Source organism: Delphinus delphis, chromosome 11 (assembly GCF_949987515.2).
Source record: "Delphinus delphis chromosome 11, mDelDel1.2, whole genome shotgun sequence".
NCBI classification, from domain to species: Eukaryota; Metazoa; Chordata; class Mammalia; order Artiodactyla; family Delphinidae; genus Delphinus; species Delphinus delphis.
Genome location: NC_082693.1, coordinates 25,965,800 through 26,037,888, shown reverse-complemented (window position 1 = coordinate 26,037,888; position 72,089 = coordinate 25,965,800). Strand labels below are relative to the sequence as shown.

The 72,089-nt window shown below is 40.3% G+C and overlaps 1 protein-coding gene and 1 non-coding gene across 5 annotated transcripts; one reads left to right on the top strand and one right to left on the bottom strand.

The window, feature by feature from the left end:
• Positions 1-26,651: 26,651 nt before the first annotated feature.
• SINHCAF (SIN3-HDAC complex associated factor) lies at positions 26,652-56,096 on the top strand. 4 transcript variants are annotated; one of them, XM_060024534.1, is made up of 6 exons: positions 26,652-26,875; positions 41,052-41,199; positions 42,495-42,594; positions 44,203-44,329; positions 50,463-50,613; positions 54,014-56,096. In XM_060024534.1, exons 2-6 carry the CDS (start codon positions 41,072-41,074, stop codon positions 54,171-54,173), a joined length of 666 nt encoding a protein of 221 aa, XP_059880517.1. In that variant the 5' UTR covers positions 26,652-26,875; positions 41,052-41,071; the 3' UTR covers positions 54,174-56,096. The 4 variants fall into 4 exon arrangements, with proteins under 4 accessions (XP_059880517.1, XP_059880520.1, XP_059880518.1 ...); XM_060024537.1 differs by lacking the exon at positions 26,652-26,875 and adding an exon at positions 28,415-28,591; XM_060024535.1 differs by lacking the exon at positions 26,652-26,875 and adding an exon at positions 28,671-28,762.
• Positions 56,097-57,188: 1,092 nt separating this feature from the next.
• Positions 57,189-57,323, bottom strand: LOC132434622 (small nucleolar RNA SNORA70). Its single transcript, XR_009521345.1, has one exon. It is a non-coding gene; the product is annotated as a small nucleolar RNA SNORA70 (small nucleolar RNA).
• Between the last annotated feature and the right edge of the window lie 14,766 nt (positions 57,324-72,089).

Genomic DNA, 72,089 nt, shown 5'->3' with positions numbered 1-72,089 from the left:
GCCTCACTATTTCTGCCTGAAACACAGCATAGTGGACACTCTGATGTTGCCTTCCACACTCTTATTCCTTCTCCTGCTAGGGTACCTCCCTCCTCCTGTCTCCAGGGAGACTTTTCCACCAGTCCAAACCTGGGATTCCACACCCCTGGCCACACAGGACGGAGATGTCACCCAAGAAGAGCATGTGGCCAGTCAACTAAAACCCTTCCCTCAGATTTCTCTAAGTAGAGTTGGTGGGGGAAAGCTCTTCCCCCTGGGATGCGGGACTTGGGCATGAAACCCTAGACCTGCTGTGCTGTGTCCCCAAATAAGTGGAGAGAACTTGTCTGCAGTACGAGCAAATGAAACCACCAGAGGAGAGAAGATGAGAAGAAGTGCAGAGAACCAGAGCTTGGAGGTTCCTTCTCCCAGCTTCCTCCAGGCTCAGCCCTGGCTCTTCCAGGGTCATGAGAACTAATCAGACCTTCTCTGTGCTCAAACTAGTTTGAGTTGGGATCTATCACTTGAAAGGAAAAGAGTCCTAGGAGAAACATATAGCATAGAGAAGACAAAAGACAGAGCATTAAGTGGATCCTTGAGGGCTGTGCCATTTGGGAAAGCCCTGGGGAGAGCCCCTTGGGAAGGATAACGTCCCCCCAGAGGAGCAGAGGGGCTGGCTGGAGAAGAGAAGGGGACCCTGAGAAATACTCGGGGACACTTTGGGGGCTGAGGTATGTGGCTCTACAGGGGAGCCACCAAATCAGAAATGTTGGTGTTAAAGCTCAGCTGGACTCAGTTATGACCCTGTGGGAGGGACCTGAAGATATTTGAATTAGAAATGAAAAGGCAAGTTATCAAAAGATTGGTTGACAAGCCTAGAATCCTAGCAAGAGGCATTGACCCGAGCTGTATGACTTAACTGTTTACTAGCATCAAGTTCCAGTATCTGTTTTTACAATAGAACATGCCTGTCAGACGTATATTAATTTATTCATTATTCAACAAATACTTATTAAGAGCATATGGTGTCCCAGGCACTTCAGTAAGAATGAGTATATACTGATACACAAAAGACATGTGATTTCCCCTCCCATGGAGCTTTCAGTCTATGGAGAAAAAAGATATTTAATGAATAAATATAGTACTAAACGTATAATTACAAATGGTAGTAAATGTGAAGGAAAAGTTATAAGAATTATGAGGAACCTATTTTAGATCGGAAGGTCAAGAAAGGCCTCTCTGAAGAGAGACTACTAAGATGTGAAAGTGAGTAGAAGTTAGCCAGACAACGGTATGGGGGAGGGGGTGGTAAGGCAAGGCAGGAGACGGCAGGAGAATCCACGTGAAGGAAACAGTGTATGCAAAGGCCCTGTGGCCAGAAAGAGCTTGACGAGAAATGAAAGAGAGGCATGGCTGAAGAATAACTAGGGTGGGCAGAGAGTGGCTTGAGAAGAGCCTAGAGAGATGGGCAGAGGCCCAATGTAAGGATTCTAGAGTCTATCCCAACTGCAATGGAAAGCCACTGAAGAATTTTATTTAATGTTCCAAGGCACCTTTTAAGAAAGAGAAGTGATTGAAGAAGGACAGAGAGGAAAGAGAGACCAATTAGGAGGCTGTTTGCAATAGTTGAGATGAGAGAGGATGATGGCTTGGGCTGGGTGATGACAGAGACGTCTGCATTGGAGACACTTGCTGATGGTAGAATTGATGGCGTGGGCCTGGTGTGGATATGGTAGGTGACAAGAGGGAAGCACTGAGAATGACTTTCAGGTTACTGGCTTGAACTTTTGGTGGTTGGTAGTGCCATTAACTGAACTGAGAAATAATGAAGAAGGATGTCACAAGGAAACAGGCAAGCAAGATCAAAGAGGGATTTCAGTTTTAACATGTTCCGTCTAAGATTCCTGGAGGACTTCCAGGTGAAGATAGTAAATACTAGTTGGATATGTGAGTCTCATGATATAGGAAAGATCTGGGCTGGTGGTAGAAATCTGTGAATCACTGTAAAAAAGCAATCAGAATGGTTGAGACTGCCTAAGAACAGAGTATAGAACAAGAGAAGAGGAGAGCCTGGGGACGGACAGGAACTCCTTGCACTGAGGTGTTGGGTACAAGCCAATGTGTTAACAAAGGGGACTGAGAAGGCACAACCCGGCAGGTGGCAGAAGAACCAAGAGAAGGCAGTGTCACAGATTCCAAAAGGAGAGTGTTATGAGGAGCCACTCGTCACATGTATCAACTGCTGAGAAGTCCAGTAGGATGAGGACTGAAAGGTGTTGACTGAATTTGGTGGCCTCATCAAGAGCTTCCTCAATGGAGTGGTGGGGGCATAAGCTAGATGGAATGGGTGGAAGGGTCAATGGGAGGTGGGCAGTGGAGTCAGGAAGAAGTGTAGACAGTGCTTTCAAAACCTCTATTTAGGGAATTCCCTGGCAGTTCAGTGGTTAGGACTCTGCGTTTCCACTACCAAGTTCAATCCCTGGTCAGGGAACTAAGATCCCACAAGCTGCATGGCCAAATAACAATGATATCAACAACAAAATCCTCTAATACCTCGGAGTCCTAACCATTGGAGCAGAGAAATGGTACAGTGACCAAAGAGGAAATGGGGGGTCAAGAGGGGTAGGATTTAAATATGAAAGATACTAGAGCATATTGGAATGCAAATGGGAATCATTCCAACCAACCAGGAGGATAAAGACCAGAGGAGTTACTAGATGGAAACGAGGAAGTAGCTTGAGAGGATGCACTCTCCTCCAGACAGGGTAACGCCTGCCTCCAGCTTTGCTCTGCTTTTGTTGATGACCTTCCCTCCTCATTCCGTTCCTTCTGGTTGACCTAAGAATGCTTCATTTCCATGAATATTTTTCACTTTCTTCAGAGTCTTTAAAGGTGACAGTACATCTTTGTGTTCATTCTGCTGTGTTTTGATTTTATAGTTTAGTTCTTTGGGAAGAATTTTCATCTTTCTTAGATACTATACTGATGAGACATTTTTTGTCCCAGTGTAGCCTATGTGGTGTGATTGGAACACCTAGTAAAATTTATCCTTGCCCCAAAGTATCCTTTAGTAAGAACTAATAATAATTAACTTAAGTATAGGAGTTACCTTTAATGAGCATCCTGATTTCACAGATGTTACCTCCTTTCATCTTGGTTTTTGTTTTGTTTTGTTTTTTGAGGGTTTTTTTGGCTGCACCACACGGCTTGTGGGATCTTAGTTCCCCAACCAGGGATCGAACTCTGGCCCTCAGCAGTGAGAGTGCGGAGCCCTAACCACTGGACTGTCAGGGACTTCCCTCCTTTCTTCTTTTTTTCTAAATTTTTTTTTTTTTTTTTTTTTTTGCGGTATGCGGGCCCCTCACTGCTGTGGCCTCTCCCGTTGCAGAGCACAGGCTCCGGACGCGCAGGCTCAGCGGCCATGGCTCACGGGCCCAGCCGCTCCGCGGCATGTGGGATCTTCCCGGACCGGGGCACGAACCCGTGTCCCCTGCATGGGCAGGTGGGCTCACAACCACTGCGCCACCAGGGAAGCCCTTTTTTTCTAAATTTTTATCAGAGTATAGTTGATTTAGAATGTTGTGTTAGTTTCAGGTGTATAGCAAAATGAATCAGTTATACATATACATATATCCACTCTTTTTTCTTTTTTTTTAGATTCTTTTCCTACATAGGCCATTATGGAGTACTGAGTAGAGTTCCCTGTGCTACATAGCAGGTTCTTATTAGTTATCTATTTTATAGGAATTCTGTGAGGTAGTTTTCAGTATCCCCATTTGGAAAAGAAGAAACTGAGACCAGGAGCAGTTAAGAGATTTGCAAGGTTACAGAGCTAATAAATGGCAGATCCTGGGTAGTCTAAACCCAAAATTTCAAGCAAAGCTCTAGTTGGATCTTTACACATGTAGTTTCATTGCTCTTGAGGTTCATATAGATGATGAAATAATCACAGATATTCTGCCAACACTCCCCAGCTGTCAGCCTCCAAGAACAAGGGGCAGGGAGCCAGAGTAGAAGCAGAAAAGCACAGATTTGACGTTCAGCTCTGAAAATGCCTCATGACTGCCCTGAACCCATCATGTGGGTATCTTTCACAGCTAACCGTCATTCCACAGAATTCAGCTCATGTCCTCACAAGTTACAATGAGACTGAGAAGTAATCTGGTTCCTGTGGACAATCAGACTGGAACCATGCATGTATTAACTGCAATTAACCTGGAGGAGGCTTATATTGTTACTCTTGTTTCAGCACAAAAAGTGGAGGGTAGAATAAAGTTTTCCCACAACTTAATTTTCTGAGAATGGTGTTTGAAGTTGGGATGAGATAAGGGATATGAAATCTCTTGAAAAAGGTACTGCCACATTGCTGTGTGATGCATTATTTGTGGTGGTGGAAGGGAATTGGCAGTTCACGGTATTATCCCAGAGCTCAGGGCCTTGTGAACCAATGACCCTACCTCCTACCAGGAGGCGATGGAGGCTACCGTGCCTCCCCTGCATCCCCCAACTGTAGTGCTCCATTTATTGAATGGCCCATTGCTCTTCCATCACACCAAAGAGATTAAAAATGGAAGATGGACTGTGTCCTTTAGAAGCTGTAAGGACAGTTCAGAAGCCCAGATCAATTCTTTCTTGGTTATGCTAAGTAAGCAAAGGTTTTGGGAAATGTCCACCATGTCGTTAAGCTGTAGGACACCCCACACACACTTAGTGATAGACAAACTGAGAAAAGCCATCCATTTTTCAGAAAATTATCCTATATAAACTAAGAAGGTAAAATGATAGGTGCACTATTTGGATTCGGAAGAACCAGGGTACAATCCCATTTCTGTAACTTATAAGATGTGAGATTTTCATTTCTCTCAAGCTCATTTTGCTCAGCGATAAAATGGGTCTAATAATAATGCTTAGTTCACAGCAGCAGTGTGAAGTAAAGAGATAAAGTGACAGACCAGATAATGTCGGTAAAGTTCCTGGTGCTTTGTGTTACAGCCATTGGTCTGTAGCTGAAATGTAGGAAGGTGGGCTTGTAGACGCCCTGAGGAAAGTACAAGGAATCAAGTGAGGTTTCGAGAACAGTTGCTCCAGAGTGGAGGAAGTGCTGGTCTGGAGAAGTGGGAGGTGGGTGTGCAGGAGTTTGGGTGCCCTGGGGGCTGCAGAAGGTGGTCTGCTGGCTTAGTCAGATTTGGACTGGAGGTTATAAAGCTTTATCATTTCTGACACATTAAATAAAGTCTGTCATATTGACTTCTAAATTGGAGGTTTTATAATTCACCCTGGAGGGTAAAAAGCATTTTGCTGCTAGATTCACTGCTTGGTTGTATTCTCTTTCCCGAACTCATGTGATTTTCATTTCTCAGAACCAGTTTATCAAGACTAAAGACTAATGCCTATGCTGTTGGCTTGTCTGGAGAAAACAAAGCCATTAATGATAGTTAACATATTAATTGCAGAATGTGCTTCTTTAGGTTTCTGTTGGCAACAAGTTACCAGTCTAACAGAGTAAGTGAAGTGCATCCAGACTCAATTTAAAACCTGGCCAGGCAGGGCTTTTAATCTCCACGCTTCAGAATTTCGTTATTAGAGTTGCCAGAACGCCAAGCTTATAATTTACAAGTAGTACCCGTGTGTCACTTAGAAAGAAACCCAGACCCGAAAATAGAAATGAAACTCAGGAAAACACCAACCCAGATAAATGAATCTTATGTCAAATGCAGAAAGCTTGTAAACCGTGCTCAAGGTTACACTAATTGCTTAAATTTCGATGAAAGCAGGTACATTAACCAGTTAGTATGTCACTGCCCAGAGGAAAGTGGCAATTCGAGAGAATTATTTCAGAAAAATTTCTCACATCATTTCTTGCTCTTTTTTTCTTCTCCTGTCTGACTGATTTTTCAATTCTTAGGTAACAGAATGCTCTTTCTATAACAGCCATGGTAATACTTCCATTGGGATTACTTTTACCTAAAGCATTACCCCTAAAGGGCCAAGGTCATGCGTGATCCCTATACAGAACTTTGTTACCTTGCCACACACTGTGTCCCTAACCCCAATCAGTTGTTAGAAACGTATATGCCATGGTTCAGGGTAGGACAAGAGTGAGATTGAAGTTAAAGGGTAAAAACAGAGTACTCGCTGTTAAGGGTAGGACAGATGTGAGAAGGATAGTTGCAAACCATTGTGTCCAGGGCTAAAACCTTGGACCTCCTTTCTCTTTACCCCCACATTCCAGCCAATCACCAAATCCTCCTAGTGTTTTCTCAATTTTTTGTTTTTGGGTCGGGGTGGGGGGGGGGGACATTATCCATCCTTTCTTTCCTTTGTGTGGTGGTTTGTTTTATATGTCAACTTGGCTAGGCTATACTACCCAATTATTTAATCAAACACTAATCTAAGTGTGGGTTACTTTGAAGGTATTTTATAGATGTGGTTAATATCTTCAATCAATTGACTTTAAGTAAAGGAGATTATCTTGTTAATGTGGGTCGGCCTCATACAACCAGTTGAAAGCATAGGGGAGGAAAAGCTTTTTCTCTACTCTCTTAGGTTGAGCGAATGGGAGCTGCAAATTAAAGTGACAAAAGACTGATTAACAGGAAGAGAAAATGGAGTTTATTTATGCAATATGCATATAGCAGCAGAACTCTGTGAGAACTCAAAGGAATGGTTAGAATTTGGGGCTTATATATCATCTTAATACTAGGTGAACGGAAGATGGAGAAAGGCACTTACAGGAAAACATTTATCTTTGTAAAGATAAATGGGTTTTCAGAACAAACAGGAGATAAGAAAGTTGGTGATAATGTTTGTCTGTACAGGTATGAGTAGTCTTTCCGACTCCTTCAGGGCCATAAAAAAACCCTCCTCTGTAGAAGGGGTAGCTCTTTTTCACATTTTCCCTTCTGGGAATAGATCTGCCTTGAAGAGGAATTTATGGCAGCCTAATTTCCCAGAAGTTGCTGCTTTTAGTCAGATAAGGGGAGCTCTGAGAAGGATTTTTTTCTCTATCTGTTGAATTTCAAGTATCTTCACCTTAAAATAATCTTTATACCAATATAGGATTCTGAGTGGGTTCCCACAAAAGACTTTAGGAGCAAAAATTGAAGTTTCCCAGAGAGGAAGTAATTTTGCCTTAAGACGACAGTCTCAACTCCTGCCTGAGTTCTAAGTCTCCAACCCGCTGTCTTCCCTACACATTTCAGTCTTGTCAGCCCCCACAATGATTAAGCCAATTCCTTAAAATAAATGTCTTTATATATACATATGTAATATATAGGCTCTGTTTCTCTGGAGAACTCTGAGAGATATACAGCGCCACCATCCCTAACGAAGGCCCTTATCTAATAATCGTACTATTGGAAACTTAACTAGTTTTCCTATTTGAAGTGTTTCTCTGCTCCAAAATCTTATACATCTTTTTTTTTTTTTTTTTTTTTTTGGCTGCATTCGGTCTTTGTTGCTGCTCGTGGGCTTTCTCTAGTTGCGGCGAGCAGGGGCTACTCTTTGTTGCGGTGTGCAGGCTTCTCACTGCGGTGGCTTCTCTTGTTATGGAGCACGGGCTCCAGGCACGTAGGCTTCAGTAGTTGTGGCATGCGGGCTCCATAGTTGTGGCTCACGGGCTCTAGAGCGCAGGCTCAGTAGTTGTGGCACACGGGCTTAGTTGCTCTGCGTCATGTGGGATCTTCCTGGACCAGGGATGAAACCCATGTCCCCTGACTTGGCAGGTGGATTCTTAACCACTGCGCCACCAGGAAAGTCCTATACATCAACTTTAAGTTTATCTTTCATTGGTTGCTCCCCCAGGCCTGCAGGCAACTGGCTCAACTAGTTCAACTCATTAAGGAGGCAGTCTATGCCCTCAGCACTTGGCGGACTCCACTGATTCAGCCTCATTTTCCAGCACTCTTTTCCTTCTAGTCTCCAGTTCCTGAGTATGCTGTGGGCATTGTCAGCTTCTCGCTATCTGCATTTTTTATCACCCATTTCCCCATTCCCTTGTCTTTGTTTATACATGTCCTACCATTCCTCCAAGGTCTAGCTTTTCTGACAAGTCTTTCGCTGCTTGTATTAGTTTCTTATTTCTACTGTAACAAATTATCACAAACGTAGTAGCTGAAAACAACACATATTTATTCTCTTACAGTTCTGGAACTCAGAAGTCAACAATCAGTTTCAGTAGGCTAAGGTCAAGATGTCAGCAGAGTTGGTTTCTTCTGAGGGGGAATCTATTAACTTGCCTTTTTCAGTTTCTAGCAGGCACCTGTATTCCTTGGCTTGTGGCCCCTTCATCCATCTTCAAAGTACATCACTTCCATCTCTACACTTGTCGTTGTCAAATGGCTTTCTCTCTCTCTTATAGTAAAATTTCCTTCTGCCTCCCTCTCATAAGGACACTAGTGATGACATTTAGGCCCCACCCAGATAATCCAGGATAATCTCCCCATCTCAAAATTCTTAATTTAATTTCATCTACAACCTCCCTTTTGCCATACAAGGTAACATTCATAGGTTCTGTGGATTAGAATATCTATGGGGTCCATTATTCAGCCTACCACACTGTCCCATCTTTCTTACTTCCTTAACTCCAACCAGCATGGTTAATTGTTTAAAGCACTCTCTCCAACGCCCTCTACTTCTTTGTATTCATGTCTTCTCTCCCACCTATCCAGAAAGCCATTGTCTCTAGAACTCCTGAGTCCTTCTAGGACTTAGGCAAGTACAGATCAGCACCACTGCAAATTCATGATGTCCAATCTCAGCTAAACCCCTACACCCCCTTGACAACACTTTCATTTATCCTTTGAAAGCACTCTCTCCCATTCCACTCAGCAACGGTTCCCTCACGATTCTTCTCAATCCACTCAAGGACGGGACTTTCCATTTTAAACTGACTAAACTTACTTCCATTTCACTGACAAAATCAAGGTCATCAAGCAACAGATATCTGAGCTTCTCCCACTCCTAGAAATGTGGCTTCATTTTCCACCATGGCTACATCCTTCCCATGGGTCTCAGAGGATGAGATATCCTTCTATTGCTCCAGACCAACTCATCTACTTCTGTCCTTGAGTCTTCTCTGTATTCTTTTCCCAGGACCTTGTTTTATCAGACATACTCTCTCTTTATCTCCAATGTCTTCCTTCTCAACTCATTCTTTTCATTTCTTTCAACAAATATTTATTGAGTACCTACTATGCAGCATAAAATGCAATGCTGGGTCTCAGCCTACAAGCATGATCAAGTTATTCACACACTGAAACATAACAAAACATATAAACAAAAAACTTCCCTTGAACTTTCATTCCTCTATAGCTTCTGCTCTCTCCTTCCCTTCCTCAAATCAGATCTGTTCATCTATTCCTCTAAACATGTTGATTTACCAGTTTTCTCAATCTCACTTCATGTGACCATTATCCAAATTAGAAAAAAAACACTTATTCTAGACTCTATCCTCTCCTTCATGTACATTTAGTAAAAACCAAGTCCATCTTATTTCCCTCCTTGAAATCTCTCAATCTGTCCTCTTCAGTTAGTTCATTTATATCCAATTATGGACCTTAATGATATATATTTTTTAAGCTAAAAAAATTTTTTTTTTGGCTGTGTTGGGTCTTCTTTGCTGTGCGCGGGCTTTCTCTAGTTGCGGCGAGGGGGGCTACTCTTTGTTGCAGTGTGCGGGCTTCTCACTGCGGTGGCTTCTCTTTATTGCAGAGCACAGGCTCTAGGCACATGAGCTGCAGTAGTGGTGGCACACAGGCTCAGTAGCTGTGGATCACGGGCTCTAGAGCGCAGGCTCAGTAGTTGTGGTGCACAGGCTTAGTTGCTCTGTGACATGTGGGATCTTCCCTGACCAGGGCTTGGGCCTGTGTTCCCTGCATTGGCAGGCGGATTCTTAACCACTGCACCACCAGGGGAGCCCCACCCTTAATGATATATTGCCTAAACTATAGCACTATAATCTTAAGTGATCAGCCTGCCTCCAATCTGATTCCCTTTTAATCTGTCCGCACTGAACCTAGAATTAGATAGTTAAAAACATGAATCTGGGACTTCCCTCTTGGTGCAGTGGTTAAGAATCCGCCTGCCAGTGCAGAGGACACGGGTTCGAGCCTTGGTCCAGGAAGATCCCACATGCAGCGGAGCAACTAAGCCCATATGCCACAACTACTGAGCCTGTGCTCTAGAGCCCGTGCACCACAGCTACTGAGCCTGTGCACCACAACTACTGAAGCCCGCGTGCCTAGAGCCTGTGCTCCGCCACAAGAGAAGCCACCGCAGTGAGAAGCCAGTGCACTGCAATGAAGAGTAGCCCCCGCTCGCCGCAACTAGGGAAAGCCCGTATGCAGCAACTGAAGACCCAACGCAGCCAAAAATAAAATAAATTAATTTAAAAAAATAAAATTAAATAAAAAAAATAAAAACATGAATCTAATTATGTCATTTCCCTGTTTAAATGCTTTTAATGGCTCCCATTTCTTACAGCTTAAGTCCAAGCTCTTTATTAACATGGCTCACAGGCCCTTCATGACCTGACCAAACTTATCCCCCATTAATCCCAATCACGCACTTGACACTGTAATAATTCTCCATGTTCCTTCAATATGGCATGCATTTTCCCACTTAAAAGCTTCTGTTTATGCTGTTACTGCAACTTGGGAAGCACTGTCCATGTTTGTTCACCTGTCAACCTCACATTCATCCTTCCAGATCCACTCAAGCAGCATTTTCTCCAAGCCTTCTCTGAACACCAGGCTGTGCTAAATATTCCAACTTTGTGTTTCCTTAGTACCTTGTGCATACTTTATCATGTTATGCTGAAATTATCTATTTACCTATCTGGGATCCTTACAAGCTCCGTAAGGGCACAGACCATGTGAACTCATACAGCAGTAATGGGGAGTATGTTTTATTTAATACAGAGCTTGTATTATTTTGAGTATTTGGGTAATTACTTTTTATGCAACTGTTGTGTCTCCCTTGTGAGGCTGGAAGCCCATTAAGGATAGGAAGTATATTTTATAACATTGTGCATCCTTACCAAATAGCAAATGTCCATAAAGATATTAATTAACGATTATTATTGTGAATATTATGAAAAACAACTCAAGTTTATACTCTACTACTTGTGGGTTAGCTCTATCATTCCTACATAATAAGAGAAGTCCATTTGAGGTAAAATCTAATTACAACAAATTCCAACAAGATTTCTAAATCCTTATACTGATAGTTAATATAAAACATTGAGAGGAGTGAAGTGTCAGTTAATATTACACATACACACAAATTTTTTTTTGTTATTGTAAAAGTATCCAGCTAACAGGCAGAGATATCAACACAATTTGGCTACCTTAATAGATAATTCCTTAGGTAAGGAACACCATATTTTACACTGCATATGTAGACAGTCCTGTTCAACCACATTCTTGCTGTGATACCTTTAAGTCCCCTTCCCCGCCCCAGATAAATTCACCTTTTTTCAAAGCACTGCCAGAATGATCTAGTCCTCTTTTGCTTTCTTACAATTTCAAGGGAATTTGGAAGAGTCAAGGCAAACATTTTTTTCTGTAAAAATATTTATTATTTCCACTTGGCCCACTGCTTGGGAGAGGGCTCCAGGGTGGTTAAAAAGCTGCCTAGAGCACATGAAAAGATGCTCAACATTGCTAATCATTAGAGAAATGCAAATCAAAACTACAGTGAGGTACCACCTCACACGGGTCAGAGTGGCCATCATTTAAAAATCTACAAATAACAAATGCTGAGAGGGTGTGGAGAAAAAGGGACCCTCCCACACTGTTGGTAGGAATGTAAATTGGTGCAGCCACTATGGAAAACAGTATGGAGGTTCCTCAAAAAATTAAAAATAGAGTTGCCATGTGATCCAGCAATCCCACTTCTGGGCATATATCCAGACAAAACTATAACTCGAAGAAATACATGCACCCCAATATTCATAGCAGCACTATTTATAATAGCCAAGACATGGAGAGAACCTAAATGTCCATCAACAGATAAATGGATAAAGAAGATGTGGTACATATATACAATGGAATACTACTCAGCCATTAAAAAGAATGAAATAATGCCATTTGCAGCAACATGGATGGACCTAGAGATTATCATACTAAGTGAAGTAAGTCAGAAAGAGAAAGACAAATACCATATGATATCACATATGTAAAATCTAAAATATGACACAAATGAACTTACCTGTGAAAAAGAAACAGACTCACAGACATAGAGAACAGACTTGTGGTTGTCAATGGGGAGGGGAGGTGGGGGAGGGATGGATTAGAAGTTTGGGGTTAGCAGATGCAAACTATTATATATAGAATGGGTAAACAACAAGGTCCTACTTGTATAGCATAGGGAACTATATTCAGTATCCTGTGATAAATCATAATGGAAAAGAATATGAAAAAGAATGTATATATATGTATAACTGAATCACTTTGCTGTACATCAGAAATTAACACAACATTGTAAATCTACTGTACTTCAATAAAATAAATTTTTTTTAAAAAGTTGCCTAGTGGTTGCAGAGAGAATCTTCAGGCCAAAGGCCTGACACAAGGCGGATGCCAGAGGGGCTCCTCACAGGCCACCAGGCTCTGTTCTGGAGGTTCCTAGACGTGCTTGAGGGTAAGCCCTTTTGAAGAGATTCTCGCCCAGCCCAGTGTGGGGGCCTGCAGCCTGTGGAGCTTAGTTAGGTGGTGGCCGTTTCTTGATGAGTTTCACCTTTTCATCTAGGAAGTGGCTCTCCAGGAAGTCACAGAGATGGGGGTCTGCATGGGCAGAACCCAGGGCATGCAGATCCAAAAAGCTGGTTCATGAGATGGTGGCTTTCCTAGTGTCCTGGGTTTCCCCACTCATCTTGGGAGTGCTTCTGCTTGTCTTGGAAGAGGGCTCAGCCGCCGTGTAGGCTTTGCATTCTCAAGAGATACTCACACTTCTGATGAATCTGGGAGTTCATGGTTGATCAGCAGGAAGGAGCTAAGCTCCATACTGTTGGCTGGTCCCAGAGGTTGAGGATGGCTGAGTGGTTGATTCTGAAGGTTGTGACTGGAAAAGAGGGTGGAGGGTGATAGGAGGCTAGAAGAAAGGGTGTCCCTGGGCCTTTTCTGTCCAAATATTGTTGAAGCAAGAGACAGATCCATGGGACCAGGAGAGCAACGAAGGCAAACTCTTTATTCTTCCAATATAGCATAAACATTTTTATGCAAGTGTGATCTGGATAAAATAAGGATACCTTTCAAAGAACATAGCCATCATAAAAGGGCAGCATGTAGGCTGAGGGAATGACCTAAGAAGCCTGTTCTCCTTATTCCTTATGGCTATTTCCTTCTTGATACTTCAGGTGTGTTTGAGCACACCTTTGTGCACCAATTGTTTTACCCCTTAACCTCATTGTCCACTACTTCCCTAGAGCTTACGCCACTTGATCCTCCCAGTGTTTGTATCACCCAATCACTTGGGCTTTTCTTCCTATAGAGGTATCTCTGATTCTACATTTGAATTTACAAAAATTATTAATGATTATGAGTAGCTTAACAAGTATTCTTAGGCAACTGCTTTTCACAAGGCACTATGGAAATTCACAGACAAATCAGGTGTGGATGATCCTGTGGATGTGCAGGGTTTTTTTTTTTATAAATTTATTTATTTATTTGGCTGTGTTGGGTCTTCATTTCTGTGCAAGGGCTTTCTCTAGTTGCGGCGAGTGGGGGCCACTCTTCATCACAGTGCACGGGCCTCTCACTGTCGCGGCCTCTCTTGTTGTGGAGCGCAGGCTCAGTAGCTATGGCTCACGGGTCCAGTTGCTCCGCAGCATGTGGGATCTTCCCAGACCAGGGCTCAAACTTGTGTCCTCTGCATTGGCAGGCAGATTCTCAACCACGCCACCAGGGAAGCCTTTTTTTTTTTTTTTTTTTTTTTTTAAATATGCAGGCATCAAGGGCTTCCCTGGTGGCACAGTGGTTGAGAGTCCGCCTGCCGATGCAGGGGACACGGGTTCGTGCCCCGGTCCGGGAAGATCCCACACGCCACGGAGCGGCTGGGCACATGAGCCATGGCCGCTGAGCCTGTGCGTCTGGAGCCTGTGCTCTGCAGCGGGAGAGGCCACAACAGTGAGAGGCCCGCGTACAGCAAAAAAAAAAAAAAAAAAATGCAGGCATCAACTGCAGAAATTCTGATTCCATTGGTTTGTGGCCTAATACATTTTAAAATTTAACACTTCTGTTGATACCAAAATCAGACAAAGACACTGAAAGAAAAGTAAACTACAGACCAACTTTCCTTATGAATGTTGATGCAAAAATTCTCAACAAAATTCTAGCAAAACAAATTCAGTAGCATATTAAAAGTACCATGACCAAGTGGGATTTATTCCTGGAATGCAAGAATGGTTCAACATACCAACCCCCTCCCCCAAAAGAAAAACACCAAAAAAAAAAAACCACTTATATGATTATCTCAATTGATGCAGAAAAAGCATTTGGTAAAATTCAACACTCTTGTATGATTAAAAACACTCAACAAACTAGGAGTAGGAGGAAACTGCCTCAACATAATAAAATCCATGTGTGAAAAAACCCACAGTGAACATCATACTCAATGATGAAAGATTGAAAGCTTTCTCTCTAAGATTAGGAACAACACAAAAATGCGCACTTATGCCACTTCCATTCAACATAGCACTGGAGGTTCTATCCAGATCAAATAGGCAAGAAAACTAAATAAAAGACATCCAAATTGGAAAGGAAGAAGTAAAATTATCTCTGTTTGCAGATGTAAGGAAGGAAAAGATTTTCCTGAACACTCTTATCCCTGGCTGCGTCTGAACAGTAAATGGACAAAGACAGATTAACAGGAGAAAAGCATACAGATTTATTTGTTTTACATGACATGAGAGCTTTCATAAGGAAATAAAGACCTGAAAAAACAGTTAAAACCTAAATATTTTTATGCCAGATTTGATAAAGTGTAGACAGTTGTGAAAAAAAATGATAGGCCAGAATATGAGGGAAGGGTAGTAAACTGAGGGAAACTTATCAAGGCCTGTTTGATTGGACTTTCCTTGGTGACCCTTTATTTTTGGAGATAAGGATGCTCCTTTTCTCTGGGTAAAGGCAGGGCATCTCTCACATGAGATGAAACTTGTTGATGAAACAACAGGACTTGCTTCAGGGGAAAAGGGTTGGGGGGAAGGTCAAAATGATTTTCCTGTTTCTGCCATTTTCTCAAACTTCTTTAGCTTAAAATATCCAACATATCAAGATGCCGTATTATGGGGTAGCATGTCTTGAATATCATCACAGATGATATGACCTTATATGAAGAAAACCCTAAAGGTTTCACAAAAAGAACTGTTAGTACTAATAAATGAATTCAGCAAAATAGCAGGATACAAAATTAACCCACAAAAATCAGCTGCATTTCTATACACTAACAATAAACAATCTGAAAAGGAAATTATGAAAATGATTCCATTTACAATAGCATCCATGTTTATGGATTGGAAGACTTAATATTGTTAAGATGTCAATTCTACCCAAAGTGATCTACAAATTCAATGCAATCCCTATAAAAATCCCAATGATGTTTTTTTCTGAAGTAGAAAATCCCATCCCCAAATTTATGTGAAATCATAAGGGGTCCTGAATAGCCAAATAATCTTGAAAAAAAACAAAGCTGGAGGACTCATACTTCCTGATTTCAGAACTTACTACAAAACTACAGTAGTCAAAACAGTGTGGTACTGACATAAAGAGAGACATATAGACCAATGAAATAGAACTGAGAGCCCAGAAATAAACCCATGCATATATGGTTAAATGACTTTTGACAAGAGTGCCAAGACCATTCAATAGGAAAAGGACAATCTTTGCAACAAATGGTGCTGGGAAAACTGCACCCACAGTTTTCCACAAGCAAAAGAATGAAGCTGGAACTTACTTAACACCATATACAAAAATTAACTCAAAAGGGATCAAAGACTGTAATATCTAAAATGTAATACCTAAAACTATAAAACTCTTAGATGAGAGAATTCCCTGTTGGTCCAGTGGTTAGGACTTGGCACTTTCACTGCCGTGGCCTGGGTTCAATACCTGGCTGGGGAACTAAGATCCTGCAAGCTGCATGCAGCCCCCTAAACAAAAATGGCCACCAAAAAAACCTCTTAGATGAAACATAGGGCAAAACCTTCATGACACTGGATTTAGCAGTGAATTCTTGGATAGGACACCAAAAGCACAGGCAACAAAAGAAAAAATAGCTAAATTGCACTTCATAAAAATTAAAGCATTTTCTGCATCAAAAGAAAATATCAACAAAGTAAAAAGGCAACCCAAAGAATGGGAGAAAATATTTGCATACCATATATAAGGGATTAATATTCAGTATATAAAGAGAACTACTAAAACTCAACAACAAAACAACCTGATTCAAAAATGGGCAAAGAACTTAAATAGACATTTTTCCAAAGAAGATATACAAATGGGGCTTCCCTGGTGGCACAGTGGTTAAAGAATCCGCCTGCCAATGCAGGGGACAGGGGCTCGAGCCCTGGTCCAGGAAGATCCCACATGCTGCGGAGCAAGTAAGCTCGTGCACCACAACTATTGAGCCTGCGCTCTGGAGCCCATGTGCCACAACTACTGAAGACCACACATCTAGAGCCCTTGCTCTGCAACAAGAGAAGCCCCCGCTCGCCAGAACTAGAGAAAGCTCGCGTGCAGCAATGAAGACCCAAAGCAGCCAAAAATAAATAAATAAAATAAATACATTTATTAAAAAAAAAAGCTATACAAATGGCCAATAAGCATATGAAAAGATGCTCAGCATCACCAATCTTCAGGGAAATGCAAATCAAAACTACAATGGGGGGCTTCCCTGGTGGCGCAGTGGTTGAGAGTCCGCCTGCCGATTCAGGGGACACAGATTCGTGCCCCGGTCCGGGAAGATCCCACATGCCGCGGAGCGGCTGGGCCCGTGAGCCATGGCCACTGAGCTTGCGCGTCCGGAGCCTGTGCTCCGCAACGGGAGAGGCCACAACAGTGAGAGGCCCACGTACCAAAAAAAAAAAAAAAAAAAAAAACTGCAATGAGATACCACCTCATACATGTTAGGATAGCTACTATCAAAAAGGCAGAAAATAACAATTGTTGGTGAGGATGTGGAGAACATTTGTGCACTGTTGGTGGGGATGCAAAATGGTGTAACTCCTGTGGAAAACAGTGTGGTGTTTTCTAAAAGAAATTAAAAATAGAATTAACATATGATTCAACAATTCTACTTCTGGATATATACCCCCAAAAATTGAAAAGAGGGTCTTGAAGAGATATTTGTATGTACATGTTCATGGCAGCATGATTCACAATTGCTAAAACATGGAAGCAACCCAAGTGTCCACTGATGGATGAATGGATAAGCAACATGTGGTATATACGTATAACGGAATATCATTCAGCCTTAAAAAGAAGAATATTCTGACACATGCTACAACGTGAATGAACCTTAAGCACATTATGCTAAGTGAGATAAGCCAGTCACAAAAAGACAAATACTGAATGATTCCACTTATATGAGATACTTACAGCAGTCAAAATCACAGACAGGAAGTATATAGAATGGTGGTTGCCAGGAGCTGTGGGGAAGGAAGAATGGAGAGTTACTGTTTAAGGGGTATAGTTTTACTGTACTTTCAGTTTTACAAGATGAAAAGAGTTATGGAGATGGATGGTGGTGAAGGTTGCACATTATGAATGTATTTAATACCACTGAACTGTATATTTAAAATGGTTAAGATAATAAAGTTTGTTTTGTGTATTTTAGCACATTAAAAAAAATTGAAAAAAAAGTTCATTGGTGATTTTCATGCCCTCCACAAGTTGAAACTATTAGATTTAGCTCTCGTCATATAGAGACATCAGAGTAACTGAAATATAAAGCAGAAATTGACGTGTGCCTTAAGATATACTGACAAAGTGCTAGAAGAGTTCAGAGGAGGAAAATAGTACTTGCTGTTTGAGGAATCGGGGCCAAGTCCATGGAGGACTAAAGTGGAATGAATCCAGAATTTGGACCTGAGAGACGTGGTTTCCTCTTTCACCTCCACCTCTTACCATGACACATGAGGCACCGAATAAGCTTCATAACTGTGAGAAAGACTCACATCTGTCACAGAAGTATTGTGAAGACTTTAAACAATGAAGAGAGATAAAAACACATGGAAGCACAGAGAATAATGCTAGATCTAGAGCTGACAATCAAAAAATGATAATTATGTCTGAACCTGAGCTGGCATTTGAGTCAGGGCTTGAAGGATGGATAAGATTTAAACATTCAGAGATGAGAGGGAAAGTAATTCTCGGTAGAAGAAAGAAAGAAGAGCTTTTATGGGCTGCACGGTTTTATGGCTATTTATATACACGTACCATACAAAACATTTTTGGAACTTTTGAAGCCAAACCAGATATGGATCTTTGGTTCAAGAAGCTAACAGTTACCTTAGTAATTCATTCATTAAACTAATACAGACACTTTTTCTTTTGTAATGTTGCTTGTATTCTTAATGGGCTACATGCGTTTTAATAGGTGTCTTTCTACCTTAAAATATTTTAGAAGTAATTGATGTTCATAAAAGCTCGAAGAGGAAAAAATTATATAAAATAAAAATTACTCCTCCCGGGCTTCCCTGGTGGCGCAGTGGTTGAGAGTCCGCCTGCCGATGCAGGGGATACGGTTTCGTGCCCCGGTCCGGGAAGATCCCACATGCCGCGGAGTGGCTGGGCCCGTGAGCCGTGGCTGCTGAGCCTGCGCGTCTGAAGCCTGTGCTCCGCAAACGGGAGAGGCCACAACAGTGAGAGGCCCGCGTTCCGCAAAAAAAAAAAAAAAAAAAAAAAAAAAAAAAAAATACCCCTCCCACTTTCTTTCTCAATTCTATCTTCCTCAGAGATAACTGTGATTAAGACTGTGCTATGTCTACTTAAAATCACTTTTTATGTATGTACAACCACATTATATATATATATTCCTTTTGGCCCCTCAAATGAAAACATAATTTACCTACTGTTCAGGAAACTGCCTTTTACCCACTTTAGAGTGCTAATATCTTCCTATGTCAGTATATATAAGGCAACCCTATTCTTTGAAATAGCAGCATAAGATTCCATTTTATGTATTTCATCATTTCTTCAATCAGTTACCTATTGATGAGCATTTGCATTATTTCCATTATGAATAATGCTGGAATGAGTATCTTTGGACGGACCTTTGTGCTTTGTATAAATATATCTTAGGGGAAATTCCCAGAGTGGAAGCAAACAAAATTTTCACATTTCAATAGATAATGTTAAATTGGTATCTTAATGGAATGAATAATTTATACTCCCAATAAAAGAATATGAGAGTTTCTGTTTTCCTACATGTTCATCAACCCTGGATATTATCAAACAAATTTATTTATAATCAAATCTAGATAAAAGTGGTTGATTTTCCTTACATTAAAATTATTAATAAAGTTATAAAATTTATAAATAAAAATCTTATTATAAGTATGACTAAAGTTCGGCATCTTTCCACATGTTTATTTCCATTTATATATTTTTGGGTGAATTAACTTTTTTATATTCTTACTCTATTAAGAAATTATCTTTATTTTGCAACATTTTTTCAGTTTGACTTTTTTTCATTGATATTATCATATTTTTACCCATGTACAAATTTTTAACTTTTATGTAGTTAAATTTATTAATCTTTCAAGTCTTTTGAGTTCCCTCACTCCAGGATTAAAAAATTATTTGATATACGTTTTAAATTCCAACATTTAATTGCAACATTTTTAAAAAATAATATTCATGATATGACAAACATAGGGAAAAGTTTATAAATTTTATCTTTTGATTATATTGCATCAATTACGGTAAAAGTTAACAGGAATATGTTTTTATATTCAGTTTTCCAAATCAAGAATTTGGACAAAAATACCTAATTATTTAAAATATGGAGGCTACCCTGGTGGTGCAGTGGTTAAGAATTCGCCTGCCAATGCAGGGGACATGGGTTCGAGCCCTGATCCGGGAAGATCCCACATGCCATGGAGCAACTAAGCCTGTGTGCCACAACTACTGAGCCTGCGCTCTAGAGCCCACGGGCCACAACTACTGAGCCCACGAGCCACAACTACTGAGCGTGCGTGCCACAACTACCAAAGCTCACGCACATAGAGCCGTGCTCCGCAACAAGAGAAGCCACCGCAATGAGAAGCCCTTGCAATGCAACGAAAGTAGCCCCCGCTCACCGCAACTAGAGAAAGCCTGCGTACGTCAACGAAGACCCAACGCAGCCAAAAGTAAATAAATAAAAATAAATAAGTTTATTTTAAAAATATGAAATTTATTCTAGTGCTACTGGCAACTGTTCTGCTTTGAAGAAGTGTCAGAGGTAAAATTTCAAAGAATGCATTTTGGGGCTTCCCTGGTGGCGCAGTGGTTGAGAGTCCGCCTGCCGATGCAGGGGACATGGGTTCGTGCCCCGGTCCGGGAGGATCCCACATGCCGCGGAGCGGCTGGGCCCGTGAGCCATGGCCGCTGAGCCTGCGTGTCCGGAGCCTGTGCTCGCGGCGGGAGAGGCCACAACAGTGAGAGGCCTCAAAAAAGAATGCATTTTTTCAGAAGTAGTTTCAAAGATCTGGGATTCCCTTCCACAAAGTCTTATTTTGTAAATTATTAATCTAAGTATAGATTACATTATTGGCATTACAGTAGTGTTTTAGTTGTCAACAACTGAGTACTAACACCCTTCCCTATTTTCAACAAGCTTGAGGATATGTTTTAATTCTATTCCTGTAAAGAAATTTAAATTATATTCATATACTAGACCTTGCCTGTTAGCAAAACAGTATGCAATGTTTTACTCTCCTCTGATACCATCTTCTCTAACCATTGCCACAGATGCAATATGGTACATTCATTACCTCTGTTTCAACTGCTCTGCCTTGTATTTCCATTTCTGGAACACTAAAGCACTGCCAAATTAACAATATATCTAGATAAACTATTAATGCTTATATCATCTGAAACCTTGAAACCAGTATCTCTTATTTGTTGACCTAAGTTATAAGATTGCATTCTAGTTTTTAAAATTCAAGTACAAAAATTCAAATTCTTCAAAATATATATTTAAAAAGTTAAAAAAATTAACTGTGAGCAAAATATTAAATTTTTCTAGATTCCTAGATATTTTATTCCCAAAGTTCTTAGAAATGGCAACCCAGCATGTTTCTTTTACTTTTCTGTATTGTGTCTGCTTCTTCACTTGTTTAACTGTTGGTGATGTACTATGCTTGCCTTCAGTAATGATTTGAATAATTAGAAAAAGTGTTGTTCCAGGAAGTGGATTCTATGGCTGGGGGATCAATTTCTTATTGACATTTAGAAAAATAAACTTTTGCAGAAGAAATATATATTGATTATACCAACTGTAATCTAATCATAGGGGTTTGTCTCTAGAGTCTCTGCACTTTTGTGGTGCAACTACTTCCAACTCAGTGTAGGTACCAAATCCGGAGGGTTTACATTCTGATTTCTCTTAGATTCCAATACCTGACATGATCTTTTCACTCGAACAAGATTCATGTGTGACTTTTATTCAAAGTCATGATGCTTCTAGTCATCTTTCCCCACCACCCGAAGTACCTGGCTGTCTCTAAGAACTTTGTTCCTGAAGTTGCCATTGGTTCAACATTCTTTTCACCCTCCAATCCTTCATCTAATCCTGCTGATAAATTCAGCTTCACCTCTTCAAAGATGCTTTCTCTTACCTCCAGATTACATCAGATCCCCTTGCTATACATGGTTAGGCTCACAGTTCCTTTTCCCTTTTATTTCTCACAGTTTGTAATTATATTTGTTTGGTTATTTGGAATGCCTGCCTACTGCATTCCATGAGGAACTGTTTCTGCATTGCTCCTCATTTTATTGTTAGAGCCTGGCAATTAGTAGATACTCAATAAGTATTTGTTGAATGACTGAATGAATAAATTCATGTCCAAACTCAAATCTCATACTCTCCAAAACAACATTCCTAACCTCTCCAGCCACAGTGATAGAAAAATCCCTTTCCTGAACTTAAGGCTCCTATTGTTTTTAATATTTATTTATTTATTTTGGCTGTGCCGGGTCTTAGTTGTGGCACGTGGGAACTTCGTTGCAGCATGCAGGATCTTCAGTCGCGGCATGTGGACTCTTAGTTGCGGCATGCATGTGGGATCTAGCTTCCCAGCCAGGGATTCAACTTGGACCCCCTGCATTGGGAGCTCGGAGTCTTATCTACTGGACCACCAGGGAAGTTTCCTTAAGGCTCCTATTGTTGATACCACTCATTTATCCCATGGAATCATACTGATAGATTCACAGAGTTCAATAGGAGTTTACAGATAGCAAAGTTTCCATTGTAAATAATGTAACTCATTGAAATAAAAGTCTTGGTTTTATTTTTGTGAATGCCATCATTAATGATGGGGAGTTGCCTTCTGAAGTATCCTGGACCATCCTTGGACTATTCATATGTTTAGAAATATTTCTGATATTTAGCAAGACATTCTTGTGATTTTCAAGGCTAATTTTGGTTCTTAAGTGTAAAAAAATAAGCCCATTGGCTTTTCTTTTCCTTTTTCTTTGGCTCCGCTGGGTCTTCGTTGCTGCTCTTGGGCTTTCTCTAATTTCGGTGAGTGGGGGCAACTCTTCGATACGTCTCATTGCGGTGGCTTGTCTTGTTGCGGAGCACCGGCTCTAGGCGCACAGGCTTCAGTATGCGCGGGCTTCAGTAGTTGTGGCACACCGTCTCAGTAGTTGTGGCTCTCGGGCTTTAGAGCGCAGACTCAGTAGTTGTGCCGCACAGGCTTACTTGCTCTGCGGTATGTGGGATCTTCCCTAACCAGGGCTCGAATCCGTGTCCCCTGCATTGGCAGGCGGATTCTCAACCACTGTGCCACCAGGGAAGTCCCTGGCTTTTCTAATGATGGTCCTTCAGATAGTCAAAGATTGCTCTCTTGCTCAACCAAAACATAACCTTCCTTCAATTATTGCATTTATGCTGTGGTTTCCAGACTCTTTCATCATCCTGATTTCCTCTCCTGTGAACTCATTCTAGTTTGTCAATGTCCTTCTTAAAATAAAATTACTTTTGTTACCGATAATTTTATTTTTTAAAGTATGCTATTCAAATGCCATAAGACTTAAAATTTCTATAAATTCAGAGGTTGCTCTTTCTAAGAGTAAATTTGTGACAATTCTTTAAGTCTTTAAGTTCAGAAATTTGAAAAGTTAATTTTGATTAAGTAATAGATACCTTTTTCTGGCAGCTGTCAACAGTTGCTGGAGGATTGCTTAGATCACATAACCAATTCCATACTTATAGTTTAAAATTATCTGACTTGCTCTGAACCACTTGCTAGTTGAATTTCAAAAGGATTTACACAAATAAGTAACAAAATACTGTGCTTGTTTAGGCGTGAGGAAAACGTTTAGTCTTATAGCTATTACCTGCTAAGGAACCAAACCCAATGTTTACTAATAATAATCAGCTCTTTCCTGGGCTCAACAAAAACGTTTTGATGTGGTTTGTACCAGTCTCTGATGAGGGTATCAGCCTTCATTTAAAAACCAATCATTAGTTTGAGTTGTCATTACAAACCTTTCTAAATTGCTGATAATATCCTTCATTACCAAGCATGAATTGTCCTTTTCAGTCCTTTATATATAATTTTTCCTCCATTCCAAGATTATAATAAATTGTAAAATTGCTGACAATAGTTAATCCTCAAAAGAAGACAACAAAAGCTACAGAAGAAAAAGTAGCAAGTAAAATAGAATTATATAGAAATAAATTAGATGAGGTAAGAGGGGCTTGAGTCTCCCTACTTCTGAAATGGTTTTACTATCTGGAAGTTATGATCATTAAGTGTTTGCTAAGTGAACGAAAACATTTGAGCAACAGGCATAATTCTACAGCAGGGACAACAAATTATAAGCAAGGTAGTTGGCTTAACCAGAGTATCTGGTAACTTATTTTCAATTTCAATTTTTACTACATTTTCAATTTCAATACTTTTGATAACTCAGTATGACTTCAAAATAGCACTATAGTCATTAAAAATATCTGAATATTTTCCTAACATGGTGTAATTCAATCTCCTATAATCCAAATTTACATATTATAAATTCCTTCCTCCCTCCCTCCCTTCCTTACTTCCTTATGAAAAAGTCACTTAGGCTATTCAGGAAATAGTATTTTAAAGTAGCTCATAAATGAAGCTATTGGCCGCGGATAGAACGAGATATAACAACACGCTCAAGCAATGAAATGAACAAAAGAACCTGTGGAATGCACCTGGTTGTTCAAAAATAGCAGGTGCTTTTTTTTTTTTTTTTTTTTTTAAGATTCTAAGGAACTCAAATTTCTCTTTAAGGATTTCGTTGCTACCTTTCCTACAAAAATTACCCAGATTGCTTCTTGACCCCTACTTTGAGAGTAGAGGAAGTCTTACTGTATGGTATTAGCTCAGTAGCATAGTATATCCAAAATACTGTAATTCCTGCATTCTTTGCACATTTGGACCTATTTCATCCCTGGATTACAATATATTTTCTTTTTTTTTGTATTGAAGTATATAGTTGATTTACAATATATTAATGTCAGGTGTATAAGATAGTGATTCAATATTTTTATATTATACTCTGTTTAAAGTTATTATAAAACAATGACTTACAATATATATTCTTTACATAAACTTTCAAGAGGAAAGGCATTCAAGGTGTGTATTTATATTTTATATAAATATATATTTTATATTTAAATAAAATATATAGATATATCCTATAAGTAATAATTGAAGTTTGAAAAATATTACTATACTTGCAATTTCCATACTTTCAGAAGCATATACTAATGTGAAATTATTTTTGGAGTATCTGTCATAAACCATATAAGTACTTGAGACAACCAGGGCCAAACTTAAAAAATCCTCTTCAGAAAGAAGAAGGTAGAAGTTTATGCTTAGAGTCCATTTTGCCACCAAGCCCCAGAAATGGTTATTAAGCCTATTCTGCTTTACTTATGATAAGGACAGGCATTATATCAATCAAGGTGATCACTGTAACTTCCAAACTCATTTTAAGTTGAACACAAAAATTCTAAACTAAAACTGTTTTTATGTGAGATAAGTCTATAATAAATTTGAAAATGTCCACTGATTTATTACTTACAAGCAATTAGTCAGAGTTTATTATGTACTGTGCACTGTTTTTAGGCACTAGAGTACAAAAATGACTACAACATTAAATTCTTGCCCTTAGGGAGCTCACATTTTAGTGAGAGGTGTCAGTTTTTTTCTCCTTTGCAGGTATTTAATATATTGCTTTCATATACAGTTACAGAAGTAGTATGCTACAGAGCTTAAAGAAAAAAGAAGCATTAGTTGAAGAATTCAGAAGTGGATTTGTCTTGTATGTACTAGGAATTGGCTGTCCTATTAAATTAGCATTTCAGAAGTATCTATTTAAATCCATATTGTTGACACTACAGTGAAAGCAGTGAAACTTGTCAGCAGATGATTAAGTTTTATGGTTGATGTCCACACTTTTGTATCCTGGGACCAATATCAAGTTTCTGGGAAAAACATCCTTCCTCTCTCCCCATGTCCCTCTATCATTAAGTCAGGGTCTCAGCCTGTTGGTGTTAGAAGTGTTCTGGGAATAAAGGTGTATCACAGTCATTTTTCATTTTTCACTTACCAATTTGAGAAGATTTATTTCAGTTTTTCAGTTTTTTTCCCCTCCTGAGGCAAGAAGCATGGCTACTTTTTCAATTCCCAAGACCACCAGTTGGTAGTATTATTTCTGGGTGAGTGGAACACACTTTACCAGCAGCTGGAGATGGTATGCACGTCCCTAGATTACTGGCTTTCCACTAACTAGTCTTTTAGGAAAGCGACACTGTTCCCACGGAAATTAACAACCGTTCAACTCAGACTTGAAATCTTAAGGCCAAAGTGGAGAAGAAAATTGGATTGTTATGGGTTGGGTTACTGTCTGACGAGGGCAGACAGGAGTTAGTGAATGGATAGAGTGTCAAAATGGGACTTTACTAAAAGACTCATTAAAGACAAACCTCTTCTGGCCCCAGAAAATTAAAAAAGAAAAATGATTCAAAAACCCATTTTCAAACAAAATTTAGCAAATGTGAGAAACGTATAAACTCAGTGTGGATGCTTGCAAGACCACCTCCCCTGTCACTTCAGGCCAGAAACCGGGCACAGGTGTGAACATTTTGCAAAAACAGCTTTCAAAACTATTTTTCAACGCGAAACGGTGCGCCTGAAAAGCTTCAGAGTGGAAAGCACTTCACGCAGTCTAGTGTTCTCCCTGGGTTGCTAACCTTTCCGCCTTTCCCATCCCGCCACTCCCCCTTGGCCGCCGCCTCCAGCCAGGGGGCGTTTGTTTACGTGACGTCACTGTAGTAAGCAGTCCCCGCCCCCATTTCTCTCTGGCCGCCGCGTTTCCCGCGCCGCGGCGCTTCTCCCCTTAAAAGGACAATAGAGGCCTCGGGAGCGCGCGCGCCCGCCGGGCCTTCTCCCCTCCCAGCCATCGACGCGCGCGCGCCCGTATGCAAATAAGTTCGATTCAGGAGAATTTTGTACCAGGAGCCGCGCGTGCGCAGAGGGAAAGCGGAATCTACACCTTCCGCGCCAGCGGTAGCAACTGCAGAACTGCAGGAGACAATCTTTCTAGACAAGGCAGTTGAGGAGGAGGGAGCGATTGGGAGGTGGGCTTGGCTTGGCGTGCACTCCGCACCTCGGGAACGTTTTTGCGCGTGGAACGTCTGCTTTTGGCAGGTGAGTGACTCGAACCATTACTGTGGTGCAAAACTGTCTCACGAGGCATTGATTTGAGAGTGGCTCTTTTTCTCTTTTCACCTAACCTCACCACCTCCCCCTTCCTTACACAGACACACACGCACACATTTATATACACACAGGAAGTTTTGTCTTGGAGATGGCATTGCTGGGAGCGCTGTTTTCGTGATCTTCAGACCTCAGATTCTTTTGTATCTGCATGTTTAGTGAGTGCTTTTCAGTTGGGGAGGGTATCTGAGGCAAACCGAAAGTCTTGAGGTGGGGGAAGTGAGTGGAGCCTGGAAAGGAGTGAGGAATCGCCTGAGGTGAGGGATCCACGTTGAAGGTGACAATGACTTTTCTCAGCCGCAGTGTTCGCAGGCGACAAGGAGTTCGGTGGCTGAAAGGCCCGAGCGAAAAGGAGTTGCTGGCGATTGCGGAGGGCCCCGGGTCGGTGCACCCGCGTGGGCGCGCGCCCGGGAGTGGCCGGCCGCCGTTGTTGGACCTCGTGCTTTAGTTTCTTGCGGCCCCCGCGCGTGTTGTGATGAGGGTGGACAATGAACGCCCCTCGCTCGAAAACTAAGTTGCCGCCTACTTGCGAGCTGTCGGGCGGAGGGCGTTTAAATCGGCCTTTCGGGTCGGTGCCGGCGTGGCCCGAGTGCACGCGGGTGGCATTGTCCGCCCAACTCTGGAGGGATGCGGATGCGACAATGAGCAACACGCGGCTGCTCGGAAGCGGCCCCGGCTAGCAGACGCCTCTCCCCGGGCCGCGCCCAGTCAGCGCGGGCGTCCGGGGTGTCTGTGGAGCCTCAACTTTGGTTCGCAATTTATTCACCTGTAGCGTAGATGTGGGCGCCGCGGCGCTCTCTAGGGCGACCGTGCGCGGCTTAAGATGGCCAGTCGGAGCCGAGTTGACTCCGGGATGGAGGCAGCGGCGTTGACTGAGCCGGAGGAGTGCGGCAACTCCGGAGGGCACTGCTTTTTGTGCCGAGCGTGACAGACCACGTGCTGGGGCTGCGACCCGGGTTTGGTCGGGGGTCCGGCTGAGCGTCCGGCTCGCGGTCAGCCGGGAGATGCGGGCGCTGTCGGGGCCGGCCGGCAGGACAATGTGACTTGCTGATGATGGCGTCTTGCCAGTTTAAAAAGCAGAGTGAAAGTCGCCAACTCTCGGCCGGTGCGGGGCGGGGAATCCGGGCGTTTCTTATCAAGGACATTGCAAAACTTCGATTAAATGGGCCTGCTGCTAGGGGAGGACGTTGGGACTAGCCCCGGAGTCCCAGGGCGCAGGGTCCGGACCCTTCCCCTGGGCGGTCGTGAAGTGTCTCCCCCTGAGATACAATCCCACGTCCCTGAGGCTGCACGTAGGCAGCGCCCGGCTGGACAGAAAACAAAGAGCTGCATGTGCCGGTGCGGGCCCGGCCGGCACTCAGGGCGGCCGCCGGGCGGGCTGGGCCCCCCCTAAGTTCGGACGAGTTTCGGGAGGGGCTTTTTGTCTCTCGGGCCCTCGCGGGGAAACTTTGGCGGCGCTACTTGTGCGCGGTGCGGTGCCGGTGCGCGGGGGAGGCGGCGTGCTAACGCGCGGCGGGCGGCCGAGGGGCGGCAGTCGGGGCCCGGCGCTGGAGCCCCGGCGCCGGGTGCCGCGACGGCCGAGGGCCCGGGAGAGCGCGGCCGCGAGGGCTCGGCCCGCTCCCCGGGGCCGAAGCCTGCGTCTGGGAGGTCTGTGGATCCGCCTTTGAAGTCGAACTGTTGCCATGTTTGAATTACGTCAGGGCAAAGCCATGAGGAGGAACAAGCCCCGGCAGCGCGGCGTGCGGGAGGCGCGGCCTGCGGGAGGCGCCGGGCCGGCCGGGTGGGCGGGCGGGCGCGGGGCCCGTTGTTCCGGCGCAGGTGAGGGAGGCGGCGGCGAGAGACGCGCTTCCCTCCAGCCGCCGCCGCCGCAACCCCCGCCCCGCCCCGGCGGGCAGCTCTCTGCGGGAACTTTTCCTTCCGACCCCAGTTGCTGTGTTTACCCACCGATCCGCCGGGGAGCGGTTCTCTTTGCTGCCTGGGTGCTTCTGTCTCGGCCGTCGCCGCGTGCCCGGGGTGGGGTGGGGGGAAGCGCAGCCTGGGGCGACCGCGGAGAACCGGGGCGGGACGGGGAGGCATTTTGCTGCTTTCGGGGAAACCGGCGAGCGCGGCGAGCACCCCTCCCCCACAGCCGAGCCGCGGCCCGCAAGTGCAGGGGGCCCAGCCCCGACGACACCGAAAAACCACCGCGGGGAAGTTCGGGGCTCCGGTTGTCCTACAAAGGGAAGTGAGGACTGTGGGTGAATCGTGCGTGCAGCTCTCGTCTTTGTGTGTTTACGTGTGGGAGGGGGGCCGGCTGGGGCGAGGGCTGGTTTGGTTGGGGGGGGTGACTTCTTGGGGGTGGTAGGGCGGTGCAGTGTTTGTTCTCGTAACTCTGACCCTACTAGGTTTCTTTGTTTTTGTTTTCTCGCTCTAACGTTCGATTACGATTACTCCAGGCACCCGGAAGACCAGGAATTACTGTTCAGTCAAACATCAACCCGGGGCGAGACAGTTTCTCCCCAGCCGTCCTTCCCCCCTCACTCCTCTCTCATGTTGTCCTAAGGAAGCTTAAGAAAACTACACCACCTCCTTTCCTCCGAATAATTAAAAAAATGAATTTGACCTTGTCATTAAAAGTACTCTGAAAGCACCTGTTTTTGAACTGGAGTTTGCCGGACTTGAAAAGCCCTTTAATAACTTACGTTGCAAAACCGAACACGTTTATTAGTTGCTGAATCTAAATTAAATTCTGGGAGTTTATTTCTGGTGGACTTGGAGAAAAGCCCGATGGCATTTAAAGTATTTATATAGTGGTTTGGGGAAGGGGGAATCTTCCTTGGCCCTAAAGGTATGCTTGGCTCAATGTTCCGGGCGTTATCTTTGGACGACCTTGAAGAAGCTAGCACGTAGGAGTTAGGCCTTTCTTGGAGATTTTCTCTGGGGGCTGGGGAGGAAGCTGCTCAGGGGTTGACACAAGGTGATGGCTAGCGATCCCCGCTAGCTGCTTCATAGTTCCTGTGAACTGGGGTTGACCTTCTGGTTACCCCTCTTAGATTTTCTTTCCAAGCTAACTTTTTTTTTTTTTTTGGTATGTGGCCCCAGGCATAGCTCAGAAATTATGCTGGTTTGACACATGGATGCTTCTTTGGTATTTGGGGTTTGCCTGCAGTCTAGACATCCGATAAGCAGCACCACGTCTGTTGCTTTCCCGATTTCTCCTGCATTTTGACCATGTTTAAGGGCTAGAATCTAAAAGTGGTCATTACCGAAAAATAATAATATCCTGAGATGCCATGCCCACACAAACCAAAACATCCATACAAATTAAAATCAGTTTTGTGCTGTCATTGTTTTGTTATTAAATAAACGTTTTCCCCAGGCTTTGGTTGACTAAATTACAAATACTGAAAGGCTACCAGTATTAGTAACAGTACATTTCTTAAGTGAATAGAAAGATCTTGTCGAGAGAATGAGAAACTTTGGATTTAATAACTTTTTGGCTTTGGGCAGTTGTTTCTCTGGGTCAGGTATTTAAAATACATATGAGGCAAGGCACACTTAAAGCAAGTTTTACTTTTGGTTGTATTTTCTTTGTATATTATAAACATTTATTTAACTTGTTGCAGTTTGAAGTAAAGTTTCCAATATGTATGTTCAACAATAATCATTAAAATGTTTGCAGCATAAAAATAAATAAAATGGGTATGAAGAGCTTTGCAAATACACTGTGAAATTCTTTGATTTGTTTTTCTTAATTAGTATTTTATAGCCGAGTTACAGCTAGAATTTCAATATTCTGGGAAATTTCAAATAAAATATCTTAAGGGTTTTTTTTTTTAAATATAAGATGAAATGTGCAGTAGAAATTTGGTTTATAAAGGTAAATGAGTTGAGAGTGGGAAAGACACAGACAAGGTCTCTGCTGTCTTCCCTTTTTGCATTACTTTTGCAAGAGATTGGAGTTGAAAAGTTCAATACATAGTATATTCTAGAACCTTTGTGGGCCTCAACGCTGCTGTTGCACAGTACTGTTAATTCTGTATATCTGGAACCTGGATGATCAATTTTTTCCCAGAGTTGTAATCAGGCCCTGGGAAACCCTGGCTCATGAGGCTCAAATTCAGGCAGATTTATGTCAAAAAAGCAATTTGAGAATGATTTTCCATGTAAAATAAGTTTTTCACTGGGGAAAGCTTAAGCTTATTTGAAATCTAAACCAACTTCATAAGCTGTTGTAAGGACAAATTAATTTACTGTGCCAGGCACATAGTAGGTTGCTTTAAAAGTATTATGTTTTCTTTTTTTCCCTAAGCAGTGTTGGGAATATAATTGGCTAAGAATGAGGGGAACACATTTGTTGAGGCACTAGGTTAGTTGTTCAAAAGCCTCTGGGGTTGAAATGCCTAGGTTCCAAAGACTTGATCATCTTAAAGATGTAAGTCATTTTGTAGTCAAATTTTGTCACCTGCAGAATAGCAATAATAATAGTAATACCTGGTTCTTGGGGATATAAATAAGCAAATCATGTGCTTGGTAAATACTGACTATTGTCCTGACAACTTTGGGAAGTAGACATTTTACAGAAGACAAAACTGAGGCCTGGATCAGTTTCCTTGCTGGAGGAAGTAATTCAGTAAATGATGAGTGGAAAGAATGAATGTCTTTGGCCTCTCCCCCACCTTCAGGAACTGGTTCTGGGAGTACACTGCCTTCAACTCCTGGTTGCCAATCCAATTCTGATTCAACCACTTTACATCAAAAAGTCCTGTGGAAATCTAGAATATGCTATTTTCTTTCTTCCTGATTTCTCTTGTCCACAAGAGTGTCCTGTTATAAAGTGAAAATATTTTATTGTCTTTTGGTTCTCCAGTTTCTTTCTCTCTTTTTTGTCAGTTTCTCTTTTAATTGAATCTGCAACTAAGGTTTTCTGTATTATGGAAATGATCTGGAAATGCAGCTAATGCATAAGAAGGGGGAGTGTATTTTCAAGGGAGCGAAGTTTTCTTTTTGTACTAGAAATATGGAAGTCACAGGCACACTTGCTATTATATATTCAAGTACAAAAGTTGCAGTTGAACAAAACTAATTCATTTCTAGCTTCATATTTAGTTGTTTTCACGTACTATAAGTTTGTTTGGATTAATGTTTTTTTAAATTTGGTTGGTGTTAATGTATGCTGAGTTTAAATAGCTCTCATTTTGCGATTCATTTCTCCGCACAGTATTCTCCTAATCTTCCCTTCCTCTCCACGTGCCTGCTTGAAATCAGCAAGAAATATTTCTTCTACCAGTTGTTATGAAAGCATTGACTTGTTTACTATTAATCTTTTCTAATTAAAGTAATTCATTTGGTTTACATTTCCTGGAAATCTTTAAAGCTCACAATTTTTTTCCACAAAAGTCAACAGACTAAATGTTAAAGAAAAATGACACCATTCAAAACATCAGTTTTTTAATACATGTTTTTATTATGGACACCATTCCTATTTCATGCCCTTAAAAACACTGTTCAACACTATTTTGGCCACCCCACTCTTCTTAGCAAGTTCCACCCAGTTTTGTATACTTTGTACATTCAGCACCTGGTTGTAATGTAAGACTTTCTGCCCTGTAACAGTTTATCATTGAGTAGAGGAAATAATACATTTAGTTTCTGCCCTGTAACGGTTTATCATTGAGTAGAGGAAATAACATATTAAACAAGTTCAGGTGTGTTTGTTAGCTATGGAAAGGTTTTGTAAAAAGATATAATCCTTAAAAAATTTCTCAGGTTAAGGGGATGGAGGAGAAACCATCTTGGACAAAAATAGGAGCCTAAGTAGAGATGCGGCTAGTTATTAAAGTTGGTTTGACACTCCTGGAATATCAGAATTCTAAGCTGGGAGCAGCTGGTAGCCAGGACTAGATCCTGAAAAGCTTTGAATTTCTTGCCAAGGAGTTTGGATGTATCCTGAAGCCAGTGTTGGTACCTTGGAAGGGATATTAACATATGAACTTTAGGAAGATACCACCTGTTTGAAGGGTGCAAGGAAGTCGGTTATGAGGCTCTGACAGGTGTTCGAACACCATAATGAGGGACAAACAGGCAATAGGGATGGAAGGGACATGAACCAGAGAAGTGAAGGAAGAAGCAGATTTTTCTAAGGATTTCATCGTGGACATGGTGGGGACCATGCAGAGGATGAGAAGAGAGAGCCTAGTTGACTTGCAGATTTTATATGTGACTGTATGGATGATAACCAAGATAGGTAAACACAGGAAGAGCGTGTTTGGAAGAGAAGACTATATAATCAATTTGGGGCATTTAAAGGTTAGGACTGCCAGTTCTTGTATTGGTGCTTCAGAGAGCTTAAGGAACTTTCCTGAGGTTTGGGTTAGACCAGGTGTGTGCTTTCTTCACATTTTTGTCAAACTTGAAAATGGGAGAACAAGCTTCACTGAAAGGAATATGGTCTAGTTTCATGAACTTAAAAGTCTCTCTGAAAATGCTAAGTGTCTCTTTTCCCACAAACCTGGTCTTAAAAGAAAACCTTCAGAAATCAAGATTCTACCTTCATTTTAATTTGTTGTGCGTGCCTTGGGACAGATAGAGTTCATATTTCTATAATGTGCAAGTCTTATAAATTTAAGGAAATAAATGATGTACATACACTGTTATCTTCTACTCTTGCTTCACAGCGTCCCTGGAAAGTAGAAGTGAGGTTTCACCCTAATATTACGAAGGGAGAAGTTAAAATTCTAAGTGATTTCACCCTAATATTACAAAGGGAGAAGTAAAATTCTAAGTGACTTCGTATTTACTTGTAAAGACAAAAGCAGAAATAGACTCCAACTTGACTCATAGCGCCTTCTTCACCACACTCACAATAGTTGCATGTCTTACTGATAATCATCTCTTAAAAGCAAATAAATACTATGTTCCCAACCTTTAACTTTCCCATCCACTGGAATCTCTCTTAATCTGGTATTGGGATACCCAGATTTTTTAATAACACTGTCAAAATGGGATTTTTTCATACTATCTAAAACTCAGACCTGGATTTGTGATTTTTATTTTTAACCTGTGCCACTTCAGCTGAACACTTATTTCTGAGTTTGACCGCTTTCCCGTAGGAGGAGTTCTAGATTCTGCTAACGTGGATTCCATAGGCACCACTGTATAAATATTTTACCATGTAATTTCTCAGGCTGGGTACATGTTTGGAGAAGCTATTGGCGAACAAGTGGGGATCCATCACCTCTTTTTCGGTTTTCCTCCAGGCAGGTTTAAATTGTTAAATTTCACTTAAAAAAGTGAATCAGTAAATTCAGAACCTTTGGTGTTGGGATGTGGGTTGGTCTCTACTAGAAGCAGGTGAGAGGAAATAGTAGTGTTTAATTGCTCCATGGCTTTCCTTAAGCCCTGCCGAAACATGTCTCCTTGTAGGGGAATACTGCATCCAAGTGGCCTAGCAGTAGGAGAACACAAAACACTCAGTCCTGTTTGACCCTTTGTGAAGTGTTGCTCCAGTTACACTGTTAGTGTTTACTGGATCCTGTACTTATATGTGATTAAAGATAGCGTACTGTTGACTAAAATGGTGTCGAGGGTAGCATTACTAGTTCCACAAACTCAAGGTTGCCCATAGCTTTTGATCATGAGTGTTTTTTCGTATTTCTCTTCATTTCCCATCATCCTGCCGTTTAAAGTTCAGGTCTAAAGAATACATCTCCTTCACTTCAAAGTTGTCTTTGGTTGCTTGGTTCCTTTTGTCTTTGTTCACCACTGCTTCCTTCCCACTTTACAAATCTTTTGCTTGTCTCTTCTCTGCAGTTTCCTTCCCATTCTGTTCTGTCTGTTCTGATTTTACTAGTCTATTCTGTACTCTCTCCTGTGGAATATATTTCCTAATGTGTGTCTCTTTGTCCGTATGTCTTTGAGGAAGTTTATTTAAACTCTCTGGGAGTTTTCAGATTCCTCTTTAGTTAAGATATGTGATGATAACTTAAGGTTTTGGGGTGTGGTGCCCTTGATTAAAAAAAATATCAGTATAGAAGGGAGTAAAGTGAAAGTAAGCCTCCTTCATTCTTGCACCCTTCAGAGGCAACTGCTGTTTACTAGTTTTTAAAAATCTATTTTAAAAAGCCAGTTTGTGTATTTAGGTTCTCATTAAAAACATACTATGGGATTATACTGTATAACAAGATACCTTGGATAAAAGTTCCCTCCCTGCACATGTCGTAGAACTACTGCCATCTTTTGAAGGGCTGAAAGGGTATTCTGTATTATGAAGACACCATACGTAAACCAGTCTGAGAATCCATGGACATTTAGGTTGCTTCCAATTTCTTATGTATTTTTTTTTTAAAGGTCTAGGTCATTTGGATTTTAGAGAGAAAAAGTGATGATTAGAAGCTATAGGGTTTTGGTCTGTTGAAAACTAAGATAACTTTAATTGAGGAATGTTTTAATTTGGGAGGTTGCACCCCTAATTTGTGCATCAGAATTTCACTTCTCAAGATGGCATGGACAAGTTGTGAAGTTAACTGTAAAGCTGATTTATCATCGTTGGCATACTTACTTCTCTCTGTTTTCTTCTATCTATCTAGTCCATCCAGTGGCATTTTGAGTTTTGAAAGGTACTTTTGACTATAAGAAAGACTTTACTACCCAGAAGGAGTCTAGAAAGTAAAATTGGGGAAGTTATTACATTGGAGGAACTATTGGTGTCCTTCAAAGCATACATAACAACTAAGGTGAGCCTAATACATGTTACATTTATCATAATAAGGACCCTCTCCATTTTCCTAAATGTTAAAATCACACCCTTATAAGATTTGAAAGACAAGAAAATACTCTGCAGAATTAAGTTCTTCACCTCACTGTCTCCTAATTCCATATTAAAAAGGGTACTAGAAGCTCTAAAATTTGCATTTCACGATTCTTCATACTGTTTCTTAGTTGGAACTTAAAATCAGGTATTTGGTATTATTAAAAATTGTAAGACATCGCCTTCAAGCTATTTTTCAGAAAACTTTTCTTAAATAGCATCCCTTCACTATTGGCTGTGAAGATTTCTTTCCCATTTATATTGTATCGTACTTAGTAAACTTACCTTATGTGTGCCGAATTAAGTGTAGTAAGACATCATCCCTGCTCCTTGGCTTCATAATCTCATTAGATCAGATTAGAATTGGCTCTTTTGTATCTTGATAAAATAAACAGTGGTTACTTCAGCCTTTCCTTGTCCAACACTAAGGTTGCATTTCCCATCCTTTCATTAAGTTGATGATTGAATTCTTTTTAAAGGTAAATTTATTTATTTATTTTATTTTTGGCTGCGTTGGGTCTTTGTTGCTGCACGTGGGCTTTCTCTAGTTGCGGCGAGTGGGGTCTACTCTTCGTTGCGGTGCGTGGGCTTCTCATTGTGGTGGTTTCTCTTATTGTGGAGCACGGGCTCTAGGCGTGTGGGCTTCAGTAGTTGTGGCACGTGGGCTTCAGTAGTTGTAGCACGCAGGCTCAATAGTTGTGGCTCACGGGTTCTAGAGTGCAGGCTCAGTAGCTGTGGTGCACCGGCTTAGTTGCTCCGCGGCATGTGGGATCTTCCCGGACCAGGGCTCGAACACGTGTCCCCTGCATTGGCAGGTGGCTTCTTAACCACTGTGACGCCAGGGAAGCCCGATCACTGAATTTTTACGATCAACTTTTTGGAAGTTTTAAAGTGGAAGAAACCCCAGTAAATCAATCAAAACAAATGTTTAGAATTGATTGTTGCATTTAAAAAATTCACATTGTTGTCTATGTATGCTATTTGTTCATGTAATTATAGTTATTTCTCTTATGGCTTTTGCTGACTTAGCTATTAACTTTAATCTTTTTAATTTGGGGCGATTGAATTAAATTGGACAGAACAGTAATTTCAGCATGGTTGATTTGTCTTTAACTGTTACAGTATTGAAAAAAATTTGTGGCTTTTTGGCTGACAGTAGATAAAGAACTAATGTCAGTGAAAGTGCTTTATAAAACATGAAGTGCTATACAAATGACAGCTTTTTAAAAAAGTTTAATCAACACATTTATTGAGTACATACCACATGATTGGCACTATTCTAGGTGCTGAGGTTACAAAGATGAATAAAGACAATAAGAGAATTCCCAACCCAGTCTATTTTTATTTTTAAAAACAAGCTTATTGAGATATAATTTATGTACCATAAAATTCACTCTTTAAAGTGTACAATTCAGTGGCTTTTAGTGTATTTAGAGTTTTGCAGCTATCACTACTATCTAATTTTAGAAGGCAAATGACGGTTTTTAATCAGCATTTTACTTCTTTCTGATTTTTGCCTTTATCTCAAAGGTACATTTTCTTCTGCCTTCTGCAAATACATGCTTAAGGGTGAGATTGTACGGGGTACACTCTCATCTGTAACTATTCATCAATTAGGAAGCAGATGGTATTAGCTTCCTTCTATTAAAACACTGTTGAATGATGTGACACCTATAAGAATAGATGCAAAAATCACAAATAATTTGAACAGATAAAATAGATTGTTCTGGAGGGATCATTTAATATTGCACAAATGTGGAATTAGGAAAGAAATATTCTTTTTTTAAAATTGAAGTTGATTCACAATATTATGTTAGTTTCGGGTATACAACATAGTGATTCAGTATTTTTATAGGAAAGAAGTATTCTAAAGAACCACCCGGTTTGTTGAGATAACAGAAATTCCAAGTTTAAAATCAAATGTGCCATGCTCACCCACTACCCTCTCAAATATACAAAGTAACTTGGTTTCAGAGCCAGTTTGTGTCCTTAGTTTTTTCTCAGAGATTAGGTAAGGTTTTTTGTTTTTTAAAACATTAGTGGGTCTGTAGATTTTGTGAAAATATTTTCAGTTAATCTCTGCTCCCCAAAGCTCAAAATGGCTAAACACCAACCACTGCTTAACTGGGTTGCTGTAAACAGAGCCCAGAATGAAACGCCTGCGTATTTGCTGCAGATTCCCAGGTACCTCTCAAGTGCAGGAATAAGCTCAGAAAAGGTTTAATAGGTTTATTAAGTAATCATCCATTAAAAGGCTCATGCGCTACTTGTGTGCTGCATTAGGACAAGTGCCTGCCTGCTTACTGCATTTAGCACTGCTTGGAAGAGGGTGAACCCTAGGATTTAGACCCCACTCAGATGTTTAGGCAGAAGAATTTTGTCAGGAAAAAAAGGTTGCAGAGCTACATAAAAGATTATCAATCAGAAGACATCAGGCTATTGTATTTTTTCTGATGTCTAAGAAGAATATCCTCAAGCTGAAGAATGGATTGTTTCACTGGTACTATTGGGTAAGTTTTGTGGAGATCCCCAACAACAACAAAAATCATACTGAAGATGAACAGTTGATTCACAGTAGCTGCTGATGAAAAGGAAAGCCTCAGTACCTAGCGGTAGCCCTAGTATTTCTTAGCAGCTTGCCCCCATGATAACTGGCACAAACTCTGGCTTCTTGGTCAAATCCAGCCTCAGGGAAGGTAGTTCATATATTGGAGATGATCTGATTTTTGTATAGTTTTGATGGCATGTTTATTTGTGGAGAGAAGGGGATTGTGAGGGTAGAGATAGGAGTCTGTCTGTTGTAATAGGATTTGGTCTGTGTGTTAATGGAATGAACTGGCCTTCCTTGCTGTATACTTCCTTTATCCTTGCTGAGAAGAGAGGTTGAAGTTTCCTAGAGCTATTGATGAAGCTGGTGACTGCAAGAGGAACTCTGGACTTTTGACCTTGATGGTAATGGAAGGTGTTGGGGGAGTTTGGAGAGCCCACAGTTTGGTGTAAGAACTAGAAAGTTATGTTACATTTTTGCCTCAAAACAGAAATATACAAATTAAAGCAATAGCTTCTACTTTCTGAGTACTTATTTTAATAAGTTTCTATAAACCTGTGTCATTTGACGTGGTTTTTTCCAAAGCAGCACATGGCCATTTTCTCAGGAGGCAATTTTCTTTTCATTCATCATATGGGTTTGTTAGATGGAAAAAGAAATCTACCTCATTTCACAGGTCTGTGCCTTTTCCTACTATATACAGAGCACCTTCCTCATTTTTTTCCTTTCAAAAAATCTCATTTAATGAAAATAATTAACTTAATCAACTAGGAGTATTTTATTTTCTTGTTTTAACAATTCTTAAAGTAACTGTTAGTTTAGGCTTAATTATTGAAATGCATCAGTGTCCTTCTGCCCCATTGCACCTCCCTTTTTGCTTGCCTCCCTCACCAACAAAAACATCAAAGAACACTTAATGAACAGTGGCCCCTGTTTAAAAGGAAGACTTAAGTCTTTAGTTATTTACTGATAAAATATTTTCTTAAAAACAAGTTATAAATCATTTGTTTATATTTCAGAATCCCTGCATCTCAAACACACACACACACACACACACACACACACACATATGACATCCTGGATATTTGGTTATTTTTCTGAATCACTTTCATATACTTGCTCTGGTATGGCTAACCAGAAATGGAATGGAATGTGGTTAGGCAAGAGGTCATCCAAAGACAAACACCAAAATTTTTGTTTTACTTGTATATTTGAGTATATTTCTAAAAGAACTTTTAAAAGGGTGGTGTTCTGTAGTTATAATTCCTAAAACTGTGGGCACAAATCTAGCTGGTATTAATAATTTTCTCTTCTTGATGCTTTATATGATGGTTTTGTGATAATTTGTATTTGGACCTTTACACACACACACACACCCTGCTCTGGATTTGTCCCTTGGGGTTTAGTTTCTGTTCATTACCGTTTCATCACCTCTCTTAGTCCAGATGTTCTGGTGAAGTTGGTCCTTGGTTTGGATATTCTAAATTACTTACAAGGTACTTGTTTACTGCCAGCTACATTTTTGTTGCATCCGGCCCTGGAGCTGCATCTGCCTTCCTTGCTTGATGTTGAGATTTTTTTGATCATGGAAATCACAGTTTACGTTTTTGAACATATGCCTCCCACTATTACTGTTCTAAGGCACAGCACCTCATTGAAAAACTTCAAAAACCTCTGTAACAGCTGTGAGGGGCAGACCACTGGGCAGGCAACATGAGCTCATTCTTAATTTATCTTAATGATTTATAAAATTATTATTCTTAAATTATAACCCTGGAGTTTTGTGTATTTTACGTCCTCCTTTCAGTAGTTTCAATTCAGGAACAACTTGCCTTAGAACTTCCCATTTATCACAGAAGAAATCCCCTCTGATTTCCCATAGGGCAAAGTAGTGTAGGTTGATGCATATTGAGCTACTTTTGTGCTTAGTATCAAATAGTGGTCCTGTAGTAAATGCTCAAAACTTTCCAAGAGGAGGGAATCACATTAATGCAGAGATGCAAAATAAAAAGGGGTGCCTTAGCTTAAATTTTAGGATGTGTCCTCCATTGTGTATGATTCCATTACTTCACAGGATAGTGGGGAGAGTTTGTTGTATTCTCTACTTAAAATCTTGAATTTTAGAAAATGCCTCCTTCCTGCAATTTTATTTTATTTATTTTTAAAAATTAATTAATTAATTAATTTATCCTTTTTTGGCTGCGTTGGGTCTTGTCTGCTGCGTGCGGGCTTTCTCCAGTTGCGGCGAGTAGGGGCTACTCCTCGTTGTGGCGTGTGGGCTTCTCATTGCGGTGACCCCTCCCGCCGTGGAGCACGGGCTCCAGAGGTGTGGGCTTCGGTAGTTGTGGCTTGTGGGCTCTAGAGCGCAGCCTCAGTAGTTGTGGCGCACGGGCCCAGCTGCCCCGCAGCATGTGGGATCCTCCCCTACCAGGGATCGAACCGGTGTCCCCCGCATTGGCAGGTGGACCCTTAACCACCGCACCACCAGGGAAGTACCCTTCCTGCACATTTAGAATGAGTGTTTGCCAGGAGGGGAGAAGGAGGTAGTAGAAGCCTTGTTAAATACCTGAGCTACTTTGTGTGTTTTAGACACTTGCTATGCTCGTGTGCCTAGAATTGAGGTGGGTCCAAGAGGTTTTCACCAGTGCCCTCCTCTCTCCGTCATGTAATACCGCATTGCTGGGGGTAGGGTGGAGCAGAGAGTTCGCTTTTAATGGTTTCTTGTTATAGCCCTCAACAAAGCTGTGTCATCAATTCCCTTGGCTTTACAGACTATTGCCCAGAAGAAAAGATGTTTGGTTTTCACAAGCCAAAGATGTACCGAAGTATAGAGGGCTGCTGTATTTGCAGAGCTAAATCCTCCAGTTCTCGATTCACTGACAGTAAACGCTATGAAAAGGACTTCCAGAGCTGTTTTGGGTAAGATCATGTGATGTTTGTACCATTTTTGGAGTGAAAAAGATCACAGTATACAGAAGTATTTCTAAGCAAAGGGATTGGAACAGTGTGCTAATAATTAAAATCACTCATATTCTAATCTAGGTTATTTCAAGGCACTTGCTCTTAAATCAAACAATACTGACAGCCTTCCTTTTTCTAGATTATGAGGAACTACCAAATTAATTGTGAAGCCCTTTAGAAGTTATAATCAAACAAACCCTTTTGTTAACTTCAGGATGTACAAAGAGATTTTTTTTTAAAAATTACCCTTATTCTCTCTTACAGTAATTGTCCTCCACTAGTTTTCTGTCCTTTGTATTGTTTTTCTAAATTATAGAAATATATTTTAACCCAATCTGCTGAGGATACTAGCAGGACTTAATGTACTGCCCTGAAACCTGTCAGGCTATGTTAGCTTTTATTTTATAATTTCGTTCTTTATTTATCTTTTGACAATAAACCTCTGCTTAATAAAATGGAAATTACTTTCCAACAAATACTTGGATGAAATAAAATACTTAATGTTGAGCCATTTCCCATGTTAGAAATTAATTTCACCACTGTTCTTATCAAAACATTCTGTGGATTATTTATTGTTAATCCTAGACTTTGTACTTAATTTTGAAGGTTGTCAAAGAGTCTCCACTAACCAACCTTGCCTTTTGAAATTACATTTTTCTCCTAATGTCTTTATTTCCAATTGTATATATAATAAATGTTATTAGTATTTTTCTGTGTATTTATAATACAGGAAAAGTATAGTAAATGAAAAATTCCTCAGAGAGACAATTAAAAAATAGCTTGGTAACTATAGATTTCTTTCCCCCATGCAGATGTATTCATTAAAAAAAAAATTACAGTGCCTCTCTGGTTTTGTTTGTTGTGAAACTAGAATATCACGGCACATTATTTTACTTAAAGGGTCGTGTTTTATTGCTTATGAAGTATCTACACATTTCAAGAAAGATTAATTGGACAGCATTGTTTAAAACCATGGTGACCAGGATCTTCTCTAGGTCTTAAATTTTGCTATTGTTTTAAAAAACATTCTTTATTTTAAAATGACCAAATTGTAGCACATGGAATTGATTCATTGGATCTAGAAGTTAATTATATTTCTGAAATATTCTACAGAAACAATGGAACTGGATCACTCCAGACAATTAGAAATGACATCTATAAACTATAAATAGTGTTTTTTCTAAAAGAAATGTACTTGCATGAGTTCTTTAATGTAAAGGAGACTAATAAAGGTTTGATTGTTTTCTTATCAGGTTACATGAGACTCGTTCAGGAGACATCTGTAATGCCTGTGTCCTGCTTGTGAAAAGATGGAAGAAACTGCCAGCAGGATCAAAAAAAAACTGGAATCATGTGAGTTCATCTTTCGTCTTTCTCAATTATACCTCTGTTATATTTAAAGTAACATTAATTTTTCCCCCTAATTTAGGAAATAATATGTTCCTAGGGTAGAAAAGTCTGAAAAGAATAAAGAAAAGCACTAGTTGCTGCTCAGATATAATCACTTAACATTTTGGCATTTTGGGGAGCAAAATAGCTTGGTATGGCATTTCTCTAAGGTTGTATCAAATATACCCATTTTTGGAGATCCACAGTGTACATTTCACATATTTTTAGGTTTAACCCAGAAATTCCTAGAGTTAATTAGACATGGATCCTTTTTTTCATCTCCTAGGATTATGTATGTCCTAATTCATGTTGGTACTAATGAGCACATTGGTTTATAATCTGGATTTAAAGCCTGCCTTTACCACTTACTAGTTGTGAACTTTGGGCAAGTGACATTTATTTATAAAGTGCAAAGATAATAGCTGTCTCACAGAACTGTTGTAAGAACTGAATGAGATGATGTATATAAAGTATAATGCATAGTAATCACTCACGTAGAAGCTATTGTTAATCTATATTAAATCTAGTTGAGATCAAACTGGAATGTAAATGTGTTTTCTATTTGCATTTCACTTTATAACGTCACTAGAATTCTTTAGAAAATATTTTCAATAACCAGAACGACACCGTTAGGTCTTATCTAATTTTTCTGTATGCTAGCTTTCAGAAGATTTATGACATTTATACAAAATGTTTGTTTTTAAGCGGGCAAAAAATATTTGTTCTTTACCTTTTTTCTTACACTAGCCTTACACTGTCCTTTGGTGACAATGTTTCATTATTATAATAGGTTTCTGTGGGTCTGTTAACCTATAAAAATGTGAGTTTTTCTTTAATTAATAGCTTACCTGGAGAAGATCCAAATTGTGATTTTGAAGGTGATGTCAACCTTTTACATAAGGGTAGAAATCTGCAAATAGCCAATGTGAGTGAAGGCATGAGAAATGAGACCATATGGGGCTAGACCAGTGGCCACGCTAGGCTGTGGAAGAACATGCCATTGCCCTCACGTGGCTGACCTCAGGGATTAAGGGTGTGTAGTAAAAAGAGCATAAAGCATAGGTCTGAAAACCCTGATTTGCATCTGGGCCCCTTCCCCACCCACCCTTGCCCATTTACTAGCTTAGTGAAATAAGGCAAAATACATAGTTGAATATCTCTTGTTTTTCTTTACCCTAAAACTGGAGTAACAAATTACTGCTTACTGCTTTGTGGTGAAGTTAAAATCAAAAGTATATGAAAACTTTTTGTAAACTGCGGAACATCATCCTATAGAAATGTTAATTGTTGTTAGGTTTGGTTTTTCTTAACCTACTTGGGTCATTTTCACCATATATAAAATCTATGTAAATTTTTTGCCCAGCAGACTCCTGCTATTACTTACTTCAAAGGAAAAAAACCACTAGATAAATTATTCTTTAATACCATGTGATAATTAAAAGTGCACATGAGCTCTCAAACACTGAGTAGGAAATTCAAATTTGGCTCCTTTAAATAAGCATTCGTCTGAACCAAGGGAATACAGAGGTGTCATTTTTAAAATGGTATTAAATATTCAGTATTTTCTTCCAGGTGGTAGATGCAAGGGCAGGACCCAGTCTAAAGACTACCCTGAAACCAAAGAAAGTGAAAACTCTATCTGGAAACAGGATAAAAAGCAACCAGATCAGTAAACTGCAGAAGGAATTTAAACGTCACAGTAAGTTTGATATTGAAACATGAGGATTTAAGAATAGTTGTTTTTATTTTTGTCTGGGGTGGCACATGGCATGTATGGACCATATTTTCTTTTATTGCTTTTTAAAAAAAGAGTGGGAGGCAATGTTGACTTGGGAGAGATATTTTATTTCTATGAAATCTTCGAACTTTATCTTTGATTTTGGTGTCTTAAAAGTACTTTCACCAGCCACTTCTTCAGATTGTGCTAAGAACACAGAGCATTCTGATCTCTTTACTGACATCTTAATTTTCTAGAGGATGAACTTTTCAAATTTGTTTACTTGATTTTTATTCTTAAGGAGTTTGAGGCCTGGAGATATGTAGAAAGGTATATAAATAATTAGTGGACAATCTGAGACTAAAGCCCAGGTTCTCTGGAGTGTAATTTTGGAAATCATAACTCAGATATTGCAGTAAAAGCCAGCCTCAAGACCTTTAGGTTTAAGAGGGCTTGGTGTGTTGTGTGGGGTGAGAGGATGGGAAGGGAATGATAAATTAATATTAAGCTCGTCTACTTTTATTGGAAGTCATTGGGGGTAGGGGACCTTTTGTGGTACTTCTGTATTTAGGAATTTAGATTTCAGAGTTTTTTTTTTTTTTTTTTTTTTTGCGGTACGCGGGCGTCTCACTGCTGTGGCCTCTCCTGTTGCGGAGCACAGGCTCCGGACGCGCAGGCTCAGCGGCCGTGGCTCACGGGCATAGCCGCTCCGCGGCATGTGGGATCTTCCCGGACTGGGGCACGAGCCTGTGTCCCCTGCATCGGCAGGCGGACTCTCAGCCACTGCGCCACTAGGGAAGCCCTAGATTTCAGATTTTGAAAAGGAAATCCACTGCATATAATGTTATTATGTTATTTATTACACCCAGGGGGGTCTGAGGCAGCACTATTGAATCAAACACATTAGTGTTTCTGTGGGAAAAATGTAGGCATATTCATATAGGTGGAATAAACTAACTGTAAATAAGCTAGTCAGGTTTGCTTACCTAATTATAGTCCAGGTCAGGCCAGATTTTGTGACCAAAAGGGTTAGGAATAAACTTTTGTTTTGAGAACATTTTCAGAATTGTAGGTGGACCTGTATTGGAATTTTCAGGATTAAAAAAAAAAACAAAACTGGGGAATTCCCTGGCGGTCCAGTGGTTAGGACTCTGAGGTTCCACCTCAGGGGGCACGAGTTCCATCCCTGGTTGGGGAACTAAGATGCCGCATCCCGTGCAGTGCAGCTAAAAAAAAAAAATCTGTAGGACCTTGTTAGACAAAGTTTTATCACTCAGTGCTTGTTTTAGAAAAATGGAAAAAGACAAGTTACTGATCAGATAGAATGAGAGGAAGGAAGGAGAACTATCATCTCTTGAGCATTTTGGTATATGTACCAAGCACTTTACATACATAATCATCCCAATGATTTCTATTTTAGAGATTAGGATAGGAAGTACAAAGTAATGATTTCACCTTGACCCGAGGTCACTTAGTAAGTGGTAGAGATAAATTTGAGCTGGGGTTTGTCTAATTGCAAAGCCCTGTGCTGTTTCTACAATATCATTCTGCTCTCTGGGATAGTGTAACTCATGCCACAGGACTCCAGAGTCTTTCCAGATCTGCTACTAACTCTGCTCTCAGGTAAGTTGGTGTTACCAGTCCATAGTTATTCTGTTAATATATTTAATCTTTGGCTAAAATATTTTAATACATCTATAGTAAAATATTTAGGCAACATCAAATATGTGTATATTTGAATTATACATGTTTGTTTCTTAACCAGCTATCACCAAGGGGGGAAGAAAGACTGACTCTACCCTTTATTCTCTTTAAATGTTTTAGTGAACATTTAGAAAATAGTAATTTTCTTCTATAACTTGAGGGGTAGAAAAATTGATATTCGTTGTATATTCTTAGCGTCTCCCTTTAATTATAGGGAAAGTGACATCTGACTAACTTTTGCCTTACCTAAGGAAATATGTCCAGTGTAATTTCAGATTTTTGTGATAAAGCTGTGCTGTGGAGGGGTTGGAAGCTGAAAATAACTGGATTTTGGAAACTCAGAGTGAAACATGATTTTCCCAGGTGCATTGTGAATTGCTAGCAGCTGTGTGCACCATAACAGTTTTGAGATATTTGAATTTTTATACATCACCCACTAAATGGTTTCCCTGTCTCTGGTTATATATTTGCTTCCATGCATCTTGCATGTACCTGCCTTGTATTCCTCTTCCTGGGACATTCTTTCCTTTGTGGTGTACTGGAAAGGCATTGGACTTAGGGCTTGAAGATCTGGATTTGAGTTACAGTTCTTGAACAAATATGTGACCCTGGTGTTGCTTAACATTTAACCACAATTTCCTAATCAGAGAAGTGAGGATAATCAAGTAAAAGGGGTTTTGTAAAACAAAATAAAGCGAAATAAATTCCCATATAAATGTTAGCCATTCTTTTTGTCATTCTTCTTCCTAAAACCTGCAATGATTCTGGTTGCTGTAGAATAAAATGGAAAACCCCTAGCATGTCTTTGGATGTACCATTTTAGGGAAAGGGTCAGTTCCCTTCGTGTGCATAGTATATTCTGCTTCCAATTTTACTCATCATCCCCACCTACCCCAAGCTATCTAACTAGTCTTTTGTGCCTTTCCAAATCCTACCTACCTAATGTTTAAGACTTCAAAAATTTCAGTTCTTTGAAGAATTTCCTGATTTACATTCTAGAAGAGAGTTTTTTTTCCCTAACTGCGATTCTATATATAATTGTATCCTAGTGTCCCAGGTGTTAGATTGAACCATATAAAATTGCCATTTTTATAGGTAGACATGGTCAAATAACTGCAATTTCAAATGGTTCATAGGTATTAAACACTCCCTAGGATAGTGATGACTATCACTAGAGCAGCATAGAGATGACTGCTATTGCTGTTAATTATTAGGGAAGTCTTTTGTTTTTTTTTCTAAACACACACCCTAGCAGTGTATGTGCTGTTTATTTATTTATTTAGTTAGTTTGCACTGGGTCTTAGTTGCGACGTGTGGGATCTTTAATTGCAGCATGCGGACTTCATAGTTGCGGCATGTGGACGACTTCTTAGTTGCAGCACGCGGACTCTTATTTGTGGCATGCAGGCTTCTCATTTGTGGTATGTGGACTTCTTAGTTGTGGCACGCACGCAGGATCTAGTTCCCCAACCAGGGATCGAACCTGGGCCCCTTGTGTTGGGAGCGCGGAGTCTTACTCACTGGACCACAAGGGAAGTCCCAGGGAAGTCTTTTAAATATTCCTGTAGACTTATTCCTTTAAAGCCTGCTACTCCTTTTTTTTAATTTATTTTTTTACATTCTTTTTTTAATATTCTTTTCCATTATGGTTTATCATAGGATATTGAATATAGTCCTCTGTGCTATACAGTAGGACCTTGTTGTTTATCCATTCTATATGTTAAAGCTTATAGATGCTAACCCCACCCTCCTACTTCCTCTCTCCCTCAGCCCCATCCCCCTTGGCAACAACCAGTCTATTCTCTATGTCCGTGATTCTGTTTCTGTTTCATAGATAGGTTCATTTGTGTCATATTTTAGATTCCACATATAAGTGATTTCATATGGTATTTGTCTTTCTCTTTCTGACTTACTTCACTTAGTATGATAATCTCTAGTTGCATCCATCTTGTTGCACATGGCATTATTTCATTCTTTTTTATGTAAAGCCTGCTACTCTTGAGAATTTTGTTTGGTTGTTTTTTCCTGAAGTTAAGCTATTCATATATTGGAAGTAAATGAACATATTAAAAACACCAATTGGTGCCTTCTTTGTTTTAGATACTTAATTTTATGCTATTGTATATAAACTTTTGTTAATAGAAAATGCTTGTGAGCGCTATTCAAAAAAGTTTTCTTTAGTCTGTTTCTTCCCATGTAGGATATGACACAGGGTTTGATGTCTAGTGGATACTTAATAAATGTTTGATTAGTTCTATGAATTGGAGGATTATTCTATCCACCTATCCGGGGGGGCGGGTGGGGAGTCTTTAGCCAAAGGTAAGATGTGTGGTGGGCTCAACCCCTGTCTGATGTTGCTGTTGCTGAGAATAGCAGTATGATAGCTTTATAGCTCAGTGACTATCAACCAAAAGATTTATTTTCTGGCTTGTAAATTTATATGAAGTCTTCTGAGGGCAAAAACACTAAATCATGTTTAGCTTGTATCTGATGAATTGCCTTTACTCCTTATTAAGTCAGGATCTATTGTTTTCCCTTTATGGGTAAGGTATCATTTTTCTTTGGATGCTTTCAAGATTTTTTTCTTTTTCTTTAGTGTTCAGAAGTTTAATTATAATGTGCCTTGGCATTGATTTCTTTGGGTATATCCTGTTTGGGGTTTGCTCAGCTTCTTGTATCTATAGGTTTATGTCTCTTGCCAAGTTTGGCACGTTTTCAGCCGTTATATTTGAGTAGTTTTTCACCTCCGCCCTCTTTCTCCTCTTCTTCTGGGACTGCAGTCACATGAATGTATGTTTTCTGTTGTAGTTCCACAGGTCTCTAAGGCTCTTTCATTTGTTTTCTTTGTATTGTACAGGTTGGGTGATTTCTGTTGTTCTTTCTTCCAGTTCACTGATTGTTTCCTCTTTCCCCTCCATTCTGCTGTTGAGCCTGTCTACTCAGCTTTTTATTTCACTTATTGTATTTTTTCAGTTCGGATTTCAGTTCCTTGGTTCTTTATAGCTGCTTTTTTTAACTGAGGCCTACTTGCTGAGGCTGTGTTTTCATTTATTTCAAACTTGTTCATAATGGCTTATTGAAACATTTTTGTCATAGCCGCTTTAAAATCTTTGTCAGATCATGCTAACGTCTCTGTCATCTTGGTGTTTAATAGATGCTTGACTTTTCATTCAGTTTGAAATCTTCCTGGTTCTGGATATGATAACGATTTTTTATTGAAACCTAGACGTTTTTAAATTGTGTTGTAAGACTTGGAGTTTTATTACTTCTGTTTTAACTGGCTTTTTTTTTTTTCCAGAAGGGGAAATGGGGGGGGGGCACCACCTTGTTACTGCCAAGTGGTGTTGAAAGTCAGGTTCCCCCTGACTTTTAACCTCCTTTCCAGCCTCCTTTGGTATCTGAGGGAGGAGGAGCTCGTGACTGCGGCTGGGTGGGGGTGGGCTGGGAATTCAGGCTCCCACGTGGTGAGGGTGCTCCTGTTCCCGGTGGGCCACAGTGAAGGCCCCGACTCTTCAGAGGGCTTCCACTGACATCACCCTGGTGGAGGTGTTGGGGGGCCTCCTAACAGTCTTGGGAGGATGGAAACCTAGGCTCCCCACTTGGCCTTTGCTCCAGTGGGTGGGGGTGGGGACCCTTTTTTTTTCTGTGGTGTTTGGCTGGAGTAAAGGGGTTATTGTTGGGCTTCCCTGGTGGCGCAGTGGTTGAGAGTCCGCCTGCCGATGCTGGGGACACGGGTTCGTGCCCCGGTCCAGGAAGATCCCACATGCCGCGGAGCGGCTGGGCCCGTGAGCCATGGCCGCTGAGCCTGCGTGTCCGGAGCCTGTGCTTCGCAACAGGAGAGGCCACAACAGTGAGAGGCCCGCGTACCGCAAAAAAAAAAGGGGGGGGGGTGGTTATTGTCTCCGAAAGGATTCCTCTCTTGCTAAGCTGCCCCTTTCCTGGTCCTTTGGCTAGAGAGGGCAGGCTTCTGTTGGCTCTGTGTGTGTGTCTATATCTGCACCCATTGACATTTCTGAGTTGTTGGCTTCTTCAGCTGCAAGACTGGGATTTAGGAGACAAAAAGAAAACCCATAAAAGCTAGGGAGCTCACCCCCGCTTCCTTCCTTAAGTCTTGAGCTCACTAGCTGTTGCATACTTTCAGAGTGTTTAGTTTTGTTTTATGTGTTGTGTCCGTATCTATTTTTAGTTGTACTTATTAGCAGGAGAATAGAGAAAAGTATGTCAGCTCTTCATCTTATTGGAAGCTCATTTTCTTTTAGATACACTTTAGTACAAATATCTTCAAATGTCAGTAGTGCATAGAAAATAAATTTTTTCTTTTCTTTTTACTATCTCATTCACTGTGTTTTATGCTGAGGCTTAGTTGCAGCTGCATATAGTGAAATTATAATTTGTTTTCACTTTATTTCAGATTCTGATGCTCACAGTACCACCTCAAGTGCCTCTCCAGCTCAATCTCCTTGTTATAGTAACCAGTCAGATGATGGCTCAGATACAGAGATGGCTTCTGGCTCTAACAGAACGCCAGTGTTTTCCTTTTTAGATCTCACATACTGGAAAAGGTAAAAGCAACAGAAAATAACTCTAACCAGCAAACCTTCTTAATTATAGGCAACGGTTTCCCACTTCCTTAGCAATTAAGTGGCATTTGGCACACAGCTGGTAGCGTATGTGTTTGGAGGTGGATTAGGCAAGAATGGAGCTGAGAGTGTGGATTTTGTGTGTTTTTTCTATTAAAATTGATTTAAAGTAGAAATCATGTTAAGGAATCTAAATTTCCTATGATGGAGTATACTAGGTATTCATTCTGACCAACTCTCCCACTGAAAAAAAGTAAAAGGGCTAGAAGTATATATATTTTTTATGTCTTTAAAAATGGCATCAACAAGTAGACAAGTTAATAAGGAATAATCAGAGGCCAAATGCTGAGTGAATGAGGGACCCCAAAGTCAAAAAAGAGATAATAGACTAAGAAAGAGAGAATATTTAAAGAGAAAGTGGTTAAGGATTTTCTAGTTCACAGATTTGGGGAGACTAACAAGTTAAAAGCAAGGTACTAAGCAATTATCTTATGGGTGAAGAAGATTCACCCATAGATACATCATAGGGAAACTATGGAACATGGGAGGCAAAACAGATTTTAAGTAGTGAGAGAATAAAGACATTATTTTCAAAGGAACAGCAAACCTACAAGCTGAATTCTCAGCACGAACAACGGAAGCCATAAAACAATAGATTAATACCTTCAGTGGCCCAAGAGATAATAGCCCTCAACTTAAAATTATATATATGTAGCAAAAATATCTTTCGTAAATGAGGGCATAGGACTTTTTGACTAGAAAAAGAAAATTGAGAGTTTGCTGCCAAACTGACTCAATAACAAAAATTCTATAGGCAGAAAGAAGAGATCCAAGATTGAAATTCTGAGAAGGATAAATAAATATTTGTTGCCTATAGGTAAATTTAAACAAACACTGAAGGCTTAAAATGATAATAGATGGGAATTTTTAAAAAAAGAATTAAATGACAACAGTAACATATAAGTCAAAGTAATAGAAGTGATGGGAGTTAAAATGTCCTAATATCTTTGTATTGTTGACAGTAAATGTATTGAATAACTTTAGAGTTCAATTAATTAACTGTATAACCACTAAAAGAATAAAAATAAGAATGTAAAACCTCCAGAGAAGAAGGGAAGGATGGAGAGTTTTAAAATATACCTAGCAGGACTTCCCTGGTGGCGTAGTGGTTAAGAATCCGCCTGCCAATGCAGGGGACATGGGTTCGATCCCTGGTCCAGGAAGATCCCATGTGCTGTGGAGCAAGTTAGCCCGTGCACCACAACTACTGAGCCCGCAAGCCACAACTACTGAAGCCTGTGTGCCTAGAGCCCGTGCTCCGCAACAAGAGAAGCCACCGCAATGAGAAGCCTGCGTGCCGCAACGAAGAGCAGCCCCTGTTCGCTGCAACTAGTGAAAGCCTGCGTGCAGCAATGAAGACCCAACACATCCATAAATCAATCAATCAATCTAGCAAAATAAAATGATGAAAACCTCCATATATTTGTAAATTAAGAAACCATGGGTTCAAGAAGAAAGTATAAATTAGAAAATCCTTATAACTAAAAAAAAACCTGAAAAATACCACAAATCAAAACATGTGGCATGAAGTTAAAGAGGTAGAAGAAAAGTTGTCTTTAATGCTTCTTACAAAAGAAAGATTTAAAATAAATGAAGTTACATGTATCCAATTTAAAGATTAATGAAGCTCAATATAAAAAAAATAAAAGCAAGGAAATCCTAAAGATAGGAGTAGAAATAAATGGAGTAGAAAATCAATATGAATGGATAGTATCAGTAAAGCTAAGAGTTGGTTCTTGAAAAACATAACCAAAAAAGTTACTAGAGATAAAGCAGGTCAAGAAAAAGAGATGGTACCCATAAGCATCTTGGATAAGAAAAGGGAGATTCAGCTATAGAAAAAGCAGAAGTTTAGAAGACAGTAGGATATTAGAAACAGCTTCATGACAAATTTGAACATATAGGTGAAGTGGATACATTAGTAGAAAAAGACACTTCACCAAAACTGTCTCAGGAAAAAGTAGAAAACCTGAATTGTCTCATAATAAAGGAATGGATTCAGTGGTCAGAAGTCTTCCCTCAAAAAATCCCAGGCCTAGATAGACAAATTCTACCAAACATTCCAGAAACAAATGATTCTAATCTTGCACTGGCTTTTCCAGATTATGGATAAAAGAGGGCATAGGCTGCAAGCATTCTATGAGGCTAACATAACTTTGATATGTTATAAACAATATATCATAACTAGATTAGATTTATTCTAGGGATGTGAGATTGTTTGAAGCATTAGAAAGCCAACTAATATAATTTGACAGTTTCCTAAAGGAGGGAGAAAATGCTTATTGTATTAGTGGTATATTGAAGATGTTTGATAAATTTGAACTTTGCTTCAAGGTTTAAAATAAAACCTTTAGCAAAATAGGAATAGAAGGGAACCACATTGATAAATAATTTGCATTTTCGAGTAAAGTTGAACACGTTCCCATTCCTATAGCCCAGCAACGTAACCTAGGAAAACACCTTCAGACCTGTGCACCAGTATGTACAGCATGTTTGTAAATTGTCCCATCAGAAGGAGAGTGGGTAAATTGTGGTATATTCACATGGTGGAATACCGTACATAAGTTAAAATGAAATAAAGCTCTAGCAATATGTATGAACCTCAGTCACTGTTGAGCAAAACAATTGTAGCGTACAGTGTGAGTCCATATATGCGCATTTCTATATATATATTTTATTTTATATATTATATATATGAGATAACAAGCAATATGTTTAGAGATGCAAACGTTGTATATAAAGAAAAAACAGTGATAAACCTGAAATTAAGGAGGAGAGAATGAGATTGGGTGGAGTGGGATTGGAGAGGGGCATACGGGGGACTTCATAGGAAATAATAGTTTTTTTTAGAGTGTGTGATCCATGGGTGATTTGTTGTGTTGTCATTTTTGTATGCCTTTATGTATATTTGATAATATGTGTATGTATTTTTTGTCTGCTCAGTATTAAAATAAAACCACCAGCTGTATCAGCCTGTTTATGGTGGCTGTTTTCTTTAACATTTGGTGATTTTTGGAGGAAACCGTTTATAACTTCAGGAGCAGCCTCTGAAACTGACTGCTGTCTCTCAGATTGCCTTCTTCCCTCTTAATATTTGATAAGATTCCAGTGTGGGATTTAAGGTGCCTGGGTAATTCCCATTACCTAGCAAACTGGGGTCACTCTAGGAGCCCATTCATTAGGAATGTGATGAGATTGTGGAAGTAAAACCTTTGATCATGCTGTACTAGTTATAATGATGAGTAGATGTTTCCTTTTTTTGTATTCTTATTTTTCTGCCTTATTTAATATATTTTGTTGTCCCTCCATTTTTTTCTTTTAGACAGAAAATATGCTGTGGCATTATCTATAAAGGCCGTTTTGGGGAAGTCCTCATCGACACACATCTATTCAAGCCTTGCTGCAGCAATAAGAAAGCAGCTGCTGAGAAGCCAGAGGCTCAGGGGCCAGAGCCTCTGCCCATCTCCACTCAGGAGTGGTGACTGAGGTTGATGTAGAAGGGGAACAAAAAATGAGTTAAATTTTGGAAAACACCAACAAAATGACCCTCCTATTTTTAACTTGGATACCTGTTATTCTGCCAAAAGATGATTTCTAGAATAGTTTTGAGTGGGTTATTTTCCCTCCAGTTCCACAAAGTCTGAAGCCAGTATCTAGCTTACTAAAAGGAAAAAAAGAAGTGTACATAATATTTAAGATGCTGAGTATTTCATAGGAAAGCTGAATGCTGCTGTAAAGTGCTCTTTAAGGCTTTTTTTTAAAAAATCCCCTTCTAATGAATGAAATTAGGGGAATTTCAGGGGACAGAGATGGGATTTGTTGTATGATAAACGTATGTAGTTTTAGTCTTTCTATATTGAGAAGCAGTGGTTGGGGCATTTTTTAAGATGGCTGGCTACACTTGTTTTCCTTCGTTATAATAAATTTGACATAACTCAGTAAACACAGACTTGCCCCTAGAGGTAGTTGTTAATAACTTTGAAATATTACGGTGTTGCCAAGGTTCTGATGATTCAAACCTGTACTACTGAATATTAAGCGGGACGGACTAAGCTCTCTAGTGCGAATATCTTGAAGGAGTAATTTCTAAATATACAGAGGTAACTTGACTGTATATGTTGCATCCTGTGTCACCTCCCTCCATATTGATATTTGATAAAGTTTTTAATTTATATGAAACTTCTAAAGCAGAATCAAAGTTCCTCTTGGGGAAATGTCAAATCTTTAGGATAGGCAATCCTATATGAATAGTACCAAAGCATTACCCCTTGGTAGAGAATGCACTCTATTAAAATGTTAAATGATCTGAAAAATAAAATGTGCAAGTCTTCAGGATGGCACATGAAAAAAACAAAGGTTAATGCTTCTTGGGGCACATTTCTTAGAGGGCTTGCAAGTGTGTAAATAATTTGTTTATGTTACATGACTGGTGACTTCAATGAAAATCTGCACAATTCAGTTTTAGCTCTGGATTACTTCGGTTGACCTTTGTGAAGGTTTTATCTGTGTAGAATGGTTGTTTGACTTGTTTTAACCTATTAGGGTTTTGGGTTTTTGTTTTTTGTTTTTCATTCTATATTAAAGTAAAATTCTACTAAAAGAAAAGAGGTGTGTGTTAATGCTGAGTGGGTTGGTTTTGGTTTGGTTTCTTTTAGTCAGGCTTTCTGAACATTGAGGTGTTAGATGATACATCCTAAACGTGGAGCTCTTCAATTGTAAAACCTTCATTAAAAGCCTTTTACTTGAACCCAAACCAAAGTACTATCTATTGCCTCTTTTCTAAAAGTTCAGGAAGAATATATCACCAGTTCAGACTGTTCATAATGCGGGAGGATCACTTGCCTACCTTGTAATAACATGACGCAGTGCTTATTTTTAAAACTGGATTTTAAAGATTGGAATAGTATAAATAACAAGAAGGAGTGAGCCAATTTTTATGGGTACCCTATAGTTTTATAGTTCTTAATCTAAACTTAAAATTTTATATTTCTTCCTCTGGAAAAAACTACAAGCCACCATATGCACAGACTACATAGTGAGTTGGGTCAGCTCTCCCACAGACTTTGAGGTGTGTTACAAGAATCCCAGCCATTATCATCTTCCTCCTGAGTTATTTTGAAATGGTTTTTTTCTCTCTCTCTTTTTTTTTGTACATTTTGGCTGCAGTATTGGTGGTAGAATATACTATAATATGGATCATCTCTACTTCTGTATTTATTTATTTATTACTAGACCTCAACCACAGTCTTCTTTTTCCCCTTCCACCTCTCTTTGCCTGTAGGATGTACTGTATGTAGTCATGCACTTTGTATTAATATATTAGAAATCTACAAATCTGTTTTGTACTTTTTATACTGTTGGATACTTATAATCAAAACTTTTACTAGGGTATTGAATAAATTTAGTCTTACTAGAAAATAAAAGAAGCTGTTTTGTGGCTTTGTCTGAAAGGTGTTCTTAAGTAACAGTAACTAATGTTTTTGACCCTCACAGATACTCAATGTAAGCCCTTAGTATTATAACAAACCATGAAGGAAAGAAGTCCTCTTTACTGAGAAATACAGACTTTAAAATACAGATCTTCCTCCACTTACCATGGGGTTACGTCCCAATAAACCCAAAGTAAGTTGAAAATATTGTAAGTCAAAAATGCATTTAATACATCGTAGCTTAGCCTAGTCTACCTTAAACATGCTCAGAACATCTACATTAGCTTACAGTTGGCAAGATCATCTAACACAAAACCTATTTTTCATTAAAGTGTTGACTATCTCGTGTAATTCATTGAATACTGTACTGAAAGTGAAAGCAAGAATGGCTAAATGTACTGGTAGTTTACCCTCCTGATCGCGTGGCTGACTGGGGTCTGTGGCTCACTGTGGCTCCCTCCTGCCGCTGCATCACAAGAGTGTCATATACTGCATATTGCTAGCCTGGGAAAAAGATCACAGTTGAAGTCTGATTTCTACTGAATGCATATCGCTTTTGCGTGATTGTTAAATCAAAAAATCCTAAGTTGAACCATCATTAAGTCGGAGACTGACTGTAAAAGACATTTTTTGTTGTTGTTGTTGACAGGGACAAGAAAGTAGGGTTTATTGGTGGGCATGGGTAGGGAGGGGGCAGCGCCAAGGCTCTCACGAGTGCAGGGCGTGCCATTTGTCCAGGGGGCCACGATTAGGGATGTACTCGACCCCACAGCCATCTGGGATGAGCTGCTTTTCTGCCACCGTGTTTTCAAATTCATCTGCATTAAACTTAGTGAATCCCCACTTCTTGGAGATGTGGATCTTCTGGCGGCCAGGGAACTTGAACTTGGCCCTGCGGAGGGCCTCAATCACATGCTCCTTGTTCTGCAGCTTGGTGTGGATGGACATTATGACCTGGCCAATGTGGACCCTGGCCACTGTGCCCTGGGGCTTTCCAAAGGCACCACGCATACCTGTCTGGAGCCTAGACTGGGGACAGCATGTCAGTCATTAATGTCTGCTGTAAAGGGCTGTCTCCAAGGTCCCTTAGGGCAACCCATACAGGCAACAGGCTGCATACACTACTGAGGAGGCTGCTGTTTGCAGCCGTTGCGCACCGGGCCCCCACGGGGAAAAGAGCACAGTCGGCTTAACTGGCTGCAAATGTAAAAGACATTTTTTTTTTCTAAAAGACATTTTAACTGATGTGCACAATAATTAACCTAGTGGATAAGATGATTTTAACAGTGAAGGACAAAAGGTCTCCAGTGTTTCAATGTCTGTAATATGGTTTTATTAGTATTGTCTATGGACATAGTGGGAAGCATCATTGAGACTTTAGAGAAACTATAAAAGGTGGTTATAGAGAAAGGTAGATTTTTGGGATTGGGGTCAGACCTGGGTTCTCTGATTCCTGGCTCTACCCCCTTATTAGCCATTTGAGTCACTTGACTTTTGTGAGTCTCTAAACTTCTGTTACTTACCAGAATTGTTTACTTTGCAGATTTATGATCAATCCAAAGAGGTATAATTCATACCAAAGGTTTTTTTCTGTGCCGTGCGGCTTTCGGGATCTCAGTTCCCCAACCAAGGATTGAACCTGGGCCACGGCAGTGAAAGCCTGGAATCCTAACCACTAGGCCACCAGGGAACTCCCATATATCAAAGTTTTAAAAACAGTTTATTACCTGGGAAAGGTAGATCCTGTGGGTCAAACTTCTTATACTACAATTAAATTAGCTTTGGGATAGTCTAGGTGATGTTGCCAGCACCTAATCTAGTTACTGTGAAGCTACTAAGTTAACCTAAGTAGTGGAAAGATGACAGCACCTACATGATCTATTGCTGTTTAATAAAATTACCAAAAATGTAGTGGCTTAAGAGAAATTGATCTCAGTTTCCATCTAGGTGCAGTGTGGCTGGGTCCTTTGCTCAGGGTCTCACAAGGCTGCAACAGGTGTCAACTCGGTTGCATTCTCATGAGGTGACTTGGGAATAATTCACCCCAAATTCACTTGGGTTGTTGGCAGAATTCATTCCCTGTGGCTGTAGGATGGAGAGCCCAGACTACTGGCTGGAGGGCCCCCTTAGTTCCTTACCACTTGGCACTCACTGTACCCAGCCAGCAGGTCTCCAGAGCCAGTCACCTAACAAGACAGTCGTCTTGTCCACATTCAAGTTACACAGTTAACACAAGAGGTGGTGTGTGGGGACCATAGAGTTTTGTCTGCCATAGCGCCTCTTCTTTTTCTTACGTGAACCACTTGAAATTGGGCCTCTTTGTCCTAAAATACAAGCATTTGGGTGTGGCAAGTAAAAAGAAAAATAGTTCCCCTATTATGAAATACCTACTGTGGTGGGCTTGGCACCTGTAAACACTGTTCAAACAACCTTGCAAAGTGAAAAAACAAAACAACCTGTTTACAGGTAGTCAGTGAAGGGGTGCAAGGGGGGCCATATAACTTAAATAAAATCAGCTTTCCTGATTCCAAAGCCTGTGCTCTTCAAACTGGACCCTGTCCCTGCTATAGCAATGGTGCCTTCTTCACCTGCATTTTGGGTGGTCACCTGGGTCTCTTCCGAAGGATGAAAACGAGGGGCAAGTTTCACCCTTGTGAAGAGGTTGAACTTTGTCTAAATCAGTTAATCAAATGTTGTTAATTTTGATGTTGAAAGTACATATTATATACTGTCTTTTTGTGGAGAAAATAGTCTCTAGGAGGTTTAGTTGAAACAACGGAATCTTCTAAAAATAAATGAAGGTAGCCAGAACTAACTGCTTGCTCTGTAGTAAAGAATGGAGGATACCGAGGGAGCCTCTTGATTGACCGTCCCTAGAGCAGTTTCCCAATCGCCCAGATTTAGCATTATGCTGCCCTGGCAGTCATTTTTGTGTGATGTTCAGTGGACTGGGAAGGGAGGAGAAAGCCCAATTGGATCAAAGTTAGATAATTTCACAGGCTCATGTTCTCACAGAAAGGGATCTGAGGGTTCTAACAATTTCTCGGGCTATGGAGTTTGGTTACTTATTGTGGTCATGAGAATGCTTTAGGTTTCAAATATCTTGCACCCTGGTTAGAAACTGCTTGTTATTGTATGTCGAGTAGGGGCTTCTTAGACATGCTTAGTTGCAGGCTTCAGTGTAAAAGAGCTTAATCTTTCAGTTTAGAGAGACCAAAAAGATTTTTGGCAAAGCCTGCCCTTTGTCTCAGTGTCTGAAAGTGGGGGAAATAATTTACTCTGTTTGAGAACTTCAATTCTCTACACTTCTGTAGCTTACATTAACTTTAACATTGTCCAGGTATTGTTTTTTTGTAACTGCAAGGAGAGTGGTTGTTTTATGTTTATACTTACCTCTCAGGAATTAAGACAGAGGTCTCAAGATTCTTCAGCAAGTCATGGGTAGAGTTAAAATAGGAACCTGAACAGTTATTTTTTTTTTTGAAGGTAACAGGTGTGTTCTTTGCTTCCAATCACCTTTACAGTCCACTCCAGTGTTGATTTTGCCCCCAACACTCCAAGGGTCACTGATGGCTTTCTCATGGGGAATTCCAAAGCCCTCATTTTACTCATCCAGCCTCTCAATAGCACTTGATACAATTGATAGTTTCTTTTTTTGAAGCATTCTTGGCTGGTAACACTGCTGTTCCCAGGTTTCCTACTTCAGATGCTCATTGGCCCAGGGTTCACCTTCAACCCTCTTCCCAGACCATCTCCGTTCCCACGGTCCCAAATACTATCTAAAATATGCAGACATCTCCCAAGTCTCTCTCCAGAACTTTTTATTAATCAGGGTACCAGCAGGAAATAGATGGCTTACTGACATTGGATAATTTGAGGAAAGTTTAATAAAGGAACTTTACAAAGCTATGCATATGGTGTAGGGAAACTCCAAGGGAAAGTGCAGTTCTCAGGACTGGTAACATTGGGGCTAGTAATGTTAGGGTGCTGTTACTACCCCTAGGTCTGAAGGGTTGGGGGTCGGGAGTGGTCAATGGAACCAGGAGACAGGCTATGTAAAAAAGGGTGGGGGGCTGGGGGAAGCCATAGGAATAAACATTCCTGTCACTCTCCAGATTGACCAACTCCATCATTAGTACCTTTACACATACTGTTTGTTCCCTCTGACCCACTTCCCCACTATCCTATAGCTAGGCAACACCTACTTATCCATCAGGTTTCAGCTTAGGCACCACTTGGGGAAGGCTTCCAGAACAACCACTACCCTCCCCAACACACACACACACACACACACACACACACACACACACACACACACACAGAATTGTATGCTAAGTAGGTTCCATGAAAGCAGGAACCATGTCTACTTTTTACTACAATAGTTCCCAGAGTCTAGGACAGTGGTTTTTAGTGTATAAGTAGGAGCACAATAAATATTTATTAACTGACTGATTACAACTTTGTATTTTCACAAGTCATGATCATAGAAGAGTTGAATTGATGCTAACGGTCTTGATGAATTTCAAGAATTTAAAAAATATTTTGACTTTGAACATTTTTAAATATGCAGAAAAGTTGAAGGGATAGAACAATAGTATAACCTCTCCCTAGATCCACCAACTGTTAAATTTTACCACAAGTACTTTATCTGCTTTGCTGAATCATTTGAAAGTAAGTTATGGCAATATGACACTTCACCCTGAATACGTAAGCATTCATCTCCTAGGAATAAGGATATTCTACATCCTTAGGTGTGCCGTTGCCACACCTGAGACGAATAGCCCAGTAATATCTAATATGATAGATCTGTATGGAATAATTGCCCCTGTTGTCCCAATGTATCTTTTAAAACTTTATTCCTCATCCAGGATCTAGTCACAATTTATATGCACATCTGGTTAATGTCTCTCCTCTTTTAATTTAATCAGTAATAGTCCTCCCTGCCTTTATTTTTTCATGACATTGAACTTTCTCAAGTATCAGAATCGGTTGTATAATGTCCTAAATCTTGGATTTTTTCTGGTTGTTTTCTTAGTAGATTTAGATTACACTTTCTGGTTGTGTGGGGCATCTCTTAGTGCATCAGTAGAGGCGCACAATGTCAAGTTGCCCCACTGTTGGCGATGTTAAGATGATCACTTGGTTAAGATGGTGACTACCAGATCTTTCCATTTTAAAGCACGTTTTTCCTTTTGTAAATGAATAATCTGTGGGCTGATACTGTGAAACTTTTTAAACACCCTTTCATTCAAGTGTTCATTGAGCACCTATGTCCAAGACCCTACTAAGGGTTCTAAATAGTCCTTCGATGCTTGAGAAATCATGTAATCCTTAAGTCCTTTGAGAATCCTAGCTCACTAAGGTTCTTTTGCTTATTCTTGCCATTTACTTGCATTTGACTTTTATTTTCTTGATTTCCTTGTGGTTCCCATTCAGAAGTAAAGGTGTGTTTGCATTTGACTTTTATTTTCTTGATTTCCTTGTGGTTCCCATTCAGAAGTAAAGGTGTGACGGATGGGAGTAGGGTTTATGTTTAGCATGTGAGCTTATTAGTTAATATCACCGTGGCATAGATGAATAAACAATGGAATTAAAGTTAGAAGACTTGAATTCAAATCTTGGTTTTGGTATTTAATGGCTTTATGATCTCTGATAAATTTTCTCTGAGGTCTTTTCCTTCTCTGTAAAGTGGAGGAAATAATAGCAACCCGAGTTGTAGTAATAATAAAATGAGTAGGTGCACAGTGAAGGTTTGCGCCATCATTTGTTCTTTTTAGCACTGGGGTCTAAATACGGGATACAGGAGGAATGAAAACTTTTTTATTACCTGTAGTTATGGTGAACACAGCAAAGGTCGTCAACAGTTCACATCGACACCTACCCCCTCCAAAAACAAAAACAAAAAACAAAAAACAAAAACCCTAAAGCTTTCTTAAGTTTCAGTGCTTAAAGAAGAAAATGTATTCACTACCAGATGATTACGCTTACGGCAGCACATGAATCCCAGGATTGGGAAATTGTATAGAGGGCATGAAGCGATACCAAATATAATTACGCTCTACAAAAGTGTGCTGAGATCCAGGGAGTGGCCAAGATAGGCTCTCAGGATGAGTTTTTTTTGTTTTTTTGTTTTGTTTGTTTTTTTGCGGTACGCGGACCTCTCACTGTTGTGGCCTCTCCCGTTGCGGAGCACAGGCTCCGGACGCGCAGGCCCAGCGGCCATGGCTCACGGGCCCAGCCGCTCCGCGGCATGTGGGATCTTCCTGAACCAGGGCACGAACCCGTGTGCCCTGCATCGGCAAGCGGACTCTCAACCACTGCACCACCAGGGAAGCCCCTCAGGATGATTTTTGAAGGGTAAAGTTTGGCTGAGCTGTAACAGTACGGTGGAACCAATTCATAAAACATGCTGAAATAGTACAACATACCTCTTAGCCTCAAGGCCTAAATCTCCAGTTTAAGCCAGGCCAGTTGCCTGCTTCGGCCAACCTAGCCTCCTGGAACAACTCCAAGGGCGCACCATTCACATCCAACAGAAATGCTGTCCCTTCCACCCCTCCCCCTCCCCGGCCTCCCCCCACTCCCGCGTTATGCTAGCACTGAAGATAACGGTAGTGGAGTGCACGAATTCAGGGATGCTTTTGGCTTTAGCAGCTTGAGATTCTGCTTCCTAAACTCCATGAGACAGAGTTCAGGTCTCTTTGTAATGTTTTCCTTCTATCTCAAATAAACCAGTGATGAGGGATGCAGTGGGGATATCTTTGGCCGTTTCTAGAGCATCCTGGTGATATCAGTCTGTCAATTGTTAAAGTAAGGAATCTGTCATAATTAAAAATTCTAATTTTCATTTTCTTCTGAAGAACTTAAACCATTTCATTATTGAGGAGGCTGACATCTAGAACTACCAGGGAAAACTAAGCCCTTTGCTACTGTTTTAACCAGCAGCTTTTCTATCTTGGCTACGAAGCTTCCCTTATCATATGGTACTATATGAATGTCCACAAGGTGGTGTTAGTCACACAAAATACTCTGAGAATGTTTTAGGCTCATCCAGTTTAGCGCGCTCATTTACAGATGGAGAAACTTACCTAATGATCACCTAGCTCATTAGTTGCGGAGCTAAAACTGGAGCTAATCCCTTGTTGAATCCACAGTCAGCCAAACGGTTATTTTAGCTTAAATGTAAGTCTTAGAAACATATTTAAAATGTCTGGAGAATCTATTTCTATTTCCTTTTCACAAAGATAAGTTTAATCTTTGTTAAGAACTAAAAGCAACCTTTACTGCTTTCTGCAGTTAATTTTAAATTATCACAAAAGAGAAAGAAAGCATACTTGTGTTTTCCTTCTCCAAATTCCCTATCCCAGAAGACTGCCATTGTGATAAACACATGCTACTGGGGAGTCAATTCTTGAATATCGCAGATACTGTGGCCATCGTCCTAAAGGATTAGGACAGCTTGGATGTCTGTCCAGTGTACATTTGGAGATTAAGCTGTTGCCATACAACTGAGACCAGAAGTTACCAAGCCCTCCCTAGAGCCTCTGATTGATCTGGTTGTTAAGGCAGCGTGCTCCCACTGTCTGTACAGGTGTGGTTTCCAAGTAGTGTGCAAGGCTGGTCCTTTGGGGTATACAAAATAATTTCTATCTATTTTTTCTCATTCTTTTTGTCTCCTCCTTTTTTATTGAAGTATAGTTGACATATAACATTGTATTAGTTTCAGGTGTACAACAATGATTTGTTATGTGTATACATTGTGAAATGATCACCACAGTAAGTCTATAGTTAACATCCATCACTGACATATTGTTACAGATTTTTTTTCTTGTGATAACTTTTAAGATCTATTTTCCTTCTATGTTCTTATGTTTTTTAAGGTACATAATATTAGCACAGTGTTACATGTGCATATATATATATGTATGGAAGAAACGTATTAGGAGTATATACTCATTTTTTCACTAATTGGAGAGAGATCAGAAAGGTTTGGAGAGAGTTGCATACTTCTCTGTATGTGTATTACATGTCAATAAGAAGTTTACTTTTAAAATATTTGAAGTTCATTGCTCTAGTTGCCACATAGTGATGGAGGGTTAGGGGTAGGAACTGTTTATTTTCAAGTCCAAGAGATTATTTTGGTGAAATATTAGAGAAAATGGTTTATGGACCTTTCCTAAATTTGATGGGGAAGGAGGAATGACAGTTGCCAGAGCTGGTTTATATTACATGCTTATCAAACGGTTTCCTCTCCCGCGGTGTTAATATTTCCTCTCCCCTGCCTTTATCACCAAGAGTGGAGTGTTTTTCAGAATGGCATATCCTCCCTCGGGAGTAAAGTTATTAAGTGTGCCTTGTCATTGGTGGAAAGAAAAAAAAAGCCTGGGGATTTCTAGTTTCTTCCTTTGCCTCCCATTCAACTGGATACCCACAATTCCTAGCCCCCAATTATTTTTTCTTAATCATATTGAAACTCCATAGAAAATAGAAATGACCGCACTGCCTTATTAGTCTCTACATTTGCCAAACAACTGAAGGCACTGAAATGGGCCAAGAGAGATAAAATTATGTGCAAGCCTTTTTTTTTTTTTTTTTTTTTTTTTTTTTTTTTTTTTTGCGGTTCGCGGGCCTCTCACTGTTGTGGCCTCTCCTGTTGCGGAGCACAGGCTCTGGACGCACAGGCTCAGCGGCCATGGCTCACGGGCCCAGCCGCTCCGCGGCATGTGGGATCTTCCCGGACCGGGGCACGAACCCGTGTCCCCTGCATCGGCAGGCGGACTCTCAACCACTGCGCCACCAGGGAAGCCCTGTGCAAGGCTTTTTAAGGGAGGTTGAGAGTGGAGGGTAGAAAATCAGTTATTTAGATTTAGCAGTTGTAAAATGAAGCTGCACAGCTACCCAACATGACAGGTAATGAAGAATATGAGGAAGCAGTAGAAAGAGGTTCTTTTGGAAGAGAATCAAGTCAGAACATTTTGAGAGAAATTATTAGTGGATGGTGGAAACTAAGAAAACTTGTTTCGGGGAAAACGAATGTGATTCCATAATTTAGCAATAAAATAATAGATGTTGCAAAGTGTCAGAAATTTATTTATTCAATCATCTATTTAGTTAATTCATTCATTTATTTATTTATTTTTGTGGTACGCGGGCCTCTCACCGCTGTGGCCTCTCCCGTTGCGGAGCACAGGCTCCGGACGTGCAGGCTCAGCGGTCATGGCTCACGGGCCCAGCCGCTCCGCGGCACGTGGGATCTTCCCGGACTGGGGCACGAAGCCGTGTCCCCTGCATCGGCAGGCGGACTCTCAACCACTGCGCCACCAGGGAAGCCCTATTTAGTTAATTTTGAGTTCTTATTCCACACTAGCTGCTGAACGAGGCACTGAGAAAATTATAATGGACTACACACTACCCCTGCTCTCAAGTGTCTCATAGTCTTGGAAAATAGTAAGAAATGCTTAGACAGGGGTAAGCCCTGGTGCCACGTTAGCACACGGAACAGCCCCACTGGTTTAGGGGAAGGTATTAAGTGACCATTTATTGAGCATTTTGTGCCAGGCACTGTGCTAACAAACACTTTAAAAATCACATTGGCTTTTAACAGCTACTCTACTTTTAAAACTAGAGTTTTTAATAAACTCTAGTGTTGTCTTCATTTTACAGATGAGAAAATAGAGGCTCAGAAAGACCAATAGTAAGAAAAAATTTTGATGCCAATACCAAAAATTCTGTAGAATTTTTGTAGATTTAAGTAGAAATATGAGAAAGTAAAAATAATTTGAAAAGTATTAAAGATAAAAGAAACAATTCAGCCACTAAAATTTAAGCTTCCCTGGGTACATTTACTTTCAAACTTTTCATTGAAGTATAACACAAAAGGCTAGGGCACTATGGTAAATGTACAGCTGGATGAATTTCAGTAACTGAGCACACCTATGTAACTTGCATCCAATGTAAGAAACACAACATTGCCAGTTTTCTAGAAGGCCCTCCTATTCCTACCTCCCATGTCCCTTCCTAGTCACTACTTTCCCCTGACTTCTAACAATATAGATTAATTTTACCTGTTTTTTTTTTTTTTTTTTTTTTTTTTTTTTTTTTTTGCGGTACGCGGGCCTCTCACCGCTGTGGCCTCTCCCGTCGCGGAGCACAGGCTCCGGACGCGCAGGCTCAGCGGCCATGGCTCACAGGCGCAGCCGCTCCGCGGCATGTGGGATCTTCCCGGACCGGGGCACGAACCCGCGTCCCCTGCATTGGCAGGCGGACTCTCAACCACTGCGCCACCAGGGAAGCCCTTTACCTGTTTTTTAACTTTATATAAATGTAATTATATAGCATGTACTCTTTTCTTTTTTTACATCTTTATTGGAGTATAATTGCTTTACAGTGGTGTGTTAGTTTCTGGTTTATAACAAAGTGAATCAGTTATACATATACATATGTTCCCATATCTCCTCCCTCTCGCGTCTCCCTCCCTCCCACCCTCCCTATCCCACCCATCCAGGTGGTCACAAAGCACCGAGCTGATCTTCCTGTGTTATGCGGCTGCTTCCCACTGGCTATCTACTTTACAGTTGGTAGTGTATATATGTCCATGCCACTCTCTCACTTTAGCATGTACTCTTTTCTGTCTGGCTTTTTTTTTTTTTTTTTTTTTTGCTAGCTCTGTGAGATTCAGCTATATTGTTGCACATAGTTTTAGATCATTCATTCTCCTTACTATATAATATTTCATCATGTGAATGTACCATACATTTCATAGATATTTGGGTAGCTTCAATGAGCATTTTAGTACATGTCTTCTGGTGAACATATAGATGCATTTCTGTTGGTTATATACTAGGAGATGTGTATGTTCAGTTTTAGGAGATGTTGGCAAATGATTTTTTAAGTGCTTTTACCATTTTGTAGTCCACCACCAAAGAGCTCAGAAAAGCAGCATTGCTTGGGACTTATAGAATATAAAGTGAAACTGCAAAGTATGCTCTACAGAAAATACTGCCCACTTGACTCTTACTGTAGTGCATACTCCCAGTATTAGCTGTGCCAGGCAGCTTGGAGAACCAAGCTGCTTAATTTTTTTATTATTATTTTTTTTTGTGGTACGCGGGCCTCTCACTGTTGTGGCCTCTCCCGTTGCGGAGCACAGGCTCCGGACGCGCAGGCTCAGCGGCCATGGCTCACGGGCCCAAGCCGCTCCGCGGCATGTGGGATCCTCCCGGACCGGGGCACGAACCCCTGTCCCCTGCATTGGCAGGCGGACTCTCAACCACTGCGCCACCAGGGAAGCCCAAGCTGCTTAATTTTTAACTCATCTGAGGGAGAGAGATTTTAGACCTCAAATATCTTCAAACCCCACATTTTAGTTATTTATTTTTTTCACATTGTGGGAGAACTCAGTTACTACTTGGTTAGATACAGGTCTCTTCTTTTATTGATTAAAATTTAATGCATATTAGATGAATAAGTTCACACAATTTTCCTTGACAGTGGCTATTATAATCACGTTATGTAGGATGCAATGGGCGCATTAACCATGACCTTCTTTACCCGAGAACAAATAACCATAGTTAAGAAGCCAAAATTTCTGGCTTTAAAAACATGTATTCTTGTTGTAAAGATAATGGAACATTTTTTTAAACAAACTTAAAAAAAAAAAAAAATCACTTATAAATCCAGCTCTCCATTCCCAGCCCCCGTACAATAATAGCCTTGGTCTTTTGTCTTCCACTCCAGATCCTGGTGTCTAGGTCCTGCTCTTTCCCAGTTGTGGTTTATGTTCCACTGCTACACAAGCAGTTTTCTAAGTCTGTAGACGGTGGAAGACTTAAGGAGGTTTTTTCTTTACAGCTTTATCAGCACTGATGAAATACTGGCAGGGAGAAGAGATGGGAGCTTCCATTCTTTCTATTTTGTAGCTCCAAGGAAAGGAAGTTTAGGGAAAGAGGAGTAATTCACATTTGGAAGATTAGAGGATAAAAGAAAGTCTATTTTCTTAGATGAACAAGGGTTGATAGTCATAAATGGTTTCTGCAGGTTCTCATGTTTGTGAAGAGCCTTGTGTATCCACTCACTCCTCCATGCCATCTCCTCATGTACCGTCTTTAAAAAGAGATGAAACTTGCCCATAGTGATCTAGAAGTTAAGGTCCCAAATGAATTCTCACAGTGATGGTTCTGACAAGCACCAAACAAAAGTAATTAAGATAGTAGAGGTAGCAGACAAATAGAAATAGAAAATGAGTTAGGCAGTGATCCAATAATTTCTTGTTGTTGATTTTAGTCCTTTGCTCATAAAGAAAATTAACATAATGTTTTATTCGAGACTGCACTCTTGCTTCTTTTATCTTCATTGATGATGGAACGATCACTGGAATTAGAAATCCAAATTCTGTGTTCAAAACTAAAGCATTGTATGTCTAGGAATCTATCCAATGTAAGTGACTAAGATTGTATGTAAGATTTAGCTACACGAAAGAATGAATTTCAACCCTTACCTCATACCATATAAAAAAATTAATTCAAAATGGATCAAAGACCTAAATGTAAGAGCTAAAACTATAAAACTCTTAGAAGGAAACATAGGTATAAATCCTCATGGCCTTGGACTTGGCAACAGTTTCTTAAATATGACACCAAAAGCCCAAGCAACTGAAGAAAATAATAGATAAATTGGACTTCATCAAAATTAAAAACTTTTGTGCATTAAATGACACAGTCAAGAAAGTGAAAAGACAACTCATGGAATGGGAGAAAGTATTTGCAAGTAACATATCTGATAAGGGCATAGTATCCAGAATATATAAAGAACCCTTACAACCAACAATAAAAAGACAAACAGCCCAATTAAAAAATGTGCAAAGGATTTGAATAGACCTTCTTCAAAGAAGATATATAAACAACCAGTAAGCACATGAAAAATGTTCAACTTCAATAGTCATTAGGGAAATGTAAATCAAAACCACAATGAAATACCATTTCATACCTACCAAGATAGTGATACTACTAATTTTTAAAAAGGAACATAACAACTATTGGGGAAGATATGGAGAAATTAGAACCTTTACACACTGCTGGCGGGGATGTAAAATGGCACAGCCACTGTGGAAAACAGATGGGTGGCTCCTCAAAAAGTTAAACATAGAGTTACCACCTAACCCAGCAATTCCACTTCTAGGTATAAACCCGAGAGAACTGAAAACATATGCAAAAACTTGTACAAAAATATTCATAGCATCACTATTCGTAATATGTCAAAAGGTAGAAACAACCTAAATGTCCATCATCTGATAAATGGATAAATAAAATGTGGTGTATTCATATGATTGAACATTATTCAGTCATAAAAAGGAATGAAGGGACTTCCCTGGTGGCACGGTGGTTAAGAATCCGCCTGCCACTGCAGAGGACATGGGTTCAAGCCCTGATCTGGGAAGATCCCACATGCCGCGGAGCAACTAAGCCTGTGCGCCACAACTACTGAGCCTGCGCTCTAGAACCCGCGAGCCACTACTACTGAGCCCGCGTATTGCAGTACTGCAGCCTGCATGCCTAGAGCCCGTGCTCCACAACGGGAGAGGCCACCGCAATGAGAAGCCCGTGCACCGCAGTGAAGAGTAGCCCCTGCTCACTGCAACTAGAGAAAAGCCCACGTGCAGCAATGAAGACCCAACACAGCCAAAAATAAATAAATAAATTTTAAAAAACAGGAATGAAGTATTGATACATGCTACAACATGGATGAATCTTGAAAACATTTTGATAAGTGAAAGAAGCCAGACCCAAAAAGCCACACGTTGTATAATTCCATTTATATAAAATGTCCAGGATAGGTAAACACATAGCGACAGAAAGTAGATCAGTAGTTGCCAGGGGGTTGGGGGCGGCAACTGGGAGTGATTGTTAAGAGCATGGGGTTTCTTTTTGAGGTGATGGAAACGTTTTAGAATTAGATACTTGTACAACCTTGTGACTATACTAAAAACTTCTGAATTGTACACTTTAAAATAGTTAAAATGGTAAATTTTGTTTTGTGAATTTTATCTCAAAACATTAGCAAAAAATTTGGCTGCAAGGGTATTCACTAAATTCCTAGCTTTTATATAAAGACAAAGAAGGAAAAGAAAAATGTTAAATGTTCAACTATGGGGTGTTCTTTGAATGAATTGGACTAGAGCCATAAATTTGTAGAAATTAATTTATTAATGTGAAAAGATGTTCATGATCTTGAGTAAAGAAAAAAGTTATAAAATAATATTTAAGGAATGATTCTATATTTTGAAAAAGCAACAAAAAGAAAACCAAAATACACTAGAGAGTGAGAGACTGGAAGGGTTTACACTACCATGTTAGAGAGCTCTGTGTGGCAGTTTTCTTCCTCTTTCTGCCTGCTAGTATTCTCTGGTTTTTCCACAATTCCCTTCGTTCCCATAATAGATTATGATCAAAGAATCGGCTAAGATGTAGGAATTCTGAAGACTTGGGCCACCTTGACTCTCTGGCTTGCCCAAAAGCTGGGTTTTCCTCAGAGTCAGAAAAACATGAAAATTGAAGGGGAAGGAGAAAGTTCTCCAGTTAATAAAGAAATCGTTTTAGAAAATGTCATTAGGCAAATGGTACCTATAACTGCTAGACTGCCTGCTGCTTGATAGTTTCCCCTGGGCCTTCATATCCCCCTGGTGAAGGAGGTAAAAAAGACCAGTGTGTTGGCAATAAAACTGTTATGGCCGCACCAGGGAGTGCTACTGTAATTATGGGGCTCCGAGCACTTTCCTGCAATTCCAGTTTTCAGATGTTTAAAACTATGTTGTAAACTCTTCATCCACAGTGAGACTTAGCACCTTTGACTACTGCTGCCCAGAGATTTAATTGTTAAAAACAACAACACCTTTTGACTGGGGAGAAAAGAAAAATAAGACTAAATATTTCTGGAACTTGGAATGTATTCTTCCACATGATTTTGCTTTTTAAAACGAAAACTCTTACATTATAGTCTTTTTGTATACTTAGCAGGTTTAAAAACAATGTAAAACACTTAATATTTTAAAAAAGCCTTTTAAGATGCACTGACGAAAGTTGAACATTTCTAAAAACTCCAATAAATTATAAAGAAATGTTTACTTATCGGCAACAAGGAAAATACGGGACATTTACTAGCTCTTTACTAGTTGTGTAACTTTGGGAAATTTATATAACCTCTGTGCTTCGTTTTCCTTTCTAAAAAACGGGAATCATAAAAAACCCCACCTCTTCGTGACAGCCATGAGGTACAGCAATCAGATCTGTCTTCAAGAAAGGACTTGTGGGCTTCCCTGGTGGCGCAGTGGTTGAGAGTCTGCCTGCCGATGCAGGGGACACGGGTTCGTGTCCTGGTCCGGGAAGATCCCACGTGCCGCGGAGCAGCTGGGCCCGTGGGCCATGACCGCTGAGCCTGCGCGTCCGGAGCCTGTGCTCCGCAACGGGAGAGGCCACAACAGTGAGAGGCCCGCGTACCGCAAAAAAAAAAAAAAAGACTTGCTCTTGAGTTCTAAGGAGTGTTAGCACCTTCAGGATCTAGCTCAGATTTCTGAGGTAGATCATGATCTGGGGCAGCCCCCGGCCAGTGGTTGAGCTCAGTGGGGTACGGGCGTAGTCATTGCAGCCCAAGATGAGACTCCTCTAAAGGGAAACATTGCTCCAGAGTTTCTGATGGCTAAGACTTTGTCAGACTGCAGCGCGGTCTGAGGCTCACCCGTCCCAGCCTGCTGACTCTTTAACGTGTCAGATCTGCAGTGTGGTCTGAAGACCCTGTGCCAATCCTGATTTTCCAGCCTTTTATCTTCCACAGGCGTCGTCCCCCAATAAACCTTTTTCATTCCTAACTCCATCTGCTTCCCAGAAAACCCAACTGACACGCTCAGATTTGTTATAACACTTAAGTGTGATAGTACATGATAAATCCTAGTCAATGCCCAGCACACAGTAAGCCCTC

Excerpts from the sequence above, each read along its gene's own strand:
- SINHCAF (XM_060024533.1), top strand. The coding sequence starts at position 40,994 with ATGGTTTCTTGTTATAGCCCTCAACAAAGCTGTGTCATCAATTCCCTT. Across the intron at positions 44,330-50,462 it reads GAAGGAATTTAAACGTCACA|ATTCTGATGCTCACAGTACC; the intron begins GTAAGTTTGATA and ends ACTTTATTTCAG. Across the intron at positions 50,614-54,013 it reads GATCTCACATACTGGAAAAG|ACAGAAAATATGCTGTGGCA; the intron begins GTAAAAGCAACA and ends TTTTTCTTTTAG.